This window comes from Eptesicus fuscus, chromosome 7, assembly GCF_027574615.1.
Source record: "Eptesicus fuscus isolate TK198812 chromosome 7, DD_ASM_mEF_20220401, whole genome shotgun sequence".
NCBI lineage: Eukaryota > Metazoa > Chordata > Mammalia > Chiroptera > Vespertilionidae > Eptesicus > Eptesicus fuscus.
Genome location: NC_072479.1, coordinates 36,085,325 through 36,157,413, shown reverse-complemented (window position 1 = coordinate 36,157,413; position 72,089 = coordinate 36,085,325). Strand labels below are relative to the sequence as shown.

Genomic DNA, 72,089 nt, shown 5'->3' with positions numbered 1-72,089 from the left:
TAGTACATACCATCAGTCATTTTAAAATCACATGTCAATGCTTTTTTTAATAAGTATTTTTGCATAATTCCTTTTCCTCTTTAAACTTATATTTGAATTCTGCTCCCCCATTAGACTTAAATCCTGATGTTTTATACAGATATCTTAGTTATATAATTATACTAGAGGCCCGGTGCATGAAATTAGTACACGGGGGTGTGTGTCCCTCAGCCCAGCCTGCAACCTCTCCAATCTGAGACCCCTTGAGGGATGTCCAACTGCCCGTTTAGGCCCGATCCTACTGGATCGTTCCACCTACTGGGATCGGGCCTAAACGGGCAGTCAGACATCCCTCTCACAATCCAGGACTGCTGGCTCCCAACCACTCGTCTGCCTGGCTGCCTGATTGCCCCTAACTGCTTCTGCCTGCCAGCCTGATCACCCTCTAACCACTCCCCTGCCAGCCTGATTGATACCTAACTGCTCCCCTGCCAGCCCTATTGCCCCTAACTTCCCTCCCCTGCCAGCCTGGTCACCCCTAACTGCCCTCCCCTGCAGGCCTGGGTACCCCCCCAACTGCCCTTCCCTGCAGGCCCAGTCGCCCTCAACTTCCCTCCTCTGCAGGCCTGGTCCCTCCCAACTGCCCCCCGCCCCCTTGCTGGCCATCTTGTGGCAGCCATCTTGTGTCCACATGGGGGCAGCCATCTTTGACCACATGGGGGCAGCCATCTTGTGTGTTGGAGTGACAGTCAACTTGCATATTACTCTTTTATTAGATAGGATAATGTTATACATATAATGCTAACATATTACATTTTATGTGTATATATTTCTCTGTAACAAAAATAAATATATAAATTAGGATTTAAATTACAATTTTTTTCTGTGATTATAAGGCTGCATTTATCTATACTTTTAAAGTAGATAATTGATTAAAAAAACTCAAATATTGCCTGGCCAGTGTGGTTCAGTGGTTGAGCATTGACTCATGTCATCACCAGTTCAATTCCTGGTCATGACACATGTCCAGGTTTGGGGCTCAAGGCAGCCGTTTGATGTTTCTCTCTCATCCAAATTTCTATTTCTCTCCCTCTCTCTAAAAATCAATGAAAAACATTTGAAAAGACACAGATATTTATCAATAATCCTTAAACATTAGAAAGTAGAGCTTTATTTGAAAATCTATCCCCTAGAGCTTTTAAAAATATTAGTTCACTTACCAATGAGGAATATTTATTATTGCTAGAATGAGAGAAGAGTACACATTGATACTATCTATATCATTTTTTCTAGTTGCAAGCCTCAAGAAACTTCACTCACAGAAATAAGTAATGAGATTGGAAGAAAAAGTTTATTTACTTATTATTTATTAATATATTTTTATTGATTTTAGAGAGAGGGAGGGGGAGGGATAGAGAGAAACATTGATGAGAGAGAAACATCGATTGGCTGCCTCCTACTGGGGATCGAGTCCACAACCCAGGCATGTGCCCTGACCGGGAACTGAACTGTGACCTCCTGGTTCATGGGCCAATGCTCAACCACTGAGCAACACTGGCTGGGCTGGAAGAAATTTTATAGGCAACATAACTCAATTCTTTGAATTGTTTCTGAGTTACTTGCCAAATATGACCTAGTGCTCTTTTAATACACTAGTATATGTATTGAGAGCAAAAGAATTGGAAGCTACCTAACCTGCAAAAAAATCTGGTACCCAGTCATGAGAATCATTTATTTTCTCAGCACAGATACCAATGTTTAGAACTTTCCCTGTGATGGACATCCCATAGATTTCCATAACCCAAACAAAGTGCCTGCGCAGCCTTCAATTGTGTAGGAGGTGAGCTCTTCTTTTTCACTGGTTGAAAGAACTTTAAAAAGAGGGACATGGGAGCAAAGTACTATAACAGCATAGCACAACGTGACAGGTATACATTAGCTGGCCAGAGATCACCAAGGCTGTCAAGTTTCTCCGGTTTAGTAATTACTACGATGACCAGCTTTAGAAATGAATACAAATGGAATCTGAAGATACAAGGAAAGGATTCCCTCCAACTTATTTTAGTATCTACCTGTCCCTTGAGAACTCTTTTTACACCTCAGGTTGAAATCACTTGTTTACCCCCAGAGCCAGTCTATGATGAAGCTTTTCATAGGTTTGATGCCAATTTGGGTTGTGACAGTGCTGGTTAAGGGGGCATAGTTAAGTTTTCAACCTGTTGAATTTACTGAGTTGAAATAGCTTCCTTATTTTGCTATAATGTCTTCTGCATTAAGAAAAAATGGCGCTAGGAGATGTTCATAGCGACTTTGAAGACCCATGCTGTGTTGGCGCCCCATTTGTCATGCTTTTTAAATGGTGTCAGTTAGGATAACCTGCATTAGGCTGAGGTAGTCAACAACCCTGATCTCAGTGATTTGAGAATAAGTTTTATTTCCACTCATGCCACATGTTCATTACGTCTCTGCTCCTCGCTTAACTCAGTGCCGGGGCAGCCCCTCTCTGGGACATCTGGTTTCTTGGCAGAGGACAAAGCAGACACAGAAAACTATGAGCAGTCTCTTAAAGCTTCTACTCCAAAGCAACGTGCATCACTTCCGTACATCTCGTTGGGAAAAGTGAGCACATGACCTCTGCTGAGTTCCTCCCAGGTGAGGATGCACGCACTCCCTCCAGGAAGAGGCAGCAGGGAGTCTGACCAGTACTGCAGCTTCCCACACCGTGACAACCCCATGTCTAGGAACCACTGGTTTATCGTGAACAGAGGATAATCATTTTCTAAAGTTATTATATAAAAATATTTCTTTTAATTTTAAAATGAAAAAAGTTTTCCAACATAGAGAATAGTACAGAGACAGACAACAAAGACACGAGCACTTATATCCTAGAATTAGCAACTGCTAATTTAACATCTGCCATACTGACTTCAGATCCTTTTGTTAAAAAAGAAATAAAACACTGTAGATGCAATTGAAACACCCTCACCAATCCCATCCCATCCTCTTTTTAAACCCCTACTATTCTAGAAGTAACCCTGTTCTGATGCTAGTGTGTATTCTTTGTGTCATTCTTTTATGTATTTACTAGAGGCTTGGTGCACAAAATTCATGCACGGGGGGGGGGGATCCCCTCAGCCCAGCCTGCACCCTCTCCAATCTGGGACCCCTCGGGTGATGTCCGGCTGCTGGTTTAAGCCCAACCCTTTCACAATCCGGGACCACTGGCTTCTAACTGCTCACCTGCCTGCCTGCCTGATCACCCCTAACTGCCCCCCCTGCTGGCCTGGTCACCCCCAACTGTCCCCCCTACTGGCCTGGTCACCCCACACAGCCTGCTGTTTGGTCATTTGGTCACCCCTAACTGCTCCCCTTGCTGGACTGGTCGCACCATGCAGCCTACTGCTCAGTTGTTTGGTTGCCCCTCACTAACCCCCCCCTGCCGGCCTGGTCATCCCACGCAGCCTGCTGCTCAGTCATTTGGTCGTCCCTCACTAAGCCCCCCTGCCAGCCTGGTTGCCCCACGCAGCCTGTTTGGTCGTCCGTTCGGTTGTTTCGGTTGTGATGGTCACTTAGGTTTTTATATATATATATATATAGATTTCAAAAGTGCTTTAAAATCTACATAATGTAAAATGTATAACTTTTGACAACTTAATTCAGCTTTATACATTTTAGACATCCCCCGAGATGATGCATATATATGTGGTATGAATAGATCACAATTTATCCATGTTGTGCTTCTGGCTTGTTTATAGCTTTTGTTATTACAAAAATGGAACAGTAAACACTTTTATATGTTTGTCTGTGTTTAAGACAGAGTTTCTCTAAGATTTATGCCCTCAGAATGATGGAACTTTACCAGGTGGCCGTGCAGGGTTGACAGCTACTTGCTTTTGTACATCAAATTGAAGCTTTACAAGTGGTGGCTCCAAAGTGGTGGACTTACCGGGAAATGGGGCTGTGGCCCAGTCCTGTTACTGACCAGAGGTGGTGGGTCTTTTACCTGTTGGGTAAAGAGAAGCTAAATACTGAGGCAGGAGGGTTTTTGTCAAGCAAAGGTATTCATGAGGCAGCCCGATGAGGAGATGAGGAGAAAGCCCAAATTTGTCTCCCGGAATAAAGATTTGAAGCAAATTTTTAAAATAGGAATAAGGAGGACTATGCATATTCAGGAATTCTAGTTCAGGGAGATATTCTGATTGGATAGTCTTGGAACTATGCCGTCTAAGGTGAGGAATGTGAAAGAGGCTGAGGGGGGAACACAGTGATTTCAATGTGGCAGAGTTTGATGGGTCAGTCCTACATATGTCCATGTCTGGTCTCGGCACCGGATCTTCCTTGCTGGTGGGCCTCTCGCTTTTCAAAGGGCATTGAATGGCTACAGTGGCACCTCTGTTACTTGAGTTCTGTGAATCATATTCTGATGTGCTCTGGAGGGCAGCTTAGGGTCATTTGGCTGCTAACTGCACCTGCTCAAGCTTCTGGGACAGGTTCTGGCTTCGTCTGGTGGGCTCTGGAGCACTGTGAGGTGACCTGGTTTGTTTATCTGCCAAAAAACAAACAAACAAACGAGAGAGAGAGAGAGAGACACAGAGAGAGAGAGAGAGAGAGAGAAGAAAAACCACATAAACGCTTAGGGTTTGGTGTCAGTGTGAGGGCCTGCCTTGGTCTTACCTGAAACCATCTTGGCAGAGAGAGTGAGAGACAGCCTCGCAAGACTTTCCTGGGCCCCTGCATTGAGTGCAAAACATTGGCAAGGTCACCATCCTAGAAAACTAGCATTTCTGGGCTGTGTGGGGTGTGGTGAATGGGGCCTGAGAACCCACAGACTCAGAGGCTCCTTGAGGTTGGGTGAGGAAGGCCCAGCAGGGGATGCCCGGGAGTGGACAAGGTGTCCATGGAACTCACAGTGGTTGTCAAAGGGATAACAGGGACCAAAGAGCAGAAGGCAAAGTGTCCATCTCAGCTGATGTCCATTTGACCAGGTAAGGCCTGAGGACCAGCTAGTCCTTGCCCTGATGCCATGATGGCAGGGAGAGGTGTGGCTGTAGTGGAGCTGCTGTTGCTAGCTGGCGTCTGTTTCCTGCTTTTCCCAGCCTGACAGAACCACATGGTGTTCAGGTGCCCACCCCTCCCTTACACATCCCGTGGGTGTCAGTTCCAGGATCATCTACATCAGCGGGCGCCGACCTTACAGACCTCACGGACCACCAGTGGTCCACGGACCACCGGTTGGCGAGCTGGTCTACATGGAATCAAGGTCATCCTATGTCCCTTGCTAGTAGTTGGTCCAGAAATGGACATGTGACACAATTTGGGCCAATAAGAACAGAGGAAAGATTTTCTGGGGAACTCTGAGAAGGTCCTTTCTTCTCTGAAAGAACATTCAAAGCGTTCTTTTCTCTCTTCCATTGATCTTGGCTTGTGTGGAGCTGTAATTGCTGCAACCTGTGGATAAAACTGGTCTATGAAGTAAGGCAGAACAAAAAGGTCGGAGTGAAAATGAACTGGAGTCGTTGTCTTATCTCTGTGCTTCAAGTGACATTAGCCAACAAGGCCTCTTCTTGTTTAAGTTTGCTTGAATTATGTTTTTAAATGCTTGCTGCTAAAAGTGCTGCACCTAGAGAATGGCAGGAAAGGTATGTGGGGAGAAGCGAGCTTAGTTGACTGATTTTATTCTGAATGGACTGAAATTAATTTCTGTCATAAGATAGAACAGAGGCTTAAAACTGGAATTAATTTCAATCACAGAACATATATAAGCAGTCCTTATTTTGCACGGTTCTGATAAGCATGCATGTCAGTTACCATGGCTCAGTTAAATAACACCAGTCCCCAAGTAATATGGTTCAAATTTCAGTTACTATGATATGATATATTAATTGTAAGTAATTGCATAAATGTGGAAACTTTGCTGCTTCAGTCCACAAATCCCTACATCAAAAACGGGTGCCAAACATGACCAATGGCCAATCACGTCACTCCTCTCAAATCTTGTTGGTTGTGCACAGTCTTTTCGTGCAGACAGCTAAGCATGGAGTGATGGTGCCTCTGTGCTTCCCAATGATAAGCACAAGACGCATTAATAAGGTGAACACTGTATTTTCCATCCATGGTTGGGAATCCGCATGTGCAAAGGGCTAACGTAAGTTAGATTTAAGTCGTCTTTGGATTTTCCACTGCAGGGTGGTCGGCACCCCTAAACCCAGCATTCGAGAGTGAACTGTCCTTGAAAGACAGAATTGGCCAACAAAGAGAGAGTGAAGCAAAGAAACAAAAAGTGATCATACTGCGTAGACAAAAGTGTGGTGATTGTGGGCATGGGGGAGCGATGGAGGTGGAAAAGGGCATAGAGGGGATAAGTGGTGATGGGAAAAAATAAAATAAAATTAAAATTAAAAGATTTACTGATCCCACTGGAGGTGAACAGTACTTGAACATAAGTGGGGTTAGGAAGAAATCGTTGGTTGTGGGGGTGTTGAGACTGCCACCATTTGAGAGACTCTAGACATGCAGTTAGAGAAACTAAATGAAGGTGAATTTATCAACTTAAGTGAGGAAAGCGATTGGGATGGAAAGGATGGCAATGCCCCAGAGAAAGTGATGCCTCCAAAAACTTTACACCAAACGAACTCTTGGAGATACTTCATAGAATTAAAAGCATATAATTTGAAGCTGTCCCAAACTTAGTAAAGAGTATAACAATTCATACGTAACATGGAAAAGATGATCAGTACTTATCTAATTAATACAGTGAAAAGATGAGTACTGTTTAAACCAGTGATGGGCAACCTTTTGAGCTTGGTGTGTCAAACTTTGCCAAAAAACTGAGCATAACTTGGGTAGTGTGTCACTTTGAGGAAAAAAACATTATTTCGCGATATTTATAGTTTAAATAACATAAATGTGTAATTGTTATATATAATTGTATTTAATAAGCCAAAAACTAAATATTTAACTTACCTGCTTAGTGACTTCTTTGTTCATCCATCAGTCGGTTTCTTTTGTTGGTCTTGATATTATTTAGCTTGTGTGGGGTGCCGTGAACTAAGATAAGTGAGGGGGAGGGGGAATTCTTTAACTAACCTGCCTATTAGTGACTTTTTTGTTGCTGAATTTCATTGGCTAAATCTTCAATTGAAGGTTGGTATTTTGTACACTTCAGGCCCAAGCAAGTGCTACTAACTTCATCTGTCAATCTGTTTCTTTTGTTGGTTTTGATATTATTTAACGCTGAGAATAAGGCCTCACAAAAGTATGTAGAGGGAAAAATTGTGAGTAAAGCCATTGCTATATTTTTCAGGGTGCTAAAAGTGTCTAGTAGTTGGTTCCAGTCACTCCAAATTTCCTGTTCGTAGTGGCACTCCTCTTGATTCTCCGAGCGGCACCTTTCCAGATTCTCAAGCTTTGACCTCAAGTCGAAAAACACCTGAGCCCAGATACTGTCTCGAAATTCTGCAAGTTGCATCTCCAAATCATCAATTTGCATCCATTGGAAACCATTTAATTCCAAACTACTGTAGACTACTATATCAGGATACTTAATTATTTTCATGGTCTGTTCAAGACTTCTAAATTGACTAAATCTATCACTAAACTGGTCAAGTAACGAGTCTAAAACATGCTGGTACTTCATATGCAAGAGTTCCATTTCATGTTGTACAGCTGCACTGGCCTTCTCAAAATACTTTGTTACTCAAGGAAAATACTTATAAGTTTTAGTTTCTACATCTCGCTTGAAAATTTTTACTTTCAAAAGCTTTTATGTATCCAAACATAACATCAATACTTTTGCCAAAACCTTGTAACTTTAAGTTCAGTTCATTAATATGAACAGAGAGATATGTAAAAAACATTAGGGTGATGACCCACTTATCATCATTAGGCTGAGGAAAGTTTCTCAGATCCTTATCATCAAGAAATACCTTAATTTCTTCAAAGCACTCCACAAAGCGCTCAAGAACTTTGCCTCGGCTCAGCTTAGTGACTTCTTTGTTCATCCGTCATCATCTTACATTATTGTACATCAGCAGTCCACTGTAGGTGGAATCAACCTCCAGTAAAAGTGCTGAAAATTCTCGCTTGTGAAGGGGTCGAGCAGCTATTAAATTAACTATTTTTGTAACAACTGACATTAAGTCGTTTAAGTCGGTGAATCCTGCCTTGGCACATAAAGCCTCCTGATGGATAATACAATGAAAAGGCACAATCGGATGTCCAATAGCTTCTGTAAACAATTTGACAAATCCGACTTTTTTCCCCCACCATATTTGGTGCCCCATCTGTCATCACTGACACAACTTTAGAGATATCAATGCTTAGGTCACAAAATGTTTGTATAACAACCTTACATATTTCGCTTCCTGATTTACTTGTTGACACTGATACTAACTTTATCAACTCTTCTCTCATTGTGAGACCATCAGAATATCAACCAATAATGGCCAACTGATCATGTGATGTGACATCAGTAGTTTCATCAAGAGAGATCGAAAAATATTTACACTTCCTTATGTCTCTCTTTAATTGATGTTGTACGTTTGTGTTCAGTCTCATTATTCGGTCTTTTATGATATTTCTACTGAGTGGTAACTCAGATATTCTCTTAATAATTGCATCTTTATTCTGCATATCGTGAAATAGAACTGGTGCACATCTTAGGAGAGTTTCTTTAATAAATTCTCCCTCACGGAGCACTTTTCCATGCTGAGCTATAGAGTGAGCAATGCTCAAACTTGCAGATGTTAAATTTGTAGAGCCTTTCATAAATTTAAGGATAGAATTAGATTGGCTCTTATAGAGGTTTAGCTGCCTGGAAATGTATTCCTTCCTTTCATCCTCACTTTTTTTCCAAGAGCTGGGATTGATTAGTTTCAAAATGTCTATTTATATTCCACGTTCTGCTTACTATCGTTTCAGTACATAGAACGCAAAATGATCTGCCATTTTTTTTCTATAAAGCCATACATCTCGGTCCATGTCTCTTGAAAGGGTTGGCCACTGCTACTACCACTTCCTTTACTTAACCTTTAGTTTTTTATTTTTTGGGTTCTCCATCAGGGGGGCAGTGACAGAAGATAGAATTATAGATAGCTTGTTAGGCCTGCAGGCAATTAGGGGTTAACTAGCCTAACTAACCACAAAATGGTGCATATAACTGTCTTTTAGGAAAGGGCAGGGTTAATAAGCAGAAATAGGGATTAATAAGGATGCACAACAGTAATAGTGGTGAAATGGAGTCTGCACTATGGAGCAAGATGGTGTTCCTTATGTGAATTAAAATGGCTGCCACTATTTCTAATGGCGGGAAACGGCACCCATAGCACGCCACAAACCCTCACCTCTCCCAGCCTCCCCCTCACTTATCTCAGTAATGATGGATTAGAAATCCATGACACCCCAGAACAGTAGATAATGGTTGCTGTGGTTAACTGTTATTTGGTTACTGGTAATGGCAGGGCCCCCAGAGATGCGTCCCCCGCTGCGTTCGGCTGCTCCCTGCTCTGCCGGCAGAAGTGAGGGCAAAGATCCCGGCCTAACCAGAGGTCCCAGAACTAGACGCTCTGTGCCGGACTTCTGTTGTTTTGGCCTACAGACCTCCGGCACAGAGTGTCTAATAGGGGAGGATGAAACATTTGCGACTAGAGTCTTTAACTGCAAGACTCTAGTCGCAAATGTTTCATCCTCCGAAGCAGCAAATGTTTCATCCTCGGCATGTGGCTGCTGAGGCGGCCGCATGTCATTAGAAATGGCTACGCGTGTCAGTGCTGACACGCATGTCATAGGTTCGCCATCAGTGGTTTAAACTATTATTGATAAGTTTTTAAAAAAGAAATCAAGCACCTTAATTCTCAATGTTTCTGATGTTTTAAATTACATACGAAATAAATAGTAAGCGTTTTTAATGTTTTGACACAAAATTTTAAAGATCAGAGAACAGTTGCAATTATGCATCCATGCCTTTGTACCAGCCATTCCCTCTGATGATCTTATATGTATCTTCCCAAACCCATTCAAATGTTGAGATTATTTTGCAGTTTCAGCTGGCTGTGCAAAGAGCGGACTGCCTGTGTATTCAAGTCACACCTTTTTGCACACCTGTTTGTGGTCTTAAAATTAGTACATCCTAAAAATTGGGTAGGTTTGCATGGACGACTCCTTCAACATTTTGTTAAAAGATTTTTGCCTTAGCTTGATAAGTGGCATGACTTAGGGACAAGTGTGCATGACTGGGATATTGGGAGAATTGTGTTCTGGTCTCAGTTTTCTGGTTAACCTTTTGCACTCGGATGTCGAGTGTGACTCGACACGGTTAGCATTAGAATAAAGGAATCGAGAAAAAAGCAAGCGAGTGCAAAGGGTTAAGGTTCTGTTGGGAACCACATTTCTATAATTCTCTACCATTATTAATTTTTTAAATATATTTTTACTATTTCAGAGTGGGAGAGGGAGAGAGAGATAGAAAATCAATGGTGAGAGAGAATCATTTATAGGCTGCCTCCTGCATGCCCACAGTGGGGATCAAGCCCACAACCTTGCTGGGGCTGGAAATGTAGACAGGCACGTGAGGAAGGACAAGTGCTCAGTGGAGAGACAGGACTGTGCCCTCCTCTTCTGTACGTGGGCCCCAGTGCAGTTTTCAATACTCCTCCCACATATGAATTGAGACGGTCTTTGTGGCTTGAAATGACTATAGAACCTCTATTACTCATAGTAATCAGATAAGTCATAGCACCTAACCTAATATTCATTCCAGGGTAAGTGGGTTACCCCCACTGACTTAAAGAAGCTTAAAGAGATGCCGGGAGACAGATCAGAGCTGCTTTCAGGATTTCTCCATGAGCCTCAATGCACGGTTCACACTGTTAAAGTAGACCAAGATGGGGTACATATGATATTGGCAAATGCCTGCAATACGGCAAGATGCTGCTATAATGGAACATGCCACTACATATGTGCCCGTGAAACTCTAAGCCTGGTGCTGTGTAGAACAAATTGACTGTGGTTTATTTTATACTAGAGGCCCGGTGCACGAAATTCGTGCATGGAGGGAGTGTCCCTCAGCCCAGCCTGCACCCTCTCCAATCTGGGACTCCTAGGCCACTAAGATCGGGCCTAAACGGGCAGTCGGACATCCCTCTCACAATCCAGGACTTCTTGCTCCCAACTGTTCGCCTGCCTGCCTTCTGATTGCCCCTAACCGCTTCTGCCTGCCAGCCTGATCACCCCCTAACCACTCCCCTGCCAGCCTGATTGCCCCCAACTTCCCTCCTTTGCCGGCCTGGTCATGCCTAACTGCCCTCCTCTGCAGGCTTGATTGTCCCCAACTGCCCTCCCATGCAGGATTGGGCCCTCCCAACTGCCCTCCCCTGCTAGTCTGATCACCCACAACTGCCCTCCCTTGTAGGCCTGGTCCCTCCCAACTGCCCTCCCCTGCTGGCCATCTTGTGGTGGCTATCTTGTGTCCACATGGGGGCAGCCATCTTGTGTGTTGGAGTGATGGTCAATCTGCATATTACTCTCTTATTAGATAGGATAGAGGCCTGGTGCATGGGTGGGGGCCAGCTGGTTTGCCCTGAAGGGTATCCCGGATCAGGGTGGGGGTTCCCTTGGGGCATGGGGTGGCCTGGGCAGGGGCCTGTGGTGGTTTGCAGGCGGGCCACGCCCCCCCACGACCCAAGCTGAGGCCCTGGTATCTGGGATTTATTTATTTTCTACAATTAAAACTTTATAGCCTGGAGCAGAGCCAAGCCTTCTGCTCGCTCTGTGGCGGCAGCCATTTCTGTTGGAATTTATTTATCTTCTAAAATTGAAACTTTGTAGCCTTAAGCGGAGGCCTGGGCCGGCCAGGGTATGTGGAAAGCTTGGCTTTCTCCATCGTTGGGGAAACCCAAGCCTCCCTCCTGCTCTCTCTGTGGCTGCAGCCATCTTGGTGGGGTTAATTTGCATACTCACTCCTGATTGGCTGGTGGGCATGGCTTGTGGGTGTAGCAGAGTGATGGTTAATTTGCATATTACTCTTTTATTATATAGGATGTCTTGTGAGACTAGGGACAGGGGCAATTAATGACATGTTAGAAGAGGTCACAGTACAACAAGGGAGGCACAAGCTGACTCAGGCAAAGGGGCAAGCCCTGTTATGGGGTCCTGTAGTCCCGCTGTCCACCACTTTGGGGGCTTCTACTGGGTACCATGCACTGGGCTGGATATTGCAATTCTAGAGCTGTTGTTTTCCCTAGCACTTCACAATCCAGAAGGGGAGACTAACAGCAATGTAATATAATTGACTCTGGAGGTATGACTTAGTGTAAATCCTATTAAGCCTGCTTGGAGGATCATTTAAAAGTGAGGGTTAACAGCCCTAACCAGTGTGGCTCAGTTGGCTGGGCATTGTCCTGTGCACCAAGAGGTCAGAGGCTCCATGCCCAGTCAGGGCACATGCCCGGGTTGCAGGGGCTTCATCCCATTGGGGGTGTGCAGAGGCAGTGGATTGATGTCTCTCCCTCATCAAAGTTTCTCTTTCTCTCTTTCGAAAACCAATAAAAACATGTATTTTTTTAAAAAGTGAGGGTCACCTGGCCAGCATGGCTCAGTGGTTGAGCACTGACCTATGAATGGAGAGGTCACAGGTTCGATTCTTGGTCAGGGCACATGCCCGGGTTGCAGGCTCAATCCCTAGTATTGGGCGAGCAGGAGGCAGCCGATCAATGATTCTCTCTCATCATTGATGTTTCTACCTCTCTCCCTCTCCCTTCCTCTCTGAAATCACTAAAAATATATTAAAAAATAATAAAATAAAAAGTGAGGGTTAACAGTGGAATTTGGCTTTAAACTAAAGGTGCGCATTTGCTAGACTGAGAAACATTTAGCCTTTGGTCTGCATTCACCTATGATTCTTAATATTGCATAAGCATGAGTATCATCTGGAAGCTCCAAACCTCCAGAGATTCTAACTCAGATAGCATTCTGAAGCTTAGTAGCACCAGCCCTCACCCTCCCAAGCTCCCAGGTAATCCTGATGCAGTAGGTTTTGGCATCTCGGAACCACCAGAAGGTCTCAGCAAAAGCATCTGACTTGGATTTCTGAGGGCCTGTTGGCTATCCTGCACCTCGTCATGGTTTTCCTGAAGACGGCACTCAAAAAGTCCACCAACAAACGTAACTAACATCTCTTCCATTTTATTGCTATTTTATGAAGCCTAATATTTTTCTAAAAAAGAAAATCAGTTTACATGTAGTAAGTTACAAGTAAACAGCTATAGATAACATAGCCATTAGAAAAAAAAAAGAACTAAATATGAAAACAAAAGCAGTAAGCAGCAATGAAATTAACACCTACATAAAACTAGCAGTGCAATAAGATAAGCAGAAAGCAGCTTTACACGGAAGGAAAAAATGATTTAAATACAGAAATAGCACCTTACACAAAGGAATTGAGACATGTAAACTTGGTAGGCAGATTCAAGTATAAAAGTTATACCTCCAACTCTTGTACCAGAATGAAAGGGTTTCACAAACCCTGGACAGTGTAGGGCACACACCCTCCTCAGTGCCAACTCAGAGCTGCATTTCCTTAGTAGGATCACCAATGATTGTTTTTTTTTTTCTTTTACTAAATCATACAACGACAGACTCAAGATTGCCACTGCCGCGTCACGGCCCCAGACACCCAAGCCCAGCGCAGCAGCTTCACGGAGTTGGTGGCTCTGTAAGAAACAGATGCATCATCCGGACAGAAACCACCACGCATTGTTTTCACATGTCACACCGCCACATGATGACGTGGGTGAATACAAAAGGCACCTGTTCTTAGTGTTCCATCGCTAAGTATGGCCACAGAATCGTGATATTCCCCTTTATAGGGTTACTTCCTAACACCCCTCAAGAACTGTGAATTCTCCGAGGTTTATGTGGTTATATCATGAACAGAATTTTTTATAAAAAAGAGAGTAAAGTTAAAGTGAGGAACTTCTAAGGACAGAGGAGATAATCAGCCTGTGTTTTAAGTGCAGACCTCTCAAGTGAAAATATTTGGGGCCAGTCCCCAGCAGGGCGGCTCTGACCTGCATCCCCCCGTGCAGGTGTATATACTGGAGTCCTGAAAAGGGCCCGTTTTTATTTGTTCCGATAGGGAACTCATCATATCCGTTCAAGGTAATCGTTACCATGCAATGGTGGATGACTGAACATTTTTATCTGTTGAACTCCAGAGAAGGTTGTAAAAAAGGGGAAAAATAACATCTTGTAAACTTTAGAAGTTTAGTGTTAGTAAAATTTTATATGGTAGCAAATTTACTTATTCTAACTACCTACTTTTAGCTTTAAAAAAATCTTATGGGGGTAGTAAGGCTAATAATATCCGGTAGTTAATATAAAGCTACTTTATAATATAAAGCTACTTTACACAGACTCCCAGAGTCTCTTAAATTAATATTTTTATTCTTTCACATAACATTTTATTGGGTCCAAAAATAAAAATAAAACCCTAAACCAAGATTCCAAATCTAAGCTAGAAATTAAAAAGAAGAGAAAGGAATAAAGAAAGAAAGAGGAAGGGAAGGGACTCATTTATTCTGAAGAAACAGGAGCGAGGTTAAGATCAATAAATTTAGCATACAAAGATCTCGTCTGGCTGTGTACTGAAACCCTGAAGTAATCCGGTGTGACAAAGGGATACTACAGAACAGCTTCCCGAATCGTAGTCAAGCTGAACTATAAGCCCTGCATTTTCTGTCCTCTGAAAATAACTCTGGTTTGAATGTCCTTGGGTACTAAACAACCTGTGTCCACTTTCCTCTTACCCTTCCAAACTGAAGACAAAAAAGTAAAAGAAAAAACTATCACCTATTGTCCTGTTATCAATTTCTACATTAATTCTTCAGAATTCTACCAAAAGGTCCTATTCAGATTCCAATTTCCCATACAATTACGTTCCACCCTCCTGATTTATTCAATGAACAGTAATTGCTAGAAGGCATCCATACCTGACATTTAATATTTAAATAATAAAAAAAAAGCACCCCACAGGGGCATGTAGTGAAGGACAGTGAATACGGTAGGGTTTTTTTGTCCACAGTTACAGAGAAGCAGCGGTTCGGCCGCTGCAGCTCATCTAAGTTCTTGTGCCCAGACAGGGTTAGCACATCCATTGTAGCAAGGTGTGCCACTCACAGTTATTTTGGTCTTGACATTCTGTCAAGTGTACCAACATTATCCACATTATCTCTAAGTTGTAAAGTAAGTGCAGGGCAAATCATAGGGGAAAAGGACAAACATTCAAGTCGTCATACCCTGAAAAGCATGTTTCGCTGTCCTTGTAAACTTTCTGCACGACGTCCCATTCCGGGAACACAATAAATAACACGGGAGGATTCACAGCGGAGGCTGCCTTCCTGACGAAGCCCAGGAAGCCGTAGCTTCTCAAACTGCAGGAAGGAAGGCTCTCTCACCACAGGTCTACTCAGGGCGAGTGGAAATACACGCCAGGGACACTCACCCTGGTTAAGTGCTAGACGGGTCCCACCTCTAGGGAAACCACAGGCTCCAGTAGCCCGTTCAGATCTATTTCGAGCAAACAGAGAATTCTTGGAGCAAAACCACAAGTCCGCGGGCGCTTTCCCTGTGACTCCAGGCACAGAGTCTGGGCGCGAACTGGTACTAAACGTGCCATTAGTAACAATGACTTTCAGGAGAATAGACGGTGATGGCAAGTTAACGTGAGGCGCGATGGCGTGCATCCTGCTTCCGCTCCAGCGCCAGGACATGGCCTGTGACACAGACAGGGAAGCTCAGGCCGTCTGAGGCACGCCATCGGGCAGGGCACCAGGTCAGTGGGCGCCGCCGCTGGGTATTTCAAGTCTCCGCTGCGCCGAGCTGGCGGTTTGCGACTGCTTGCTCTCTCTTCTCCTAGGGACACGGTCTCCAAGGCTGCCGGGCGTCTTGAAGAATGTCTCACAATGTGTATGTCGGGTGCTCTTGGGGGTCCCTGGAGTTGGGGACTACAAAAGAAAAGAAGAGTAAATAAAAGCAGAAGGGAAGTCAAACTGTTCTGTCTCTGAACTGGAAGCCCAGTCCTGTGTCATCATGATCCCTGGGCAGGCGTTCCCTCCTCTTTGCTTTTCTATCACATTCATGCGATTTATCTCCTCAACCCTTACCACAACTGGAAATTAACTTATCTTGTGTGCAAGAAAGGCAGCCTAACAAAGAATTTATAAGCCTGGCACCTGGAGCCAGGGTCTGGGCTCGGCCATAATGAGCTATGAGACCTTGGGCAAATGATTTAACCAGTATGTCCCTCAGTTTCTTCATCCATACAAGGGGGACGATAAAAGTACCGACTTTAGAGGGTTGTAAACACTGAACAAGATAATACTGATAAGGTACTTTAGAGCATGCTAGGCAAATAGTAAGTGTATGTTTCTTGGCTCTTTCTGTTTACTGGCATTTATCCTCTCCTGTTAAATGTTAAACATTTACCCCCTTAACAAGCTCTAAGAGGGCAGGACTATTATCCTGTTTACCATTACACCTCACTGCCAGGTCAGTGCCTGGCACATAACTGGTGATCAGAAAGTATATGTTATGCTGTAATAGCCTTGTTTAAAAACCAACATGTTTATTTCAATGTCTGCTAAACTTCTGAGCCTCTGAATAACATGTTTAAAATATTTTTTTGCCTCAACATAACTTTCTTTCGGAGAGAAAGCAATCACTCTGAACAACGCTTAATGCATGGTAGGAATTCAACAAATACTTATTGACTGAAGTATCAATGGAGTTTGGGGGAGAAATATTAATCATATACACTTATCTATGTACATTTGCATATATTCTGAGTGTGTAGGCATATAGATGCCTCCTAAACATTGCATTTTAAGAAATGACAGATGCTAAAAATCTTGTGTCAGTATCAACACTTCCCAAGTTTCTCTTGTTTCTGTACAATTAAAATTCAGGGTGGTCTCCTTTATGGACCTAACGAAATGAAAACTTGGATAATCTGAACATTCATCATTCATCAAAAATTTACCTGAACTAAGCCTAAAATAATTTCCTCAGATTTAAAAAAAATAAGAAACATTTCTGTCTTTAAAGCACGAATCTCCTGCCTTAGGCCTTTGTTCTTTATAAGCAGGTAACCGGGTCTGTAAGGGGAGCTGGGAGAACCTCACGGGGAGCCTCCACTCTGCAGTCAGGTGACTAAAACCAAAGCTGATGAGATGCAGGCACACCCGTCCCAGAGCGATGAGCCTTCTTGTGCAAACGGAAACGAAACTTCAGGACTCACCTGCTGTAATTTCACCACGGAGCCTGGATGGCCTTCGTACACCGGGGATGTGGGCTGGATGGCGTTGTGGGGTCTGGACATCACTGGACTCTGGTTAAGTGAGTGAGGGCCCTGAAGCTGAGGGTCTGCCGAAGGGAGTGTCGAGGAGTTTGGGTTAACCAGGGCTGCAGGGCCGATGAGAAGATGAGGCGTTGATCTAAGGCCGGGCAAGCGGAAATTCCCAGGTCCCGTGTTTGGGACAGTGCCAGGGGCAGGGGAAACTGGCCCGGCCATTGTGGGAGAGTAGAGAACAGGAAATGGGCCCAGTGTCGAAGATGGTAAGACCATGCAGGGCACACCGAGGGATGGCAGCTGACCCGAAGGGGGTCCCATAGCATGAGGGGTCTGACTGCCAGGTAAGAGCACGTTGAGACCATTTAATCCTGAAATAAGCAGAACAAGGCAAAAGTCAGCATGAAGGTCCCATTCAAGCTCAAATTCCTCAAGGCGCTTGCAAATGGGAGCCCCCAGTAAATCAACCCCACCTGAGCGGCCAGCCTCTCCCCTGTGCCCTCCCAGCCCCTCCCCTGTGCTCTCCCAGCCTCTCCTCTGTGCCCTCCCAGCCCCTCCCCTGTGCCCTCCCAGCCTCTCCTCTGTGCCCTCCCAGCCCCTCCCCTGTGCTCTCCCAGCTTGAACTGCCTCTTTGCAGCAGTGGCTCTGGCTGAAACCCCACATATTTCTGTTTGAGAACTGGGTGGATCGTCTCCTGAGGGGGATTTCAATGTGAGTACCACTGCATCGAAATGGAGGAGGAATGTGAACTTGGATGGGAAAAACTGTATCTTTACTTGTACGACCTTCTAGCTGAAATTTAAGTTAAGATCACGGGCAACACATCACAACAGTGTTATTAGTACCTTGACTTTGTCACTAGAACGAAGCACAGATATATTCATAGAACATTACAGCTATGGAAGATTTCTGAATAGACTGTTATGCTCATCACAACTTTGAAATTATGGGAGTATTGGATTTTCTGTCACATCTTTTTATTACTATAATTAAAAAAAAACATTTTTCTAACTGTATCTATAATAATAAAAGTGTAATATGCTAATTAGACCAGACAGCCGAACGACCTTTCGGACATCCTTCTGGACGACCTTCCAGATGAAGCCGGGGCTGTGAGGACCGAGCCCCTTGCACGAATTTCGTGCATTGGGCCTCCAGTTTCTATATAATTGGCTTCCTTTGTAATCCCTGTGTTCTGTGCACTTGTCAGTGTGCTGAGGAGGAATCCCTGGGCTGCACCACGGAGGCAAAGGGCCCATGGCCCCGTCTGGGTTTTGTTCAATGCATCTGTAACACTGAGAGTCATGTTTAAACTATCACAAAACACTTGCTAAGAGAATAAAGCATGTCTTCTAGAGGAGTGAATAATAACCAGTTCCTACCTACCTGTGAAGTGAACAAGGACTTGAGGAAAATCAATTTAAGTCTCTCCGCCCAGAGCAGCTTCATGTACCCTGTGCATATCTAAATTAGGTATCTATTATATTTCAGCTTTACTTCAAAATGGTAACAGCATTTATTGAGTCTTACTAAGTGTCAGGCACTACCATTCTAAATGCTTCAGATATAGTCTCATTGAACTGAATTTTCACAGCACCCCTCCCCGCATGAAGCAGGTGCTGTTATGACTGCCGTTTTACCAATGAGGGTGGCTGCAGACGCGTCTTACGCTCCCACAGACAACGGGTGGCGTTCACACCCAGCCCTCTGCTGCAGCCCTGCCACCGGACCAGTCACAGGCCCATCCCTCTGGACAGTCAAGAGATCAGCACACGAGGGGCACCCAGTGGCCTCATACTGTCACACTGCACCAATGCCAGACTCAGCCGAATTATAAAAAAGAATCATTTTTTGAATTGGTTGTGCCTTTTTAAATTTTAAACCCTCACCCAAGGATATGCTTTCTTATTGATTTTAGAGAGAAGAGAGAGAGAGAGAGAGAGAGAGAGAAACATCGATGTGAAAGAGAAACATTGATCAGTTGCCTCCTGTAGGTGCCCCAACCGGGGATCGAACCCACAACCTAAGTATGTGCCCTGACCAGAAATCGAGCCCACAACCTTTTGGTATATGGGATGAGGCTCAACTGAGCCACCTGGTCAGGGCAAATAAAGTTTAATACATTTTTAAAAAAAATCACCTGCATAATTATTTTCCCATTAACCTTGAGGTTGGTGAAAGTCTAAGCAGCCTCTCCCTTCGTTTCATCAATGGAGGACACAAGAGGGCTAAGAGTCAAATGACTCGGAGGCTCATCAATGAACTGCTTTAGTCAGGTGACACGGAACAAGATTTAAAAATCCAACTGATTGCTGATTACCCCAAGGCCTCTGGGACATGACGACATCCCTTACCAGCTGGTGGCTGCACGTAAAGACACTGCAGCAAAGAGGGCTCCGTGGTGCCTTCGTTTTCTTGCAAAGGCTTTTCAATCTCTGTGTTTCTTGGAAGACTTCCCCACTCAGAAGAAACGGAGCCATGTGCTGGAGCCTTTCCCCAAACTCCCCTTGCAGCAGGGAGTTGGCTATCCAAGTGCGTGTCTTCCAGGGACACAGACGCCCTGTTACCCAGCATCCTGGGAGGGGCAACGTCTGAGGAATCTGAGGATTTCTAAGCACAACCAAACCAGGAACCAGAAAAGCAAGTCACAATCCCAGCAGCAAATCTTAGTAACAGCTTTATCAAAACAACTAACATAGAAGCAGGAAGGTCAAACACAGCCGTGCACGACAGTGATTTGTGTATGTCTGTTGGCTCAGTCACGTTTCAGGAATGGTCTGAAGATCAACGTCACGTCTCAAGCATAGAAATGGCGGAGGTTTTCATAATGGAACACTGGCCATGATGTTCAGACTGTGAAATAAGTTTCTCAGCTGCCAGCACTGAAAGGGTGAGGATACCAGTCTTTGAGGGGCCTGATAAGAATTGCAGTGAGGCCCAAAGCTGTCTTGGTTATCCAAGGCACATACCAGTCAGTCTTTCATTTCTGTTCTGCAACCCATGCTACATACACACTTAGGAAAACTCGCCCGGGCAGGAGAAAGGGCCTTAGTTAATGAACTGATTCCCATGAAGGGTGCCCAGCGGTCCCACTACAACCGGCTGCGATGCCAGTGCTCCGAGTCTCACTGGTCACGTCTCATTAACCTCTGAATGGCCACTCAGCGGGAGACGTGGACAGCTCCCGCTTTTGCTCTTTTCACTTCGTGGGGAGGGAGACGGGGTCTCTGAGCAGAGATGAAAACTGACCAAGCACAGACTCTGAAAGTGAAGCAGTGCCCACGTGCCTGACTCTGGAACTGAGTGGAGTCCTGGATTAAGACGGTTTCGGTGATCTCCATGCATTTAAAACAAAAGGACGGAAAAAGACCGGGAGGAAACATACAGGCCTGTGAACAGTGGTGGCCTGTGTGGTGGCATTATGGGTAGAATTTTTTCTTTAAATGTTTTGTCATTTTATACAAAGTGTGACTTTTATAAAAATCACTTTTCTTACAGTACTACTTTATGGCAAGGTTTTGGGGAAAGCTAGTTCAGGGCTGAAATATACAAGTGGCCCATGAAATACGCCCTATTCCAGACTCAGTGGCTTATTAACCTCAGTGTGGCCTTATTAGGAAGGAGCTCCGGTAACGGGATTTCCCTAAACACACCCACCGGGACGCCCTTACCTTGGGCATGACCAGGGACAGCGGGCCGTCTTCGTAGCCCCGGCCTTGTCTTTTGGCGGCCGGCTCCTCCTCTGGAGGCCGCCTCTCCTCACCCAGGCGCTTCTGGGCTGCGGGCGTGGACCACAGCGCTGCGGCCGCCGGGGCCTCGGAGCCTCTGCTGTCCCTCTCGGACCCGGACTCCGGGGGCGGTCCCTCCCGCAGGCTCCCGCACAGCATGAACAGAGAGGTGGAGGGCACGTACAGCAGGGGCTGGCCGGCCAGCAGGGCTGGCTTCAGGCTCTCCATGTCTGAGGCCGCGGAAGCGAGGGAGACGCCTCCTTGTCCATTCAGACCATTCTGTGTGGGGAAGGCCTGGGAGTCCGTTTGGGGCGCGGAGAACACCTGGTGGGCTGAGGGACGGACACAGTATTCCGAGTCCACAGGGGGCACAGAGAAAGGAGCGGCGGGGTCCAGGCTGCTTGATGGAAGCGTCACCCCCGCACCGTCCAAGGCTTCCCCCCTGTAATAAAAGGAAACGTAACAGGAACCACTGAGTTACCGCATTCTGCCAACTCCTGACTCTACTTTTCTGAAGAGACGCACCAAAGCAAGAGCGGGGGAAAACTGCTCGGTTGTTAAAGTGGATTCCCTGAACACATGTGAGCTAAGTTAACCGCAGAGGCGATGACCAGGCATAACCAGGATGGATGGTTGGCGGGGGTGGGTGGGTGGAGGGGGCAGCTGATGGCTAATGGGGGAGTCGCTCTGGGAGGATCTCAGTTTAGAGCTAATACTGGCCCCTCAACTGCCTCTTCCGTATCTAATAGTTATCAGTTACCCAGCAGGTACCCCTTACCAGGCACATGGGTACTACAATAATTAGCATAACATTATAATACTTTGCATCATTATTATAATACTAGAGGCCCGATGCATGAAAATTCATGCACTGGAGTGTGGGGGGGTCCCTCAGCCCAGCTTGCCCCTCTCACAGTCTGGGAGCCTTCAGGGGCGGGAGGCGACCCGGCAATCAGGGGAAAGTGACGCCCCCATCACACCTCTGCTGCTGCCACTGCCGGCAGCACAAGCCTCGGCCGACCCTGGTTACCTGCACCTTGGGCGGCCCTGGGCGACTGCGGGGCTGAGGGGACTGGGGGACTCCGGAGGCAGGTGCGCAGAGTGGCTGGACCCGCCTGGGGGCGGGCCTGGCTGTGCCGTGTGCCTGCTCCCCAGTGGGGCTGAGGGACTGGGCACTGCCATCTTTGAGGGCATGACAGGCAATTAGCATATTCCCTCCTTACTGGCTGTGGGCACTGCCATCTTTGAGGGCGTGACAGTCAATTAGCATATTCCCCCTTTATTAGATAGGATTAGTCACCACTCTCATTCCCCCCATTTACTAGGGAACAAAACTGAGCTTCAGAGGGTAAACCATCTGCCGAAAGTCACCCGAGGGGCCTCTTGCTCAGTCACTGTGAGAGATCCGGGCTGCTTAAGAGACTGGACCAACTTTGATATCAAGGATATATCCATTCGTCTCAAATCCTCTGTGAGACAAATGAAGTAGGCAGTGAGTGAGGAAATACACTTGTCTACAAAATTATTCTTTTCTGTCATTCTTGTCCCATTCTGCTCAGTATTACTATAGACTTTATAGGCAACACATTCAAAATCAAGGTCCGTCAATATGTGAGATTATAAACATCTGGCCTTTTATACAGAAAAATTTCCAAACACTAAAAAACAAAAAGTTTATATGTTCAGCATATTTTTGGCAATAGATGAGGAAACTCCTTTAGAAACTGGTCAACAGAGAAGAGGGATTTCTGACTACCTTTCTGATGGAATCACGGAGACCTGGATTGCCCACCATCTCACTGTCCACTGTGCTGCTGGGAACGAAATGGAGCGCTCCAGGCTGCAGCGCTGGGTGACTGAACCACAGCCCGCTCTGAGGAAGCGATCGCTATTACTCAGCTCTGTGAAACTCGGTGTGTCCACACTGAGCACATTACCCACCTTCCTACCCCCAGCCGCCCACCGTCAATCTCTCCATCTCCACCACTGTCACCATCACCGGGACCCAGGTGTTTCTGCAGTGCCTCCTCCTGCTCGGGTAGGTCCTGCTGACTCACCGTTTACACTGCTTTCCACCTCTGGCTGCGCCAGCTCAGGCCTGCGCCACAGACAGAATTGCTGCAAATGCTCTGCTCTGTGATCTGCTCACCTAGAGGACATTCTCTACTTCCAACCCCACCTGCTTCAAGCAGCCAGCATGGTCTTCCCTGGTGAACTGCAATAGTCTGCACCATCTGTCTCCTACATCCAAACCCTTCTACCTGCTTTCAAAGCTTCTTGCAAACTTGGCCTACTTACCTTCAACACCCTGAGCTCTTCTGAATGGTGTTTCCTTTCACTATTCTATTTGGATAAATCACTGTCGTTAATCAGCTTGCTGTCCCTCCACGCCCTGACCCTGCCTCAGAATCTGTTTGTTTTTTTAAAATATATTTTATTGATTTTTTACAGAGAGGAAGAGAGAGGGATAGAGAGTTAGAAACATCGATGAGAGAGAAACATCGATCAGCTGCCTCTTGCACAACCGCTACTGGGGACGTGCCTGCAACCAAGGTACATGCCCTTGACCGGAATCGAACCTGGGACCCTTTAGTCCGCAGGCCGACGCTCTATCCACTGAGCCAAACTGGTTTCGGCAGAATCTGTTTCTTCCCACATCAGCCATTAAAAACATCTCTTGTTCCTTCTTTAGCATTTCCTCTGATATTATATGTGACTGCTGTAAAAAAATAACAGTACCAACCTCAAAAGATTGTTATGATTAGCACTGGCCAGTGGTTAGAGTGTCAGCCCATGCACCAAAGGGTCATAGGTTCAATTACTGGTCAAGGGCACATACCTGGGTTGCAGGTTCAGTCCCCAGCCCTGGTGGGGGCATGTACAGGAGGCAACCAATTGATGTGTCTCTCTCACATCAATGTTTCTCTCTCTCTCCCCCCCTCACTTCCTTCTATTCTCTCCCTAAAAATCAATGGAAAAAATATCCTCAGGTGAGGATTAAAAAAGATTGTTATGATTAGATGAGTTAATATACATAACTTCTGGATTAGCACCTGGCAGTCACATGTTACAATGATGACAAAGTGATTCATAGACTATGATGCATCATTTTTCGGTGTCACACTAGTAGTGATTTATCTTTTTTGGAAGGCATTTGTTTTTTTTGTTTTTTTTCCCTATGAGCTTTCATAGCTCAGGGGATAATTTTTTGTATTTTTGTGCCCCGGATGCTATATCATGCACATTGTTTTGCATAAAGGGAAAACTTACAAACTTTTTAATAAACAAATGGCTGACTTAGGAGCAAGATTGCTAAGAGTTACCTTTGGGTGGGTGGCATTTCAGTTTAGTCAAAGTTAACATTAGGAAACAGAGAAGAATACACCTGGAATTTTTAAGAGACTTACTGTGAATTGTCTTCTATTTGCTGTTGGTAAATAGCTGCCAGACTTCCAATTTCTAGGAAGCCACCTGGTCCTATAAAGGAAAAGGAAGGTCTAAGAAATACAGCAAGAGACGTATACATACCAGTTTTTTATAGCAGGACGCATTTTCACAGCTCAGGGACTTTAAGACTATCTCAAGTCTATTCTGGTTTTGATTCAAAGAGAGAAATTTTGAGAAGCTAGCTGTTACTGGTAAATTGAGGTCTCATTGAGAATTGGTAAGAAAAACAAAACAAGTGTTGCTTGTATAGTAAGTCGGATGCATTTTTGAGGTGCATCAAACAGGTCATCTGTGGCAAGCTAATTGATCTGCCAGGCTGACTAGTATCAATATCAAGGAAGGGGCCCATGGTCACACCCTGTGAAGTCACCAACTTTCCACCCCAATAGTTGTCCCACTTCAGGTAAGTGAAAAAACAGGCAGGGCCTAGAGAGGTGACTGGATTTAAAGTGCCAGTGCGTGGGTAAGGCTACGACGACATGGGCTGACGAAGTCCAGGGTTCAGTAAAGGCAGGTAGATACCTTGTTCTTCCCTGGAAGGGCTGCTGGGTTCCGAGTTCACTTTCCTGTGAATCCTCTCAGAAGCTGGAACTTGGTTGAAGGAGCCACATCGAGCCAGTTTCTGTGTAGCACAGGCTTGAACTTTGCTGTATGTTTCTCTTTTCAGTTCTGGTAAGACAGATGCAGAGACATCCACTAGTTCTTCGTCTACATAAACGAAAGATTTGGCAGTGTTGTTACACAGCTGTAATTCCGGACAACTTTACCTTTTAAAGATATGGCTTGGAAAGCCTATCATTGTAAGGGAGCTACCCTATAAATGAGAAACTAAGACACTCCAAGGAATTATATGAGCCTGTCTCAAACCCCAATTTCTTGCGATGTACAATTTTTTTAAGTTAGTGGAGGACTATAAAGTGAGACTAAAACCATATATATTCTAAAATTACCTAACCTGCAATAAAAGTAGAGCAAGATGTTTTTCACCCCAAAATAGAAGGGACCTGACATTTTAGATACTTTCTTTGGGCAGAGTATCAAAGGGAAACCCAGCTATGCTCGGCCCAACGTGCATATTTTGAGACTTTTAACGTTAATTGAAATCTGTCTCTTATGCCATAGCTCTAAGGCAATGAATATAAAAATTTCTATATTCTATTGCTTTATTATTTCTTATGCAGTAGGAGCCCCGTTACCCAGTGACCAAAGGAATAAGGTCAACAGAAACCTCATAGTTGAAATGCTGCAGAATAGCAAGGATAATAAAAGGCTGGGCCCGAGGGGCCCGTTTTATGCTTCAAGGAGCCGATATGAAGTCAGGACAGAATTTCTACATAGAACCAGGCCTGTATTTCTAGGTAGAAATAGTCCCCATTGCTGTTGCTCAGACAGTTATTCCTACCCTGTTCTTCTGTGCTGTTTATGTAGCTCAAAGCATGCCCATTTTAATAAGACTGATTGAATAGACTGAAAGGTCCAGCCACACGTATATTCTCTAAAACACACAAACATTGAAAAAGAAAATCACCTTTATGGGTTTCTATTTCTTATAACAAAAACACAGTAAATGTTCTTTTTAGAAATTCAGAAATTACAGAATCAAAAAGAAAAGAAATGGATCAAGACAGTAACAGGGATCAGAGTTCCCCTCCTTCCTCAAACAGAACATTGGACAATATAGATAAATCAATCAGCGGCTCTCAAGACACTGAACATCAGGACATGAAAGACAATGATCCTTTAGAGCCAGGAATCAAGTGAGGTGAGCTCCATGACCGCCCCAGTTCACTGCCTGGAGAAGGTTTCCAGGTTGGGGTGCAGAGAGGGGGACCTAGAGAGAGCCGGAAGTCTCCCCAGGCTGAGGATGGAGCTGGAGGCCAGGAAAGCCAAGGCAACTGGAGTTTGTATGGCGGAATATTAGAGTGGAGAGCCATACAGAAAGAGAAGGCTGGGGATGGGCGGAAGGAGCCCCTAGAGTATGCAGTGGAGTACTCGCACAGGTGAGAAAAATACCCAGGGCCAGTGGGGAAAGAACCACTCAAAAGGAGCAGAAGGAATAGTTGTTTCAATAGTGGGGACAATGTACATGCACATACACTGAGTGGCCAGATTATTATGATCTCTGAATGCATAATAATCTGGCCACTCAGTGTATGTATGTATATATATAAATATATTAGAGGCCTGGTGCATGAATTCATGCATGGGTGGGGTCTGGCCAGCCTGGCCAGGGGGAGGGGACATGGGCGGTTGGCGGCCTGCCTGCTGGTCGAACTCCTGGTCGAGGGGACAATTTGCATATTAGCCTTTTATTATATAAGATATACACTGAGTGGCCAGATTATTATGCGTTCAGAGGTCATAATAATCTGGCCACTCAGTGTATATGCATATGTATATATGTATATATACATATATGCATGTATACATGTGTATGTGTGTGTGTGTGTGTGTGTGTGTGTGTGTATATATATATACACACACACATATTTTAATCCTCACCTGAGGATATTTTGTCATTGCTTTTTAGAGAGAGTGGAAGAGAGAGGGAAAGACAGAGAAATATCGATGTGAGAGAAACACATCAATTGGTTGCCTCCTGCACAATCCCCCAACTAGGGCCTCAGCTGGGGAGGAGCCTACAATCGAGGTACGTGCCCTTGACTGGAATAGAACCCGGGACCCTTTGGTCTGCAGGCCGATGCTCTATCTACTGAGCCAAACTGGCTAGGGCTACATGCATATTCATTGTAGCTTTATTTGTAATAGCCAAAACATGGAAATAATCTAAATGTCCATCAACATGTAAATGACTGAAGAAGGATATATCCATACAATGGAATACTTCTTAGCAATAAAAAGAAAAAACTAGTGATAAATGCTAATACATGATTAATCTATATAATAAAAGCCTAAGTGACTGAAACGACCAGAATGACTGGTCACTATGATGTGCACTGACCATCAGGGGGCAGACGCTTAATGCAGGAGCTGCCCCCTGGTGGTCAGTGCACTTACACAGGGGGAGCATTGTTCAACCAGATGCCAGGCTCATAGCTGGCAAGCGCAGCGGCAGTGGTGGAAGCCTCTCCCGCCGCCGCAGCAGCAGCACTAAGGAGCAGTGAGCAGGCAGGCGGTAAGGAGCGAGGGGTCCCAGACTGCAAGAGGACACAGGCCGGGCTGAGGGACCCCCCTCCCCCAGTGCACGAATTTTGTGCACCGGGCCTCTAGTCTCAAAATAATTATGCCGAGTGAAAGAAGCCTGATAAAGAGTATAGGGAGTACAGCCTATTCTTGTTGTTTGTGGTTCTCATGTTCTGTAAAGTGAGCATGAACAATTAATTAGCAAACACTGAAGCACTGCTCCTAGAGGAAATACAGCATTAGGTTCCTGCATGCCTCTGGTCACAACATTTTTGTCAACTGATCAACACATAACCCTGTTTTATGTGTTTCTGTTTAAAGACACCTTATTTAATATATATTGTTGACCCATCAGTTCTGAATTCATAGCAAATAGCACTAGAACTCATATCTCAATGAAGCTCCCTAACATGTATTTTCTCTGTAAGGTGCATCACTTAGAAACACTAGACAACACCTCAGTACTAGACAACACTTGGGCACCATTTCAAACAGTGAAATCACCAACTCCAAGCACACAAAGGTGAAATATGGCATTAAAAGGACCACAAAAAGGACACTCGTTTATAGGATGAGAGCTGAAACAAGGCAGAGCACTGCCCAGCTCAACCTCAGTTGGCACCTCAAACTTTCTGCCACTCTCTGCATATCTGTGAGCAACTTAGAAAGTGCTGCATTAATTTTGGAGTGACAAATTTTAGTAGGTAAATTTGCAAATATGGAATCTGTGAATAATGACTGTATGTGACTCACTGATAAAATTTTTATAAAATACAAACAAATCTAGAGTGAAAGAAAGCAGATCAGTGGCTTCCCCTGGGGAGAGAGCTGGGGAGGAAGGAAGGACATTTGAAGGGACAGAAGAGACTCTGGAGGGTGATGGGCTCACTATCTTGACGGCGGTGATTATTTCACAGACACATAGGATGCAAAAGCTTATCAAACTGTAACTTTAACCACATTCCACTTATAATGTGCCATGATACCTCAATAAAGCTGTTAAAGGGAAGGAAAGGCCATGATGGTGGGAAGGGAGATGAGGAAAGAGGCATCTATGAAGTTTAATTGTGAGGAATTGCTAATCAAGGAGTGAATTAAGGGAATCAAAGGTAACTCGATGTTCCAAATTTGACAGCAGGACTGATGATGAGGATATCAGTAGAAACTAGGGAAGCAGAACGAGGATCACATTTCTGAGGGTAGGTAAGCTACTTTTGAGGTTCCTGACCTGGTTCCAAGCCCTTTCCCTCCTCAGATCAGAGCTCCCCCAGTTGCTGTCCCACTGGTTATGCAAATACATGAACTCATTTTCTCAACTCTGGCTCATTTTCCCAACTACCTCATTTTCTGCAATGATACCACCACCCTCGAACCCCTCCTCTCTTTCAACCTATCTAAAGACCAAAGACCCCTTGTCACGTCAGTCTTTGTATCTAGTACAAATGTCTTGGCTTGAGCTTTGAAGCCCACCAAAAATTCTGTTCCAGCAGGATCACACTCCATGCCTCATCACTCTCTGCCCTGTGCCCTCCACTCAGATCAGGAGGGCTGATCTCTCCCACCCGCACCAGACTTGTGCTTAGGTATCAGATCCTCCAACTAAAAAGCTCTCCACCCCTCCAAAACCTAAAAGTCCATCAGAACTTAACCTACATCCTTTGATTTCCTACAGCACCACTACCACCGTGTACAGTGCTGGATTGTTTTCTAAGTTTCAAATGAGTGCTAATTATACAACTCCAGTAGAGGCTCATTAACCAACGGAAGTGAGCAAGGCACGGATCTGGGTACTCAGGTAATCAAAGAGGAACAAAAGACCTCTTCTGCCCTCACACCCACAGAGCAGGGACCACAGCATCACACCAGCATCACCAAGTACAACAGCATAATACTAAAGTGCAGTAGGTCAGATGAGAGACTCTCTGCTCTGGGTGAGGAGGGAAGCTTTATGGAGGGGCTGACGTTTGTGACAGATCTGGAAAGGGGAACAGAATATTTTCATGTCAAAGAGGAGAGGGCCTCACAGGTGAAAGGATGAAGAGAAGCCAAAGGCAGAGCAACAGAAAACGGCAAAGTTGTCTATTCCATGTAGGCACGGATGGCGTGCTATATACAGCTTTAAGTCTCTCATGGCACGTGCACAGTCCACACTCAGTAAGTACTTGCTAGGTGGAATTACTTATATTAGATTTCAAGTGGTTTTATCTAGATCCTAAGTGAATAATGTGCTATAATGAGGTAGAGAGCTGTATCTTCTATAGGCCTGGGTTAAGTGGCAGGAATTTATACCACTAACACCAAAATTGCAAGGGTAATTTAAAAATGTTAATGGCTTTCACTCAGGCAGCCTAGTTATATGTAAAGTAGCAGGATCCAGTCCCCAATTGCTCAGCTATTACCTGTGAAATAGGTAGAAGATAATACCCTCTTCTGCTCTAGTTTTAGTAAAATTGATATTTGTAACCTTTGAAATAAATGATAAAAAAAGGTGTTGCATCCATACTTATATTTAGGAGCCATTTTTACCATATGTTAGTTTCATGATAGCAATAGTATAATTTTTGCATCATGTGGAATTTCAAAAACACACAATATTTTAGGTATTCCACTAACGTAGACATCACTCCAGTTTATAAATGTCATTTAAATCCCCTGTCCCAAATTTCCAGGAAAAAAAAAAAATTTCTAAATAAAACAGAACATGCTAAAGGGCTATAATTTACCAGTTACAGAAACGCCCACATCCTACGCTCTCAGTATGTCCCCTCCAACGGTGTGAGCCGACCAGCACGTACCATTTGTAGACTAATACTCCCTGTTCCGAGAGTGACATCACAGTCTAATTTGAATGTGACTTGGGTAACGGAAAATGGGAGAGAAAATCGACCTCACTCTGAGGTAGATGTAGGATTTAGAAATGTAGGATTTTAAATAAAACAGGCCCCTAACAAAACCATGCCTCACCACTGGAAGGGAAGTCCACAGGCCCGATCCACTTGAAGGCTGGCTTACGGCCTCGCTCTTCCGTTACGTGCACTTTCTTGATCAGAGCCAGGCTGGTCAGGACATTGGCGATGTCATAGAGACGTCGTACCTTTGCTGGGAGACATAAAACACCATTACATGGTAGTTTACGTGACAGGTCCCTTCTCTTGGCCATCACATAAACCTCAGGGGAGAGCAGTGGGTGGGATGAAATGACCCATGGCTCTGTCATGAAATCACCCAGGATTTATGTATCTGCAGCCACAGACCAAGGTCGGGGTGTCCTTCTGTTTCCACAGCTTCACACCTTTACAAGACAAGCAGGGAGTGCCATGACTGCAAAAACACCCGAGGGAGGGAAGCGGGCTGTAATTAGAGGCTCAGTGAGTGTGATCCTGATGTGTGGCATGTCGGAAGCCTGCCTGAGTTTCTCCCAGCAGGAGGCTGTGGCACCAGCTCCACCAGGCAGCTGGGCTGTGAACGTGACAGGGAATCCCCAGAGCTTCCTGCAGAGCTGCACCCCCGGGCGCAGGTGTTCCGGGCTCAGGATTTGGAGGTACCGCGGCGCCGAAGACAGGCCAGTTCCTCACCTGAAGTCCCGGCCTCTGGCCACCCAGAGGGGAGGGGGTGGGATGCACAATCCTTTAGTCTTAAGAGGTTTGGGGAGACATTTGAAAATGCATGAACTGGAAGAGAAATTCGGAAGGGGGGTAATACAGTGAATAGGCAGGTGATGCCCAGAAAGTAATTTCTATTTAAGAAATCAATTTACAGGTAGGAAACCCACTTGACTTCAGGGCTAAGATCAAGCAAAGGAGTGTTGATTATTGTCTAGAAATAGCAAGCATTCATCCCAGATGCAATTTTCTTTCCAATCGTGGGAGAGCTAGATTTTATTTAGTAATTTCTCCCACAGGGTGGCTCTAATTCCAGCTGGAAACAAACAAACAAACAAACAAAAAGCTAGGTAATGTTGAGCTCACGGCTTCCCAAGGCTTGAATGGACTACCAGCAGCCAAGGGCCTCTGGCTTGGGACTCACGCTCGACAGAAAGTACGAAACTCGGAAACGCTCTCCTTGTCCGCAGCCATGCCCCACCACCCTTTCCCTACTCTGGTCATTCCGCTGGTTCTTACCTGTACACACCTTTCATCTCCACCCATCAGAAGAGTAAGCGGAGGGGGGCAAGGGGGAGACAAAACTCAGACAGTCTGTCTGGGATGCTGCGATACTAAAGAGAAATGCGAAGTATCTTACACCCACCCTGACCTGCATTTGCGGATGGCATTCTGCCTCCACCGTCCACTCTAGCTGCCACGGGGACTTCAATGGGAATCCAGCATGTGACTAACTTACCTCTCACAGCACCAAGGATTTGGGGATGCAGAAAGGACTGCACTTCTCCAAAAAACCATTATTCTTTTACTTTCAGAGGCAGAAAACATCACCGTATGAATCCCACCCTCCTGTGCTAGCGAGGTGGATTTAGGTGAGGATGCTTACTTTTAAATTTACTATGGTCCAGCGCATTCTGGCTTCCTTCTATCAGTATTTTGGCAGCCACATCGAGAGTAACAATCTTGGTTTTAGAGACGAGGAACAGCATGACAAACTTCTGGCTCATGATTCTCAGAGACTTGTCTTTTCTGTTTGCAGATGCTACAAAGGGAATGAAACAAAGGCATCAAAAAAGATAATTTACCACAAGAAAGACTGTATTTACAGTTTGCCAGAACGATCTAAGTCTGCTAGTGCATGGAAAGATCACTTTTGTTACAGAGAGAAGCCTTCTGGACTGTCACAGACGATGGCTTATAAAGACAAGGAATAGACTCTGAAAGGCGAATGTTAATCCACTTAATGCTTTATCCTCACACTGTGTGGAACAGAAAGCAGGAGGTGGTTTTCCTAAAGCATCTCTCCGCCAGGATTGATGTGGGAGGAGAAAAGGATAGGGTAGAGCCCTACCCGGTTTGGCTCAGTGGATAGAGCGTCAGCCTGTGGACCAAAGGGTCCCCGGTTTGATTCTGGTCAAGGGCACGTACCTCGGTTGGGGCCCGTGCAGGAGGCAACCAATTGATGTGTTTCTCTCACGTCGATATTTCTCACTGTCTTTCCCTCTCTCTTCCATACTCTCTCTAAAAATCAATGGAAACATATCCCTGTGTGAGGATTTAAAAAAAAAAAAAAATGGGGGTAGGGTAGGGATGAGGAACTGTTTTCAAACATCCACTCTGCCCTTAAAGGCAAGGATTCCACTTTAATTTCTCTGTGCCCACAATACAGGCAAACCTCGTTTAGTGCACTTCACAGATATTGTAATTTTTACAGATTGAAGGCAAGAACCCTCCACCAGCAAAACGATTACAACGTGCTTTATTGTGGTGGTCTGGAACCAAACCCACGCTGGCTCTGAGGTATGTCTGTTTCCAGAATGTGCTGTAATCACAGCAGGAGCCCACCTCTTCCATTTCTTTTCAGAAATAAACTGTAACTAAACAGGAGACCTGATGAGATGTGTGTTGCTGAGGATGGCAGGCAAACCATCCCGACAGATGGCTGTCTCCCCTGGTTATTAAGATACAACTGGCTCATGGGCTGGAACTAAAAGGCATGAGGCAGTAAACGGAATGAAAACCAGGCCCACCTTTCCATTCCTATTTCTTAAATTTGCAAGTGAAACGTGAGTGATACTTGCACTTTATCATCTTAGCGAGAGGGAGTAGGGAGAGAAGGATGAGGATCAGTGGTTAAGACAGGAAGAGGATAAATGAGCCGGGAGGGGAAGACCAATGTCGATGTAAGTGAAAAAAATCCTGCATCCAATGTCTATCTTTCCAATCAACATTTGCTGCTAACGGGGTTCTTCTCTATAGAATCTACTCCAATATGCAACTTGAAAAATTAATACCATTGTAATGATCACTTCTTTCAAAGCAACTTTTCCTTAAAGGCTCACAAATAGAAACCAGCATGGGGCTGTCAATCTGGAATGGGAGCTCTGTTAGCAATCTGCGGTCCAAACACCCAACACCAAGCGACCTGCCAGTAGCCAGGTTTTCAGTGAGGGTGAGTGGGCAGCCCCGTGGGGGAGCCATCTGTCTGCCTTTCCTCAGTGGAGAGAGTAAGAGGACACCTCCCGCCAGGGTTGCCAATCTGGCACTTCCCATCTCAGCAGTGAGTCTCTTCAGAAGAGACCATCACTGTCTCTCTGCTATTCCTCATGTGGTTACAATGAACTCACAGGAGGGACAGTCGGGCTCAGAGAAATCCAGCAACTGTTGATCGTGGGGATCTGCACAGCCATCTTTTTTACGTTCTCCAAATTTATAATCCATCAGGTCCAGCTCCCTCTGTTGGAGGTATGCCATCTGCTCCTCATACTTCTGCTCCTCCCCTAGTCTCTGGAGGTTCCTCAGGGTTCTCGGCAGGCTGTGCCGTCCGTGCCAGCCATACTGATTCTTGGCCACCCGGCTGACCAGGTGCAGTGACTCCAGCACATTCACAATGTCATAGATGCGTCTCCTTTCAACGCCTGTTTGGAAGACAGAAGCCAACCATCACCATGCAGACATTTTTGAGGATAAATTCCTTGAGAGCCTGGCCCATGTCTGTGAACTACTTTGCGTGATGCCCAGTGGAATGTCCATCAAGCGTGGCTGTGCCACAAATTCATCCCAAAAGGGTGCAAGTAACAGACATTGTTTTCTTTCCTTTTCTTGTGATCTAACCCCCAGTAGGATAAAACATCCACCCAGAGATGTCCGACCTGGATTGCATGCAGCGGATGTCTTTTCTTTAGCCCTGTTGGCACGCTACAATGGGTGGGACTGAGCAACACAGGTAGGTGCTAGCACGCCTGATGGACACTTGGTGAATGCTGGCTGGCTGGCTTTGACTTATAGCCCTAATTATGCAGACTGTAAGATAAATTGTGTCCAAGAACAGATACCTTGTTTGGACAATACTTTCCTTTCCTGGAGTTTGAATGATGTAAAATAATTATCTTGCTAACCCTCTTAATGGTCCAATAAAGGGAAACAGATGGTAAGTACTCTGTGTCCTATTTCACACGAGAAACTGAGGAGTCAAGAGTTTGGGCCCCTTCTCAAGATGATGGATGAAGCCACAGTTAGGGCTGGAACATCATCTGAGTACCCTCTGGTTCACCATGGTTACAGACAACTCTTCCCGTGCTCTCATTCACCGTATCCCGCCAAGCAGCCCAGTGAAGCAGGCTTCGTGTACAGTACAGACGGACCATCAAGTTCATCAGTTCCCTACCCCTTGCCCAATACTCTGCCCAAATAGCTAGGATTATGAGCCGTCTACTGAATTTACCAAAAATATTTATGGTGGTTAGTGTGGGGACTTTGGGGTTAGACGGCCTAGATTGAATGCCTCTGTTGTCTGTCCCAATCGGGTGGCCCTGAGAAGTGACCTAACCTGTCTGTGACTTAGTATTTATCTCATAAGATGAGGAGGGTTCAATGCGACCACAAACATGAAGAGTCTCCAACACGTGTTCACTGTTTGGCGCTTCCTGCGTGGCATTGGGGCTACCTCAGGTCGCCGCTGGCGTAAGAGGATTAGTGGAAACAGATTTCAAAACCTCCCGTGCAACAGGCCCTCGGGCTTCTGGAACCACCTCCCGCTCTGCTCTCATACAAGTAAGTATCCATGACAGAGGCCTCCAGGCACCTTGGAGAAAACCAGCGCAGCTGCAACCAGGCCCTCTCTCTGCGCGCTTGCCAGGAGCTGTTATATAATCCGGGCAGGCGCAGCGAATGCAGCATGTGGCCCTTCAAAAACTGAACGGGAGAGACAGACTGGATTACAACGAGAAGCCCGGAGCTGAGAGGAAGTTCATCACATGCATGAGGAGGCATTTCACAGCCCATCAGAGCATTTCAGCTCCTGACCCCGAAAGGCTCCTCACCCCGCGTCGGTGCCAGATGTCTGCTGCAAGGTGGTGGCAGGGCAGTCAGCAGCCCCCTGTCCAGACCCCCGGGTTCCTTGCTCCAGTCTGTTTTCCGATATTAACACATCGTGTTTAGAGTGTAACATTCTATAAACCTTCCCATTAGAAATGTCATGTGAATGCAACTGAAACACCCCAGGGCCAGCCATATGCCCGGCTGTTTTGTTGTTTCGTATTAGATACAATCTGTTGGGTCTCCATCGAGTGGCTAGACATCCCAAGAAGGGAAAAGTAAGGGAGATTCTGACCACCCGGAGAGTAAGACATTTAATGTGCACAACAGGCGTTTGGTGATGCACTGGCACCATCACCCACCTGCTGCCGGCACCATCACCCACCTTTTCTATCAGGACTGAGCGTGCCTATCCTCCGGCTGGTGCACTGAAAAGTCCCATTTCACCGGACACAAGACGTGCCAGTAGCTCTGGGCCCTGTCCTGCCAGGAAGGTTTTCCCTGGCACCAGCCTTCCTTTCCTTTTGTATCCAGGCAATCCTATTCATCCTATTCACGGCACTAGTTATGCCATCAAGGGTTTACCAATTCTTACCAGGCTTCCCTTAGTCCCCAGGGGAGCTTACCAAGAACATCTCAGCCCCATAAACAATTTTCCTAGGCCGTGCTATTTTCCACTTACTAAAATCCTCCTAGTCCTTCAACTTCTTACCTGTAACATCCATGTCCAATCTACATGGGACCAGAATCTGGGACCCTGTGCAATTTGACTGCTCTGCACATCCTTGGTTAAAATATGGTCTTACAGCTTGTGACCCGGGAGGTAGCAAGGAGTTTAGACTCAACCCGAAGAGTCGGTCGGTCACCCCTGAAATAATTTCCGGGAGGGACCTCATTTTTGACCTCACATGAAGAGAGATGGTCAGGTCATCTGGCAGGTCTGGGTGATGTGAGGCACTAGCCAGCTGTTGCAAAAATCCCTGGTTCTGCCCCAGGCAGTCACAGCTCGGGGGCCTGCGGAATGACCTGCAGCCCCCGAGTAGGAGTCTGTCCTGTAGCACAGCCTTCCTACCGCCAACCGTTCGTCTTCGGCACAGACATCAGTGCAAGGTCCTGACTTCCTGAATCCCAGTGAGAAGGACAGATTTGCTGCTTTACCCTCGTCCTCTGTAAGACTCGCTTCCAGGACGCTGTGCCTCCAGTGGGTCAAGCCTCTCCCCAGCTGGGTCCCTTTGCCCTTCTTGTCTCATGGCCACCAGAGCCCAATACTGTGTTCCCATTTCTGGGTTTCAAAACGGCTCCCCGAAGCAAAGCACTCTACACCCCCTTCCTAATTGCAGAGGTTGAACGGACAGCTTAGGGCAGAGGGGATACATCTAGTAAGAGCCGAGGGAAAACTTCCATGTAACAGTAAGAGCCACTCATGCCAGGGCCCGAGTTAGGCCCGTTACTGACATCATCCCAACCTGGCTAAGTTCCTGCCCGGGAGGTGCTATGGTCCCAATGGGAAAAGGTTGATTAACTTCCTAAAGCTCTCATGGCCTGTAAATGGGAGAGCTGGGCTTCAAACCCAGCCTTCCCTGACCCAAAGCCTAGCCCGTCCATGGTCTTCCCATCACAACCCATTGCATCCTCATTATTTCAGTTTCCAGCAAGCACAATCTCTATAGCCATCAGTTTGAATAATTCAGACTGACAGTCATCGGCTGGTGCATATTTCTCCGGGCTATGGGAAGAACTAGAACTAGTAAACAAATTAAAAATATAATCTATCAAAAGTATGTGTGTAAAACCTCCTAAGGAGACACCCTCCACCTTCAAATCTTTGTGATTCCTGCTTATTTAATGACTGTCAACAATATGCGCATCCTAAACCAACTGCCATCCATGTCCACTAGGGGTCTCTATTCGGAAGCGGCTGGACTTATTTATAGAACATACAGCTTTGCACATTGTACACACCCTCCCATGTGAACACATGCATTCCTCTTTGTTATACGGGTTAGCTGTTTGAGTTATGACCAGATGTGTTTTTCCTAGTTTGGCAGGCTTGGTGTGAATAGCACAGAACAGGGCTTCAAACATCATGCTCTTGCTCTCCAGTCTTGCTCTGTAATAGAACTAACACCAATTCTGAACCCTTAGAAGCATTATTGTAAAAATGAACAGCAGGATATTTCAAGACATTTTTTAGTCTGTCTGAAATAAGATGAAATTAAAATAGGAGATAGGGCTCTGTAACGTGAGTCTCGTCAAAGTGTTTTCAAGCTTAAGAAAACCAAATTCTTGTTGACCCTCAGGCCCAGAAGGCCCCTGCAAGCCTACGCTGGATGGTCATGGCAGAAGGAAGCTCCCCCTGCCCTTGTCCTCACTCTTTTGCGGGGGCCTGCCCCAGGAAACCAGTGTCCCACTATTACTGGGTAACGGGACGATACATACCAAGACTGACAGCCACTTCATCTAGGGAGATGGTGGTTTTCTCAGCTGACAAGGGATAACTTGGATAGCGAGCTAGAAACTTCTGGCACAGGAGTCCTAAACTTTTCTGTTTTCTGCTCGGCCTGCGCTTCTCAAATTTCTCCACAGCAATGTCCCCAACAACACGAAGCTACAGAGGACAGACAGAAAGGAGGGGAGGACACATCATGGTTAACATCCTAATAGAGAAATTGCAATGGGCAGTACTGGCAAGTTGCAGGGACATCCCATTCCATACCATCCTAGAGTCTAGTTAAAATTCATTTCCTAAACAAATTTTCTTGGCATTCTGCCTATTACCTTCTCTAGACTGAATTTCTTGTCCTTTGCAATTTGAGGCCGAGCCTACTGGTTAAAAGCATGAACAACGAATAGTGTGGTCATTTATAGGTTGCTAGAGTCCTGCTGACAGGGTGTTTGTTGGACTGTAGACAAGCATCACTAAGAGCTTGTTAGAGATGCAGAGTCTCAGGCCTCATCCCAGAACTGGTCCATCAGAATCTGTCTTTCATAAGATCATGAGTGATTTCTATTGACCTGAAATTGAAGATGCATTGGTCTCCACTGTGTCACTAAACTGTTTTGTAAGTTTACAAATGTCCAAGGGTTGATGGAAATGAACAAGAGCAGCTAAATCTTATTCTTTCTTATTGCAAGTACACAAAACCAGTGTCCTTGTCTCTTCAACCCACATTTCAAAAGGGCTGAATTCAACCTAAGAAAATAAAAGGTTTTTCAGTGAACATATTCAATAGGATGATCTCAACAGCTTCAGAAAAAAAACATTAAATACATTTAACAACCATTCATGATTTTCAGAAATGCCCTTAGACAACTGGGAATGGAGAACTTGAATAAAGTGTATCTATAAAAACCCAACTGAAAACAAGTCTTAAAGATAAAACCTTGGAATTACCCCCTTAAAAATTGGGGACATGATAAGGATGCTCCTCTTCTGTACCATACTGGAGATAGCCAGTGAATGAGGACAAGAAAAAGAAACTGAGGCACAGGAATTGGGAAGGAATAAATAAGCAAAACTTTCATTCTGCAGTAATTGTTTACATGAAAAATATAAGCCTGACAAACTATTAACAATAATAAGAGAATTTAGAAAGCTGGTGAAAAGACAAAACTCTTTTAGGAAAAAAATCTAGCAAATATCTATTTGTATAAAATATTAAATTTGCATCTTTAAAGAAACAGACTTAAAACTTAGAGAAACACATATACTCATGGGTAGGAGGACTCAATACCATAAACAGGTTCATTCTCAAATTAATCTACATGCAATGCAATTACAATTAAAATCCAATCTAAAGTACTTATGGAAGAAAAAAGGGCAAAGCATAGTCCACATATTCTGAATGAAAAATTGAGGTTCCTGTTTGGCCTGATATGAAGGCTTATTACAATACTAGAGGCCCGGTGCATACAATTCATGCACTCGGGGGAGGGGCCCCTCAGCCCGGCCTCCACTCTCTTGTAATCTGGGAGCCCTCAGGGGATGTCTGACTGATGGCTTAGGCCCACTGCCCATGGGGAGCGGGCCTAAGCCAGCAGTCGGACATCAGCGTTGCCGTGGAGGCGGGAGAGGCTCCCACCACCGCGGCCGCGCTTGCCAGCTGTAAGCCTGGCTTCTGACTGAGCGGCGCTCCCCTGTGGGAGCGCACTGACCACCAGGGGGCAGCTCCTGCGTTGAGTGTCTGCCTCCTGGTGGTCAGTGCATATCATAGCAACCAGTCATTCCGCCATCAGGTTGAAACCGGCTCTCCAACATCCCCCGAGGGGTCTCAGATTGTGAGAGGGCGCAGGCCAGGCTGAGGGACCCCACCGGTGCATGATGGTGGCCGGGGAGGGACACAGGAGGGCTCCAGGGTGTGTCCGGCCCGTCTCGCTCAGTCCCAATCGGCTGGACCCCAGCAGCAAGCTAACCTACTGGTTGGAGCATCTGCCACCTGGTGGTCAGTGCACATCATAGTGAGCGGTTGAGCATCCTTAGCATCTCATTAGCATACTATACTTTGATTGGTTGGACAGCCGACCGGATGACCAGACACTTAGCATATTAGGCTTTTATTATATAGGATGGTATTGTTGGAGGGACGAACAAATTGGCCAATGGAACAGAAAAGAGCCCAGAAACAGATACACACACAAGTGAAACTATGATATGTGACAGGCATAGCACTGCCAACTCCAGGGAAGAGGAAGGACTGAATACATGATACAAGGACAAGTGATTATAAGAAGCAACATAAAGGGAAAAAAGACAGGCACCAAATTGAAATGTAACATGAATAACTGGTATAGGTTTAGTTTCAAGCATATATAATAAACCCTACAAATCAATAAAAATGAGCAAAGAACACAAACAGGTATTTCACAGAAGAGGAGAAAACATGGTAGCCAGTAAAGATATGGAGAGAAGCTTAACCTCATTGGTAACCAAGGAAAAAGCAAATGGATACCACAATAATATACAATTGTACACCCACTAGATTGGCAGAAATTAATAAATTTGAGAATTTCAAGTGTCAGAGAGGATATGGGTCAATATATGTTTATACATTACTGGTGGAAACAAATGGCTCTTGGTAAAACCATCTGGCACTATCTTGTGAGTATTTGAACATCCAATAACCTCGTAATTGCACTGTTAGGTATATACCCTAGAATAGTTCTCAAACTTTGTGGTCACAGGATCCCTTTATATTCTTAAGAAATACTGAGAAATATCTCTAAAAAAATTGTTTTTTCTTTTTTTACTTTTTGGTAGAATAGTTGGTCATATAAAATACACTTATCATGTATATAATGTCTTTAATACCCATGACTCTACCGCCCAACCAATCCCCAAACCAGAACAATATTATTAATTTACATATTTATAGATTTAAAAAATCCACCAAAATGACTGGAAGAGAAATAACATTCCAATCTGTGAGCAACTTTTCTTAGCAAGTCTGGGAAAAAGTTTGATGGGAGAGTGAAAATTACTGACAACTGATTTTTTTTTTTTAAAGTATAGATATGCAGCTTATTTAATAGCTCTGGTTAGACATGTAATTTAAAGATAACTTTAAAGCCCAAACCAACAAACTGAACATACATGAGAATAATAAAATTTTCCAAGTCAAAGACATTTAGATTAAAATTATCCTTGCCTGGCCTGATTGGCTCAGTGGTTGAGCGTCAACTATGAACCATGAGGTCACGTTTTGATTCTTGTCAGATCTCTCTCTCTCTCTCTCTCTCTCCCCACCTTCTCTCTCCCTCCCTCTCTGAAATCAATAAAAATGTATTAAAATAAAAAAATCCTTAAAATTGGAGCAAAATTAAATCCACAGCAGCATTTTTAATAAAAACACACAAATTCCCCCATTAAATTAAAGTTATTAAATGTCATTGCTTAAAAATGTATTTTTAAATGTATTGGTTAAGGGAGTATTATAAAAAGAAAGTGTTCCCTATTAACTGTGTCCAAACAGTAGGGTGCTGAAGGCCTGGGGCGGGGGTGGACTAGAGGGAGTCAATGGGGGAAAAAGGGGACATATGTAATACTTTTTTTTTTTAATTTCTTTATTGATTACTGTGTTACATATATGTCCTTATTCCCCCATTACCCCCCTAACTCCCCCCTCATGCCCTCATCCCCCTGTTGTCCGTGTCCATTGGTTAGGCTTATATGCATGCATACAACATATGTAATACTTTTAACAATAAAGAATTGTTAAAAAAAGGAAAAAGAAAACGTTCATTGTGAAAAATGAGATACAGAATGAGAATTCCCTTTCAGCTATATAAAGAAAAGATATTAAGCTTAATACTGCCTTTGGCTCAATAGTAGCTGAAAAATTGAGAATTCTATGATTTTTAAAAAAAATAATCAAGTAAAAAATTTTAATTTATCATAGCTGCTAGGAGCACAGCCTGTTTACCTGCAGAGAGTCTGTAAACACTTCATCCTTGTTCTCAATGGGTCTGAACAGTCCCTTCTTCTTCTCCCAATCTCTTATGTCAGGGCTGGCAGCACTAATGAGCATCTTCAGGTTGGCTGTGGGCGTCCATGGTTCTGTCTGCTGTCTGTCCACAAGCTTAACGGGAGTAATGGGATTTCTTTCTGGAGTGAAGATTTTTTGCTTCGATAAATCAATTGGTTCATTTTTTATTGGAGTTTTCGGGGTCATCCTTGATCGATCAACAAATATATTTTCCTATTTTGAAAAAGAGACCTTTTAGCAAGAATGAGACAGGTCAGCTATCAGCTAAGAGAACTGTTTCGTTCCCACCATGAAAATACAACCAGACCATATGTTCAGGGCTGAGAAATAGGAGGACAGGACTAATGAAAACACACAGGATACAGGGGACGCACGGAGAAGCTCCAGCGGGAAACTGATTATAATCTGCTACTCCTTTTATGCATGTTTTTCCTGGCATCGCTGTGAAAGAAGTCATGAGTGTATCTATCACTGGTGGATGCTTGTAATAGTTGGGGATGAAAAGGGCAAATGTGAATTGAGTCCATATACTCCTAAGTGCCATATTTCTTAAACACTGTTGTTTGCACTAACCAGTGAAGAAAACAAATGCTTTGCAGTTCAGTGTTCAACAGTGCTAATATAACAATTCACAGGACCAATGGATGTAAGTGCATCCAACAAAATGCCACATGTAAAACGAACCTAGAGAGCAGTCTTACTTCAAAGGACTCGTATGCAACCCCGAGCCTATATGACTCCCCACGTGAGATTACCAATCAAACTGACCTACAGCCTGTTCAGTAAGAAGAGACCACTGATCACAGGCTTAGGTGTCATGGGGGCGATATTAAATTGCTATAGAGTCTTCTAAGTGCTTATCTCTCAAGTTCTGTTCTTACTTTTTTCCAGCTTGGTAACAGTTTGTGGAGTAGAACCCATCCTCAGATCACACTTTGAGATTAATGATGGGTCCATTATGTCCCTTGTAAAACAGGACCGAGTATAGAGAACCCACATTTGGAACTACTGAGTGATGAAAACAAATTTCTTTCCCCTAAAACCAGTTTTTGGCATTCAAAAACAGAAAGACCCGGCTCTTCTTATAGCAGAATTCACCTCCAGGCAGTAGCGTCTTATACAATTATGAAGGTGGGTGGTTAAATATTTGTCCCTCCCTTTCCTGTACACGTAACACTCTATAGCTACTGCATGCTTGGATTTTGGCTGAACAGTGGTTTACAAAAAGTGCTTTCTGATAAACGAGCAACATGTGCAGAGGGAGAAGATTGGGAGAAACTGGAATCTGTGTTAGCACGCCAACTCCTGCTCTTGAATTGGCAGAAGCTGCCCACTGGCCATGGTGGAACTGTCCTCCTGGAACAGGAAGGAAGCGGGTGGGGATGGGAGCCTAGCTTTCTTCCGCCACAGCAGCCGTAAGCATGCAGCCTGGGGTGCTGTATCTACTGACTTACCTCTCTCTCTCTCTGTTTATTATTGTTTAACTCTTTTTCTTTTTTAAAAATTTTTATTGTTGACTCTATTACAGATGTCTCCCATTCCCCCCCTCTGCCTCTCTCCACCCCACCTCTGCCCCTCCCAGGCCTTCCCCACATTACTGTCTATGTCCACGGGCTATGCATATATATTCTTTGGTTGATCTCTTCCTCCCCTCTCTACCGATATCTCATAACAAGTTCCTACAAGTGTGCAATTCTGATGAAGTCTTCTACAAGGGGACCCTCCAGGGAAAGTATTGAGGGTTTACGAGGTGCCACACCGTGTTTCATGTACTTTATGGATATTAACCTCTTCTAATCCTGTGACCTGGGTGCTGTTATTTTTCCAGTCTACAGCTGAAGAAACGGAGGCACAGAGAGGTTAAATAACTTGCTTGAGGTTACATACAACCTCATTCCGTAGAAAAGTAACTGGTATGCAAGACATACTGAAAGCAGGAGTTTCTGAAATTCTGCATCTAGAAATAAGCTTGTCCTGGGTGCCTGTTGGAGGAAGCTGTCTTTTTCACAGCTCCCACACCCAGTGCCCAGCAGGCCCCACAGTATCGATGGAGAGGGGGGATGGGGAAGCAGTTCTGCATGCGGGTTCTGGTGCCAGCTACTCCCTGGTGCCAGGGAGGGCACGTTCCTTCTCCTCACGAGGCTTTCAGTCTCGCAACTGAAAATGAAGTTCGTAAAAAATACCAACCTCAGGGTTATGAGAATAGTTCCTGGCATATAGTGAGCATGCAATAAAACTTAGCTATTGTCTTTATTGTCTTTCCTAGTCTTTATTACCATTCATTCTGACACTCAGAGCTAATATATTTAACTTCCGGGGTGAATGTCTTGTCTCATTCACGAGACTGTGCACTTCTGGAGGTCAGGGAGTAAGTACATGTCTCATGCCTCACAATTGTTGGCACAATGCCTTGCCCCGTACAAGTGCGCAGAGAACAGGGCGCCTTGATTATCTGGTTATTCCAAAAGGTGTCCCCTACAGTAGAGGGTGTGGCCCAGGCTTACTGAGCCAGACAGAGATTCACCCGCCTTCTCTACCTTCCATGGCACCTGTAGACACAGAAACCATGTGTTCCTCCTCCTTTCTTACCAAGGAGCAATTCCGATAGATCATTTCCTCCAAAACTTTGATATATTTTTCACTACAGTTTAAGTATTACAGATGCACCTCGACTTATGAAGTTATGTCCTGATAAATCAATCGTAAGTTGAAAATATCATAAGCTGAAAACGCATTTACTCTACCTAACCTACGGACAATCATAGCTTAGCCTACCCTACCTTAAATGTGGTCTGAACACCTACATTATAGGGATGTGACCCCATTCTAAGTCGAGGAGCACCTGCAATTGCCTTCCTCTTCTTCTCACCAGAAGCAGGAGACCCAGGTGGGTGTTTTGTAGACGTGATGGGATGCGAAAACACAAAGCACAATATCAAAAAACACTGGCCGCGCAGTACACTGTAGCGTATGGGTTGTTTACCCGGTGATCGTGTGGCTGACTGGGAGCTGCTGCTCGACACCTCTGCCCAGCGTCATGAGTAATTACCCTACTGCATATCGCTATTTTGGGAAAGAGCAAAATTCGAAATTCAAAGTATGATTTCTACCAAATGCGTATCACTTTCACACCACCATGAAGTTGAATAATTGTAAGTTTAACCATCTTAAGACAGGACCATCTGTATTTAAAGTAGGAGGAGAGTCAGGTTACCTGATATGTTGTGATTGGATCACACCTCTATATCAAAAGAAAAAAAAAAAGTCTAGCAAATTGTTTTTCAAGGTCTCAGCAGGTGGGCAGAAAGTCGACTGCTATCTAGTCGACCCTGCTCCATCCGCCTGTTTATCCTGCAATCCTGACACTGTATAAGGCAGTGGAAAGGGGATTGAAACAAGAATTTGGAAACCTGGTTTTTGTCTCAGCTCCGTATCTTTTTGATACTGAACAAATTGTTCCTTCTGTCTGGGACCCAGTTTCCTGGTCCATCAAACAAGGAGTTCAGACTAAAGTCTCTATCTCCAAGGCCTTCCAGCAAGGCTGCCCAGCGGTGTGGTAGATGCTTGGATGCAACCAGACCTCTTCAGGAATGAATCATTCCCCCAGCTGCTGGAAGTGATGCCAACAGGAAGCCCTTAACTGGAATGCCTTGGTCAGCCAAAGAGGGCTGACTCATCTGGGATCGCCCCCTCCCAGGGAGGCCTGATATGTAAAAGTCTGGCCCCCTTGCTGACTCAGGACTACTTCGAGGGGTCATTCCAACCTCCCCTAGGGTAAACTCAGACTTCCCCTGAAACTGTGTTGCAGATCTGCCTCTTCCTCTGTCCATTTCTGCTGCCTCCCCTTCCCTTCCCTTCCCTTCCCTTCCCTTCCCTTCCCTTCCCTTCCCTTCCCTTCCCTTCCCTTCCCAGGCAACTCATCCTAGAACTCTCCTTAGAAACCTTCTGCACACTAAGCTCCCTGTCACACCTGCTTGTCAGGAAATCTAAGCTGCAACACCCTAGAAATCACTTCCTCCCTCAGACAGAGCCTGGAGAAAGTAATCCAGGACACAGGTTTTCTTGTTTTCATATGTAAATGGAAGTAACACACACTGGAGAGCCTGCCGCAGAGTTACTGTGAGGATCAGATCGGATAATGAAGGTAAAAGCAGTCTGTAATGGTGAAGGGCTATACAAATGTTCATTATTGATTATAGCAGCGTCAAGACTATGCTGGACGCTGCCACAGAGAGGGGTTTGTAGTCAAAAGATCTCGGGTTCAGTCTTGCTTTTGTTTCAGATACAACTTTGATCATGTGACCTCAAATAATATACAGGCTTTTGGCATTATGCCAACTCTTTTCCAGTTCCATCTTATGCAAATCCCACATTTTGCCCCAACAGTCCACTTGCTTTTCTTAAACCTGCCCTGCACTTCATCACGTCTGAGCTGCTGTTCACACCATCACTTGGTCTTTAATGCCACAGGCTAAGCCTTGCCTGTTGTTTAAGGCTCATGGCAAAGACTACCCCTTAGAAAGTTCCCCTAGCTACTGGCTAACAGCTCTCTTTCCCTTCAGAGCACTTCTAGAATGAGTAATCCACACTGAGGACTTGCCCCTGATCATACCCCAGGGGTTCCTCGAATTATCAGTGTGTTCTGATCCACGGCTTCTGACTGAGGCCACCTTCCAGGAGCCAGATCAATGGCAGAATACCTCACTTGACCTCACTGTAATAGTTAAGACTGTTGACTGTTCTTTGCTCTATAAAAACTGTTGGTCCTGAGATAACAGTCTTTCTCTGTTGGTTCTCTTCCTATTTCGGCTTCCTCTCAGTCTCCTTCATTGGTTCCTCTTTTTCCACTCTTACAAACCTCAGCCTGATGCTTGTCTCTGCTTGCTCTCTCTTGCATAGTTCATAACTCTCATGTACATGATTTTAAAACCAACTTGTGTCAACATTAATTCTCAAGTGTGTGTTTGGCTAGCACCTTCAACGAATTCCAAAGTTGGGCAACCAGCTGCCTTCTGCACATATTTATTCACCTGTAATCATACAGATACAGATATATATATATCTACTAGAGGCCCGGTGCACGAAATTCGTGCACTGGGGGGGTGAGGGGGTGTGCCCCTCAGCCCAATCTGCACCCTCTTCAATCTGGGACCCCTCAGGGGATGTCCAACTTCCAGCAGTTGGACATCCCTCTCACAATCCGGAACCACTGGCTCCTAACCACTCACCTGCCTGCCTGCCTGATTGTCCCTACCCCACTGCCTGCCTGCCTGCTCACCCCTACCTTGATCTCCTGCCAGCCTGATTGCCCCTACCTTGCACTCCCCTATCAGCCTGATCACCCCAAACTGCCTGTGCCTTGGCCCCCCGTCTGGCCTCCCTCTGGAGGCACCACCCCCATAACCCCAATGCTGCTGCCACTGCAGCTGGTTATGGCTGCCTGAGCCTTGGCCTTCGTAGCCACTGCGGCTTTGTCTGGAAAGATGTCCGGAAGACAACCACTCTAATTAGCATATTACCCTTTTATTAGTATAGATTTGGGGACCATTACAACCACGCAGAACTTGAAGAAAACACATGGCCCTGGTCAGTTTGGCTTAATGGAGAGAGCATCGGCCTGTGGACTGAAGAGTCCAGGTTTGATTCTGATCAGGGGCACACATGCCTGGGTTTCAGGCTCAATCCCCAGTAGGGGGCCTGGGGCGGCAGCTGATCAGTGATTCTTTTTTTTAAAAAAATATATTTTATTGATTTTTCACGGAGAGGAAGGGAGAGGGATAGAGAGCTAGAAACATCGATGAGAGAGAAACATCGACCAGCTGCTTCCTGCACACCCCCCACCGGGATATGTGCCAGCAACCAATGTACATGCCCTTAACCGGAATCGAACCTGGGACCTTCCAGTCCGCAGACCGACGCTCTATCCACTGAGCCAAACCGGTTTCGGCTGATCAGTGATTCTTATCATTGATGTTTCTATCTCTCTCTCCCTCTCCCTTTCTGAAATTTTAAAAATATATATATTTTTAAAGAAAACACATCATCTTCACTTTGGGCTTTGTCATCTTACAATATTCTTTGTGCAGTGTTTTAACTTCCCTCAACTTTCCTTTACCCACCTTTAAAGTGCAATCTATTTTGGGGAAGATGATCAGGAAAGTGATTCCAATGGGTAGAAGTTTTTTTTGGAGGGGATGGGTCATGAAGATATTTAAAAATTGAGCATGGTGATGGTTGTACCACTCTGAATTTACTTTAAAAAACCAGTTCATTGTACACTTTAGGTGACATGTACAGTATATGGGTTATATCTCAACAAAGCTGTTCTTTTATTTCTTTTTAAATAAAGACCAGTCTTATAATCAGTTGCAGATGTTTTCAGAGGCCCCTCAAGATTTGCTCACCATGTCCCAAATCACGGCTGTGATTCCCAGTTGCCTCCAGTCCTGGTGGATCTGGATGGTGTGGTTTGCAAAGGAGAAGGTGGCAAGAGGCTTATGGAATTTCGGCAACCCCATTCCCCCGGTCTCCTCATAGGGCACCAGGGCCATTCCCACTGGGCCAGCTCTGCTCCCTTTAACCTGTTGGGCAAAAGAATCCTGCGTGCTCTGGCCAGAAAGTGCATTCTTTCTTAGGTGGCCCGGATGCTTTTTTTAAGGTCATTTTATGGATTCAAAAGAATAAACAGAGATGTGGAAAGCTTTTGTCAAAATCCTTTCACATGGTTCTTCCAGTCTCATGGGAAATGAGATGTGGCTCTGAATTCATCCCAAAGTGTGTCTTTGGGCAAAAGCACTCAGAACGGTACAACTCCTGCAGAATGCCCCACACACTTTGCTGTCAGGACTCAGGGGGGCTTGAGGGTGAGCGAGGCGGCAGTGCCAGCACAGGACCTGGGAGAAGGTAGCGCTTTCTACACTGCCCAGGCCACGTGGACTACAGCAGTACCTGCCCAGGTGGGCAGGGTGTTTCTGCTGTTTTGTTTTGGTCTGGCCTTCACCCCGTCAGCCACGGACCTGTGCCTGCACTGAGACTGAATGCTTTGATGGCCCTACTTTTTGGTGGACAGTGGATGCACTCCCAGAGACTGGCAGTTAGACTCTGGTGGCTTCTGAGTCCCTTGCGGGGAGAGCCCGGCCCTAGGTCAAGAACAGACTCAGGCGTCCTCGGCCAGGAGGCCTCCTTGGGCTAGGGGCCGCCACAGTTTGAAGGCTGGCCATGACCCCAATCCTGGCAGGGGTCTCCTCTGGGGTGCTGGCAGGCCTGGTCTAGGGCTGCGGGCGGTTTAGAGGCTGGTCACGACCCCGATCCTGGTGGGGATCTCCTCTGGGGCGCTGGCAGGCCTGGGTTAGGGTCACTGGCGGTTTGGAGGCCGGTCACGCCCCCAATCCTGTTGGGGGTCTCCTCTGGGGTGCTGGCAGGCCTGGGCTAATGGCCACCCTGGTTTAGAGACTGGTCAAGCCCCCGATCCTGGTGGGGGTCTCCTCTGGGGCGCTGGCAGGCCTGGGCTCTGGCGCCGCAAAGGGAGAGGTTCCTGAACCTGCTTCCCACACACCTAGGCTAGGATCCATCTTGTAGGAGGCGGCTTCAATGCCCGGGGTCGGTGACCAGGTCCTCCTGAGCCTCGCTTTCTGGGCTGCAGTCCCACGTCTCCCAGTGCCCCAGCCTCGGATGCGCCCATGCAGTTGCCCCCACCACCAGCCACCTCAGCGCAGGCCACAGCAGCTGAAGCCAGCCTCTTGGAAGCCAGGCCACCACACCCACCACCCCTAGTAGCTCTCTGCTGCTTGCTCTGTGCCCTGTCCACTGGGGTCGGGGAGTGCTCCCAGCCCAGAGGCCCTCCCTCCCTCCGCAGCCTGGCTTGGGAAGCTGGCCTCATGCTGGGGCTACTATGCCAGCATGCCCACTCGGCTACAATGGGTGTGACACGGGCCCCATGGAGGCCAGCCTGGAGAACGTGGACCCCAACTCTGCATCCGGCTGCTGCAGATGGCCTCTGTGGTCAACTACCACCTGCTCCTTCCATTGGACCCATTGATCCCTCTCAGCACCAGCCATTTAGGCGAGGGTGGCGATCGCCGGGGACCCCGCCCCGGGAGGCTGCTGGCCGTGCCCGGCCACGCCCCCCCAGGTCGCGATGGGTCCCGGGACCCCAGGGAGGCTGCTGGCAGTGCCCGGCCACGCCCCCCGGGTCGCGATGCAGCCCTGGACCCCGGGGAGGCGCTGGCCGTGCCCGGCCACGCCCCCCGGGTCGCGATGGGTCCCGGGACCCCCGGAGGCTGCTGGCCGTGCCGGGCCACGCCCCCCGGGTCGCGATGCAGCCCTGGACCCCCGGGAGGCTGCTGGCCGTTCCCGGCCACGCCCCCCCGGGTCGCGATGGGTCCCGGGACCCGCGGGAGGCTGCTGGCCGTGCCCCACCTCGCCCCCCATCTCGATCCAGCCGGGGAGCCCGGGAGGCTTCTGGCTTTTCCCGACCACGCCCCTCTAGGGTTGCCATCGCTCCCCAGGACCCAGGGAACTAAGAGGATTTGGCGGCCGCCATCTTGGTTTTCTCAACGGCCAGATAGGCACCCGGAGTCCCGCCCCCTGCCTCTCGCAGGCCCAATCATGGGCATAGCGGAGGTGCGGTCAATTTGCATATATATATATATATTTCAAACTGAATTCACCTTCTTTCTGAGCCACTCCCAAAAGAGATGACCTTCCAAAAAAAACCTGTGCTCACTAAATCTAGGCATTGTCTCCAAATATACCACTCACTTCTATTTTTTTAAATTGATTTGAGAGAGAGAGACATTGATTTGTTATTCCACTTACTTATGCATTCATTGATTGCTTGTATGGGCCCTAACCGGAGATCCAACTCACAATTTGGCATACTGGGATGACACTCTAACCCACTGAGCTAACCAGCCAGGATCTCATTTCTACTTCTTTACTAGTTCTTCTCTACTTGCCCAAGTCTTAACCTTCATTCCTTCAAGCCCTAGCTCAAGTGTTACTTCTTGTACAAAGCAGCTCAATCCTCACTGCTCATCTCTTTGGCCCAGATCATCCATTTTCTATTTCTGTCATGCTTAAATGCACTGTAAACAAATTAGGAAGAGTTGTTTATAATCCCACAACTAGGCCCAGTAAATTTGGGTAATCAAGTTGAAAACTCCTTTATGTTTTAAGTTTCTCCATGAGAATAAGAAGATGCATGTATGACAGTACTTTAAGAATTCTTGACCAGTCAAGAAAGATAAATGCTCTATATCAGCAGTCGCCAGCCTTTCAGACCTCACGGACCAGTGGTCTGCGGACCACAGGTTGGCAACCGCTGCTCTCTACTCCAAATGATGCACAGGACACTATAGAAAGCATCCCTCAGAGGGTTTTAAGAAGGAACAACTCAGCACTGAGAGTTTGTGGCCTTGCTAAATCTCTTGAACATTTCTTAAACACCCGCACCTCACGTTGTTTCTCCTGCCTAAAATGCCCCTCTCACTCACTCTTATTTTCTTGTGGGTTGAACATCTTCAACCTTAATGTTAGCTCCTCAGAAGCCTTCCAACTCTCTAGACTCCCCATGAATTCATTTCTTCCTCCTCTGTTCCCTGGGGACCACTTTGCTCTCACTAATTACAGCACTTATCAAATCATAGTACAGTTGGTTAGTTTTACATCTGAGTTCCTGAAAGTCTCTCAAATGAATGAGGGCAGGGTCTGCATCATATTCATCTTTGCGCCGTTAGTTTGAGTACAGTGCGAACAGTATGTGTTGCTGAGTGCTCAACAAAAACCCAAAGAGGGAGGTGCTATTTATTAGTTGCAATTTATGGAAGAAAGAAACAGACTTAATGAGGTTAGAAGACGTATTAACTCCTAATAAACAACTGTCCCCTTAGCACCTTTGACATAAATATTTGTTTAAAGATTGAGTAAATATATCTGTTTGAGGTGACATAGTGAATGAATAGCAGAGCAGAGACTCAAACCCAGATCTGACGCCAAATCCCATGTTCTCACTATCCCTAGAAATCCTTCACAGCAACAGGAAGAGACAAAGCCCCTCCAAGCAACTAGCAGAAGCACTCTGTTCTTATCCCTTGCTTTCTCTTTAAGAGGCGAAATAATTCCTGCTCAGACATTCCATTTCAAACATTGTAACCACTTTTCCAATCACTCTTGAGTCACTTGAGTTTTTCCTCCATATCTATTAGAATGTGAAAGCTCAACTGGATATAGCACTTACTGATGCTAACTAACTAGAGCAGAAGTTGAAGGCACTTGATAAGAAGTCATTGACCCAGCCTTAGCCCAGTGGTCAGCAAACTCATTAGTCAGGAGAGCCAAATATCAACAGTACGATTGAAATTTCTTTTGAGAGCCAAATTTTTTAAACTTAAACTTCTTCTAACGCCACTTCTTCAAAATAGACTAGCTCAGGCCATGGTATTTTGTGGAAGAGCCACACTCAAGGGGCCAAAGAGCCGCATGTGGCTCGGGAGCCGCAGTTTGCCGACCACGGCCCTAGCCGGTTTTGCTCAGTAGTAAGAGCCGTCGGACCAAAGGGTCTTGGGTTCAATTCGAATCCAAGGACACTGTATCTGGGTTGCAGGCTCCATCCCTGGCCCAGTCGGGTACATGCGAGAGGCAACCTATCAGTGTTTCTCTCTCTCTCTCTCCCCACCTCCACTGTCTCTTAAAAAAAAAAAAATTCAATGGGAAAAAATATCCTTGGGTGAAGATAAAAAAAAAAAAAAAGAAGAAGAAGAAGAAAAAAAAGTGGCCACCGACTTAGGCTTTATATACTATATGTATACATATTTTTTCAAGGCTGTCCCATCCAAATTATAAAAGATAACAGCATTTTGCTCTGAAACTCCCAAAGCCAAAATTCTGAAAATATAAAGTCTGGACATTTTCACCCTCATATAACTTGGATAATTTTTTTTAAAGTTCTCTTTAAAACAATAAGGTGTACTTCTTTTCCTAACCAAAAAAAGAAAGAAAAAAAAAAAAAAAGAAAGAAAACAAAAAGTGAATGCTAGGAGGGAAAAACGCTACATGGGAAAAGCATAAAAGCATACAATTTCACACCTATCTAAAATTAATGGTTGTCAAATATTCTTCAAAGGGCCATACAGGTTCTTTGCAGCCAGGCAGTGTCATTGTTGACACTAAATCTAAAATTTAGACCAGGACCCTAGAAAAGTTCAATATCCAAGGAAGTTGCTATGCTCAGATTTATATTCAAAGTTTGTACATTCAGGTTTATTATATGTATTTGCCTTTGCCTAAACACACTTGGATGTTTGCTACTAACAAGGTCTTAGCTTTTTGGTAGGGCACTGTTTGGTGGCCAGTTTACTTGGTAATGTTTCTTAAAGACACCACCGTGGTCTTACAAATTGCAGGGCAGCAAAAAAGGGGGAGTGACTCAGTGCAAAACCAGACCGGCGGTAGCACGACAGAATCCTCAGCCTGTGTTGGTGGGCTCAGTCACTTATCTCCCAATATGGGTGAATGAACTGCCTCTAGAGCTGATTAACGAATGGGTATGAAGAACATTTCACAGTTCTTTAATAATCCAGCATTTATAGCAGAGAGTCTTTCTTCCCGGGTACTCAGGTTTAACATTCCTGCACAGCATTAGCTAATTACAATGTTGACAACTACAAGTATCACAAACTTTTGATGGAGGGGTTCAGCATATCTTTGATTAATATAGACTGGTTCCAACTCTACATCTAACCTAGCCTCTTTCCGCTGCACAATGACTGAGAAACTCAATTATTCATGGTTTGGGTGTCTACATTTAAAAAAAAGTATATTTCTACAATGTTCATCATATTCATTAGGTTTATAAGACAAATACAAGTGGCATATTGAAACACTTAGTTGAATTAGACATCACTATCCTAAATATGTTAGACCTTAGTCCACTTACCTTTTGTGCATTTTCCCCATCTCCAATGGCAAAATCTAGTCTGGGCTGCCTGGGGTTGATCAGGTCCTTTAGTGTCAAACAATTTACTTCCATCTGCAATGCACAATTACATTAGAAACGATTTTACAATGAGATGCTTTCTCCTCCAACAAAAAATATCTATCTGTTATTTGCTCGACGCGGACATGAACTTCCCCTTCCTAAACACATCCTGGGAATTTCCAGGAGCGTAGCCACCCCCAACTCTCTAAAACGCACAGGAACGAATACAAACACGCATTAATTCCTGAAAACTTGGGAAGAAAAAGTCGACAAAAGTAGTAATTTTTTTTTATGAAAAGCAACAGAACAAAGTAAAGTTACAAGTCAGGAAGGTGTAGGGCAAATCTGTCAGAAAGTACAGGGTCTCCTAAGGTCAGTTAATTTTGGCGCAAAGAACTGGGAGGAATTCGGCTTTAAAGAGGTTTGAACGGGGGATGGGGGGAGAGGAAACCTGATCGCTAGACCAAATCCATTCTGCGCTTGGCGCAGCCCCTTCCCAGGCTCCCAAACAGACCCCAAGGATAAACTCTTCCAACGTAGCCCCCCAAAAAGTGAGGAAAGGCAAGTGCCCAGTCCTGCCCGGCTGGCGGAGGAGCTAGACAGGACACCCCACGCGGGCCTGGTCCCGCGGCATACATTCCTCTATTCCCCGCCAGCCGAGGAGGGGAGGGGTGGCAGGCTGGCAGCCGAGGCGGGAGGGGTCCCTCTCCCCCCAATTCCCGCCAGCCCTACTTACTACTCCCGCTTTGCGAAGGAGGTTTCCAGCCTCTCCCGGGACCTCTACGGCCTCACACCCGCGTGGGATCGGCGGGGCGCTGCGATCAGCAGCCGGGTGGCAACATCGGGCGGGGAAAGCGACACGCGCAGACCCCCGCTCCGAATGCCCTTCGCTGGCGGGGACTCCGCGGCGTCCGGACAGCGCCAGCGTCCCGACTGGCGGACCGCGACTGCAGCCCGGGGCCCGGGGCCCCGCTAAAACACCTCCTCTGGCGCCTTGAGACCGAATTTGAGAATCCGCCAATCAGCGGCGGCCGGCGGAGCGGCCCCGGCCAATCGCGCCGCCGCACGGCCGGGCTCGCCGCCCCTCGGAGCCTTGGCGCTCCGGGCCGCGCGCTTCGCCCGCACCCGCCCAATGGTTGCGGCCCCGGCCCCCTCCCCCTTCCGGGTACCTGGAAACCTGGCTTTCGGGAGCCGATTCCTGCTGCGGACGCGGGCCCGGCGGCCGCGGGAAGCCCAGGTGGGGGCGGGCGGGGCGGCGGGAGGCGGGGCTCTTTTGTTGGGTTCGCGAGACCCGCTCGAGTCCTCCGGGCCGGCGGCGCGGGGAGAGCGCGGGCACCGCCAGCGGCGGGGGCAGCAGATGGAGGTGGGAGAAACGATACACGCGCCCCGGATGCTGCGGCCGCCACCCCCGCCCCCAGCAACCTGCGCCGGAGCCACGCTGCCCAGGCGTGTTGGGGCAAACTTGCTAACCCCGAAAGCTGGTGCGACCTGTGAGCCATGGTTACGGCGCCCCTGCGAGCAGATGGCACGCCGGTTAGCCTTGGAAACCAGACTGCAAGCCCAGCCAGCTGTTTTCCCTGGTTTTTCTTTCTTTTTTTTTTCTTTTTTCTTTTCTTGCAAGTCCCGAAAAGTTCCTTGGTGGTGTTCCCATTTCAGAACGTCACCAATAATTAGTGGGAAAAAAGGCTTTGTTAAATAATTCCTTGCACTAAGGACCAGCGTTCTGGGAAACAGTCGAGCCAACGTCCTCAACGTTGTATTAAATATCTCACTTCCTTCAACTTTAGTTCCTTATTTAAAATATGAGTATCGATACAGACAGTCTTGTGTGTGTGTGCACATGGGCATCTTAATAGACGTTACTGTTTAAACTTACAGAAAAGTTGAGAAGATAGGATAGCGTTTCACCAATTGAATGACATTTCATATTTGTGTAGTACTTTAGTTAAAAACAACCAACCAAAATGGATATGTTATTCTTGACTAAAGTCATTACCTTATTAAGATTTAATTGTTACCTAACGTCCTCCCCCGCTTCCCCTCCCCGCCAGATACACCGCATTGCATTTAGCCTTCACGGCGCAGGCTCCTCGTGGCTGTGACAATTGGTCACACGGTACTTTCCTCATTTCTGATGACCTTGAGGATCTTGAAGAGTGCCGGTAAGTCCTTCGGTAGGGTATCCTGCCACTGGAATTGGAGACAGCCTTCAGTAAAGCATGTCTGCAGACATTTCCTTACAAACCATATACGTTATAGCAGGGGCCTCTTTCTCCTTTTTACCTTTTCTGTACCAAGTGCCCCAGTTTCCATCCTTCACCTCCCTAATGTATATGTTTCTAAATGAACTGTCTGTAGAATTCAGAACGCTCAGCCTGGTTCACTTTGTACTCTGTTTAGATTGCTAAAAATCACAGCTGAGTTGTGTGTTAAAAAGACAAATAAGTATGGAAACCTTAGACATAAAGAAAACATTGGTACCAAAAATTTGACATTTTTATATTAGAGGTGATATTTTGAACTGAAATCTGTCTTGTAGGTAGAAGCATAAGGAGAGAAGTGTAAAGAATAAAAATGCAATTTATTAAATTTTGCACTTATCCTATCTAATAATAGAGTAACATGTAAATTACCATCACTCCGCTACGCCCAAGATTGGGCAGCGGGAGGCTGGGGGGCGGGACTCGGTGTGGCCTATCTGGCCATTGAGAGGCACAGATCCACTGCCACTGAGGGGGGCTACCCTGCTGTTGAGAGGCGCAGGGGGCGGAACTCTGCCTCTCAACGGCCAGATCCGGGGCCGCTGAGGGGGCCTGCCATGGACACCCAGCTGCGCCTCTCAACCGCAGGGTAGCCAGGTGTCCGCGGCAGCCCCCCTCAGCGGCCGTTGAGAGGCCTCTCAACAGCAGGGTAGCCCCCCTCAGTGGCCGCGGACCATCAAAAGTGGGGGAGCTAGGTGCCTGTCTGCTCCGGCACCGGGCCTTTCAGAAGCCTCCGCCAAGCCGGAGGCTTCTGAAAGGCCTGGTGCACCAGCGGACAGGCACCCAGCTCCCCCACGAAAAGCGAAAGCGTGTAGGGGACCCTACACATGCATGATTCAATCATGCACTGGGCCTCGAGTATGGAAATAAAATTTAGACGAGGAAATGTGTTGTTGTTTTCCAAACTGTATTAATTTACTGTGGCTGCTATAACAAATCACCAAAAACTGGTTGGTTTAGATTCAGAACAACAGAGATTTATTCTCTCACAGTTCCTGGAGTCCAGAAGTCCAAAATCAAGCCCCACACTTCTGGGGTGTTAGAGGAAAATCTGTTCTTTACCTCTTTCAGCTTCTGGTACCTGTAAACAATTCTTTATTTTTTTATTTTTATTTTTAATTTTATTGGTTGACTTGAAAGAGAGAGAGGGAAACATCAATTTTGTTGTTCTACTTATTGATGTATTCATTGGTTGATTCTTGTATGTGCCCTGACCAGGGACCAAACCCTCAACCTTGGTGTATGGGGACAAGGATTCTCTAACCAACTGAGCTACCTGGCCAAGATCTGTAAGTAAGCAATTCTTTCTTTCTTTCCTTCTTTCTTTCTTTCTTTCTTTCTTTCTTTCTTTCTTTCTTTCTTTCTTTCTTTCTTTCTTTCTTTCTTTCTTTCTTTCTTCCTTCTTCCTTTCCCTTTCCCTTTCCCTTTCCCTTTCCCTTTCCCTTTCCCTTTCCCTTTCCCTTTCCCTTTCCTTTCCTTTCTTTTTTGTAATCCTCACCCAAGGATATTTTTCCCATTGATTTTCAGAGAGAGTGAAAAGGAGGAGGGGAGGGAGTGAGAGAGAGGGAAACATTGGAGTGAGAGATACACGCGTCACATTGATTGATTGCCTCCTGCATGTGCCCCGACTAGGCTAGGGAATGGAACCTGCAACCCAGGTATGTGCATGAATCAAACTCATTGAACCAGGAACCCTTTGCTCCACAGCTGATGCTCTAACCACTGAGCACACCAGCCAGGGCTGTAAGGAATTCTTGACTTATGGCTGCCTCACTCAGATACCTGAGCTTTCTACAGCAGTCGTCACATTGCCTCATCTCCTTCTGTCTGTTAAATCTCTCCTGTGTCTTTTATACAGACACTTATTACTGAATTTAGGTTCTACCTATATAATCCAGCATAATTTTATCTCATATTCCTTAATTACATTTGCAAAGATATGCAAATAAGGTGACATTCACAGGTTCCAGGGATTAGGATGGGGATATACCTTTTTTTGGATCACCATGTAGCCTTCTAGACACATATTAAAATTATTAAAAATGTATTCATTTTTCTGATATTTCAAAATAATAGTGGTTGTTTCTTTGAGGTCAGTTTTTTTTTTTTAAGTGTTTATTTTATTTATTTATTTATTTTTTTCATTAGTTCTGAAGAACTCCTGCCATTTGATAAGGCCATCCTTTTTTTTTTTTTTTTTTTTTTTTTTAAATTTCTTTATTGATTAAGGTGTCACATATTTGTCCTCATCCCCCCATTCCCATCCCACCCCTCTCCCCACGCATGCCCCAATCCCCTGTTGAACTTAACCGTTGGATAGGCTTATATGCATGCATACAGGTCCTTTGGTTGAACTCTCCCCCTCCCCCCACCCTCTCCCTCCCCTCCCCTATCCTCCCTCTGAGGCCCGATAGTCCGATCGATGCCTCCTTGATTCTGGTTCTGTTCTTGTTCCTCAGTCTATGTTGTTCATCATTTCCTCTAGATGAATGAGATCAAATGTCACTAGATATATACTAATAAGAACTGAATGTGAGACGAGCAATAATATTTATGCTGACAGGCAAATGAATCAATCTGTAGCGAGCTTCCCCCTGGACCAACAGTTCTTTTGAGACCCAATTTCGATGTCCAGTAGTTCCTTATGTGTACATGTCAGCACTGACCCCTCAGCTCTGGATGGTGGACAAATGGTGGTAATGGAGGTCCGACTCCCTCTGGTTTGGTCTCGGCCGAACCCAGGGGCACGGCGTCACCTGGACTAAGGGGCACGTGGCCTCACCCATACCCAAGAGGCGCGTGGTCTCACCCGGGCCTGGGACCCAGCCTCACCCGGATGGATCCAGGGGCGCACGGCCTCACCCGGACCCAGGATCTGGCTTCACCCGTACCCAGGGACGCTTGGCCTCTCCCAGACCCAGGGGCACGTGGCCTCACCCGGGCTTAGTTGCACAAGGCCTCACCTGGATCCAGGGACACATGGTCTCACCCAGACCCAGGAACGTTTGGCCACTCCCAGACCCAGGGCCACTTGGGCTCACCCGGGCCTAGGTGCACGAGGCCTCATCCGGATCCAGGGACGCATGGTCTCACCCGGACCCAGGGACGCTTGGCCTCTCCCAGACTCAGGGCCACTTGGGCTCACCCGGGCCTAGGTGCACGAGGCCTCACCCGGATCCTGGGACACATGGTCTCACCCGGACCCAGGGATGCTTGGCCTCCCCCAGACCCAGGGCCACTTGGGCTCACCCGGGCCTAGGTGCACGAGGCCTCACCCGGATCCAGGGACATATGGTCTCACCCGGAACCAGGGACGCTTGGCCTCTCCCAGACCCAGGGCCACTTGGGCTCACCCGGGCCTAGGTGCACGAGGCCTCACCCGGATCCAGGGACACATGGTCTCACCCGGACCCAGGGACGCTTGGCCTCTCCCCGACCCAGGGCCACTTGGGCTCACCCGGGCCTAGGTGCACGAGGCCTCACCCGGATCCAGGGACACATGGTCTCACCCGGACCCAGGGACGCTTGGCCTCTCCCCGACCCAGGGCCACTTGGGCTCACCCGGGCCTGGTGCATGAGGCCTCACCCGGATCCAGGGACACATGGTCTCACCCGGACCCAGGGATGCTTGGCCTCTCCCAGACCCAGGGCCACTTGGGCTCACCCGGGCCTAGGTGCACGAGGCCTCACCCGGATCCTGGGACACATGGTCTCACCCGGACCCAGGGATGCTTGGCCTCTCCCAGACCCAGGGCCACTTGGGCTCACCCGGGCCTAGGTGCACGAGGCCTCACCCGGATCCAGGGACACATGGTCTCACCCGGACCCAGGGACGCTTGGCCTCTCCCAGACCCAGGGCCACTTGGGCTCACCCGGGCCTATGTGCACGAGGCCTCACCCGGATCCAGGGACACATGGTCTCACCCGGACCCAGGGACGCTTGGCCTCTCCCAGACCCAGGGCCACTTGGGCTCACCCGGGCCTAGGTGCACGAGGCCTCACCCGGATCCAGGGACACATGGTCTCACCCGGACCCAGGGACGCTTGGCCTCTCCCCGACCCAGGGCCACTTGGGCTCACCCGGGCCTAGGTGCACGAGGCCTCACCCGGATCCAGGGACACATGGTCTCACCCGGACCCAGGGACGCTTGGCCTCTCCCAGACCCAGGGCCACTTGGGCTCACCCGGGCCTAGGTGCACGAGGCCTCACCCGGATCCAGGGACACATGGTCTCACTCGAACCCAGGGACGCTTGGCCTCTCCCCGACCCAGGGCCACTTGGGCTCACCCGGGCCTAGGTGCACGAGGCCTCACCCGGATCCAGGGACACATGGTCTCACCCGGACCCAGGGACGCTTGGCCTCTCCCAGACCCAGGGCCACTTGGGCTCACCCGGGCCTAGGTGCACGAGGCCTCACCCGGATCCTGGGACACATGGTCTCACCCGGACCCAGGGACGCTTGGCCTCTCCCAGACCCAGGGCCACTTGGGCTCACCCGGGCCTAGGTGCACGAGGCCTCACCCGGATCCTGGGACACATGGTCTCACCCGGACCCAGGGACGCTTGGCCTCTCCCCGACCCAGGGCCACTTGGGCTCACCCGGGCCTAGGTGCACGAGGCCTCACCCGGATCCAGGGACACATAGTCTCACCCGGACCCAGGGACGCTTGGCCTCTCCCAGACCCAGGGCCACTTGGGCTCACCCGGGCCTAGGTGCACGAGGCCTCACCCGGATCCAGGGACACATGGTCTCACCCGGACCCAGGGACGCTTGGCCTCTCCCAGACCCAGGGCCACTTGGGCTCACCCGGGTCTAGGTGCACGAGGCCTCACCCGGATCCAGGGACACATGGTCTCACCCGGACCCAGGGACGCTTGGCCTCTCCCCGACCCAGGGCCACTTGGGCTCACCCGGGCCTAGGTGCACGAGGCCTCACCCGGATCCAGGGACACATGGTCTCACCCGGACCCAGGGACGCGTGGCCTCTCCCCGACCCAGGGCCACTTGGGCTCACCCGGGCCTAGGTGCACGAGGCCTCACCCGGATCCAGGGACACATGGTCTCACCCGGACCCAGGGACGCTTGGCCTCTCCCCGACCCAGGGCCACTTGGGCTCACCCGGGCCTAGGTGCACGAGGCCTCACCCGGATCCAGGGACACATGGTCTCACCCGGACCCAGGGACGCTTGGCCTCTCCCCGACCCAGGGCCACTTGGGCTCACCCGGGCCTAGGTGCACGAGGCCTCACCCGGATCCAGGGACACATGGTCTCACCCGGACCCAGGGACGCTTGGCCTCTCCCAGACCCAGGGCCACTTGGGCTCACCCGGGCCTAGGTGCACGAGGCCTCACCCGGATCCAGGGACACATGGTCTCACCCGAACCCAGGGACGCTTGGCCTCTCCCCGACCCAGGGCCACTTGGGCTCACCCGGGCCTAGGTGCACGAGGCCTCACCCGGATCCAGGGACACATGGTCTCACCCGGACCCAGGGACGCTTGGCCTCTCCCAGACCCAGGGCCACTTGGGCTCACCCGGGCCTAGGTGCACGAGGCCTCACCCGGATCCTGGGACACATGGTCTCACCCGGACCCAGGGACGCTTGGCCTCTCCCAGACCCAGGGCCACTTGGGCTCACCCGGGCCTAGGTGCACGAGGCCTCACCCGGATCCAGGGACACATGGTCTCACCCGGACCCAGGGACGCTTGGCCTCTCCCCGACCCAGGGCCACTTGGGCTCACCCGGGCCTAGGTGCACGAGGCCTCACCCGGATCCAGGGACACATGGTCTCACCCGGACCCAGGGACGCTTGGCCTCTCCCCGACCCAGGGCCACTTGGGCTCACCCGGGCCTAGGTGCACGAGGCCTCACCCGGATCCAGGGACACATGGTCTCACCCGGACCCAGGGACGCTTGGCCTCTCCCAGACCCAGGGCCACTTGGGCTCACCCGGGCCTAGGTGCACGAGGCCTCACCCGGATCCAGGGACACATGGTCTCACCCGGACCCAGGGACGCTTGGCCTCTCCCAGACCCAGGGCCACTTGGGCTCACCCGGGCCTAGGTGCACGAGGCCTCACCCGGATCCAGGGACACATGGTCTCACCCGGACCCAGGGACGCTTGGCCTCTCCCCGACCCAGGGCCACTTGGGCTCACCCGGGCCTAGGTGCACAAGGCCTCATCCGGATCCAGGGTCGCATGGTCTCGCCCGGACCCAGGGACGCTTGGCCTCTCCCAGACCCAGGGGCACGTGGCCTCACCCGGGCCTAGGTGCCCGAGGCCTCACCCGGATCCAGGGACACATGGTCTCACCCGGACCCAGGGACGCTTGGCCTCTCCCAGACCCAGGGCCACTTGGGCTCACCCGGGCCTAGGTGCACGCGGCCTCCCCCGGATCCAGGGACACATGGTCTGCCTGGACCCAGGGGTGTGTGGGCTCTCCCTGACCCAGGGGCGCTTGGCCTCGCCCGGGCACGGGATCCAGCGTCATCCGGGTCCAGGGGCACTTGGCCTCACCCGGACCCGGAGTCCGGCCTCACCTGGACCCAGGGGCATGTGGCCTCACCTAGACCCAGGGACGTGAGGCCTCACTTATACCCAGAGGCGTGTGACCACACCCGAGCCCAGAGGCGCGCAACCCCGCCCGCACCCGGGTCTCAGTGGGGCCCCGTCTTCCCGATCCCAATTCCTGCCGGTCAATCCCCCTCAGCAATTCCCCTGGCCATCCTTCCGGAGCTCCAGTATGGCTGCTGCAGAACTCGTCGGGCGGCGGCTCGGCGAAGCTCCGGTGCACCCGGTGCATGGCGGTGGGCCAGTCTGGCGTCGCTGTGTCGGCCCTTGGGTCTGCATCGGTGGCCGGTCGCCGAGCATGCGCACCTGGCCGCTTCCGGGGCGTTGAGATTCTTGACGGACTCAGAGGTCAGCAAGCGCGGAGTCTCCCACCCCATGTCTCATAGGGGCTCGTCTGTCCGTGCTTGGCTGCCAGTGGAGCCGTCCCCTCAGCCGGAGACCGCCGGGGGAACTGCGCCGAGCACGTTCCAGGCCGCTGTTGTATCGCCTGAGCCATAGTTCTTTTGTGTCGCCTGAGCTGTAGTTCTTAAAGTGTGGTCTTTGGGTCACCGGCATCAGCATCATCCCACATCCCCCTCTTTTATTCTAGTTGTAGAGCATCTACTCAGCCAGCCCTATGGTGGTCTTGGATGGTGTCTGCTCTGCTCTCTTGTCGTAGTCTCAAAGTTGTTGTGGTAGGCAACAATCAGGCTTCCGCCCTATGCCTCCATGTTGGTCCTCCTTTGTATAGTTAAGTCTTGATTGGTGTTGGTGTCACTGGGGGGGCTCTCTTTGTCTATAAAGGAAGAGTTGCTGTGCAGGAGATACGTTTATGGGCCGGGTCTTGGTGCAGCAAAGCTTTGGCGCTCACTGAATATTCCCGTTGAATGTGTCCCTTATGCACGTGGTTGAAATCTGGTGTGGTCAAGCATTTTTCTTAAATAAGAAACTTAGATTTCTAGCTAGGAAACACTGACAATTCATTTCACCACATCTCCAAATGGTTTAAGCTATTAAGCAATACTGTAAAATCTTTGAAAATTCTTCAGCCTCCTTTATATCTAATGACCGTGTTGCAAATTCTAGCAGTTCTTCAGAGTTCTCCAGGGCATTATTACATTGACTAAGCTGACTCTGTAACTCTTGTGATTTACGAGCTTGTTCCTGCTTGATACTATTAATCATACTTTCTTTCACTTCATCCAATATAGAGTATAAACTATCAAATTCTTCATCTAGCTCTGAAAGTATGTTAGAAGAATTTTCCTGAACTCCTTTTAGTGTTTGATTTAGTGTATCAATAAAGTTCTGAATTTCATCATTTTTATTTGCCAGAGTTGATATGATCCTTTGTAAAGCTTCTTTCTGGGAGTCCATGGCCAGAGGCTAAGTCCGCTGGGCCCGAGGCCGCGTCCGAGAGCCGCGCGAGGAGGCGAAGGGAGGTCGGACGCGCCGGACCGCTAGCCGGGGCCGCTGTCCTGGGCCGCGCCACCGCCTCAGCCGAGGTCAGTTTTGTTACAGACCTTTTCCTATCATTTTCAGAGTATTTTTTTTTTTTCTATTTCAATTCAAACGTAGCCACTGTTCAAAACAAGAAAAATTCAATATGTAGCCTCAGGCCCTTGTAATGCCATTGATTGTTTAAAGTAAGATTGATCTTAGATTGGGAGGAAAATTGGAAAATGAATGTTTTATGGGCAAATTCAGAGACATTACTCCAGCACTCTTATTTATATTGATGCTTTCAAGTCCCAGAATTTGTAAATTATCCGTCAATGTCTCAGTTATTCAATTGACACGGGTGGTGGCTGGGAACTCGGGTGGGGCATCAGTTCCTGCATGTGTTTCTCCGTGTGGCCTGATCTTCCTTACAGCATCGTGGCTCAGGGCCCCAAGAGTGCCCAGCCCATGAGGGGAAATTACATTGCCTTTTGCCCTGTGGCCTCAGAACTAAGGCTACAAATCAGTTCTGCTGTATTTTTATGGCTGAAGCAGTCAAAGATCCACCCATATGTAGAAAGAACAAGGAGAGGACATACATCCTACCTCTCAGTGGGAGAAGTGTTGAAGAATTTGGGGCTAATTTTAAAACAGCCATACCAGGTTTCATGCTAATTTAAGTATATTTCAGTTCTACCTCGACAGTCTGCTTGGAAGGTCATTAACTTGGGCACAGTATGGTATTGTCTATATGGCAGCAAGTCCTCATGGCCCTGTATTGTGCTAGCGCCCTGGTTCTGAGTCCTGTCTAGACTTTAGAATCACCTGGGAAGATTTTTTTTTAAATACCAATATCTGCACCCTACATCCATAGATTTTGAGTTTACTTAATCTGGACTTGGATTTGGGTTTGAAGCATTCCTTCAACGCTTAGTGTCTTATTCATTAGCATCATGCTAGTTGTATGCCTATTCATCAATTCCTTTGGATGCTTCTGGCTCAGTGGTTTTAGAATGGGATTCTCAGGTCCCATCAATGGGAACGGGAAGAATTGGGCAGGCGTAGAGGTTTCAGAGGGCTGAGTCTTGCGGACGTGTGGCCAGGTCACTGGTTTTTGGAAGGACGTGAGGTTGTCAATGAGAAATATGAGCGGAGCATGTGATGGAGGTATATCAGAAGAATGAGCAACAAAGGCTGTGCTCAGGAGAGTATGTGTCAATGATGTCTGCATTCCTCTGTGCAAAAGCTTCCTCCACAGCTTCTCAAACTTGCAAATAGCCTTTTACCCTTTCGGGGTTCCAAATCCCAAGATTTATCTCACTTTATAGAAAGAATTACACTGTAGTGAAATATAATTCACGTCAGACAGTCTGAGTTGTCCAGTTAATGGATAAACTTTCCCTGATATTTTCTCCCACTACTGCAATCACAGACATCTTGATGTATCATCTGTTCACAAAAGTGCAACCACAGAAGGGAATTAGAAACTGAGTTTTCACCACGTGGGTGACAGAGGGACTTTGGCTTCACATCCTGGCAATTCTCAAGTCTCCTTGAGTGGATCAGTTTAGCAGTTCTTAACCTGAGGGCTGCCATTTAAAATGGACTTTGTTTTCAGCCAGTCATGAGTCTGGGAATATGACACATTTGCCTCTCTAACTGCTAATAAGTTCAGAGAAGGCAGAAATTAATTTTTTTCTTTTTAAGAACTTTAAAAAAATTTTGCTCCTATATTATTTTTTATATTGAATTTATTGGGGTGACATTGGCTAATAAATTATATAGGTTTCATGTGTACAATTCTATGATATATCATCTGTAAGTTATATTATGTATTCACCATCCAAAGTCTAGTCTCCTTCCATTACCATCTATCCCCCCTTTACCCTCTTCTGCCTGTCCCCACCCTCCATTCCTCTGGTAATCACCATACTGTTGTCTGTGTCTATGAGGGTTTTTTTTTTTTTTGTTGTTGTTGTATTTTTTAGAAAGCAGAAAATTTATTCTTGACTGATACCAAGTAATGTCAGATGGAGCATAAGCCCATGAATATTTCCTGCTCATGGCCTTAGCAACAACAACAACAGATTAATTCCAAAGGGCAGCCATGGCTCCCATTGCAAATCGCATCCAGATGTCCAGCAGTTCAAAGGAGGTGCTTAAGCTGTGATTCCATGTCCCACAGGGAACAGAGGGAATTCATTCTTTATCTTTACAGACACATTTTCATTCTTAGCACTATGGCGCAAGGTCATTTTCCTTAGGGAGCATGCCATTAGCGTGCTCACTAAAAGAAAGCATAGCGCATTTGGTGTGCAGTGTGTTCTTGTGTGTGCATACTGAAGGTAAGAATGCAGAAGGGGATTGTGTTGTAATAAACATTCCAGACCACAACAGATAGGACATAGGACAGATTTTGAGCTGGGTTGGCCATTTCTTGGAACAACAGGATTCATGGGGTACCCCTTTACATGGTGCCATTTTTATGCTGCAGGTTTGGGCCTGGTTTTTTGGAGGGACCACAGTGGATGTGACAATAAAAATGAGGATTGACCACTGTCCTGAAACAGATTCTGGAGAAAATGGGGTCAAGGAATTAATAAGGGAAGGAATTAACTTGAGGAGTAGGGAGACATAGTTCTAGACTAAGCTTGGCTATGAACTTGCTGGAACAAAAGGTTTGGCTCACCTAGCTTCAGCTTTCTTTTACGGCTGGTAGTAAGCTGATTGGAAGACCTCTGAAGAACCTGTCAATTCTGTCATTCTAAATGCTCATTGGATACTGAAGATACCCTCTTAAGACTGTTTGCTTCTGACTCCTAATCACTCAGTGTGGATATGTAAGAATATTGCTGACTTTTTCACTTGAAAATGAAATCACTTTTTAAATTCCATATTTGGTGAAACTAAACACATCTGTATTCATTATATTACATATGTACATGCATGTATGCACACATACATACATAAATAATGAGAATAATTAAAAAATATCAGGCCAAAGACTAACCTCTGTCACGTTCATTTCTCCAAGCTTTCTAAATGCCTAAATGTAACTTTTTATATCTACCTAATAGTATTATTTTAATAGCATTTATTCATGATAAGTAGAGGCCTGGTGCACAAAATTTGCATACTCGGAGGGGGGCGTCCCTCAGCCCGACCTGTGCCCTCTCACAGTCTGGGAGCCCTCAGGGAATATCCGACTGAAGGCTTAGGCCTGCTCCCCATGGGAAGCAGGCCTAAGCCAGCAGTGGGACATCCTTAGTGCTGCCACAGAGGCGGGAGAAGCTCCCGCCACCGTCGCTGCACTCGCCAGCCATGAGCCCAGCTTCTGGCTGAACGGCGCTCCCCCTGTGGGAGCATACTGACAACTAGGGGGCAGCTCCTGTGTTGAGCGTCTGCCACCCTGGTGGTCAGTGTGCGTCATAGCGACCGGTTGTTCCGCCATTCGGTTGATTTGCATATTAGCCTTTTATTACATAGGATACTTTGTATTATCATGAAATGAAAATATTTTCATTGTGCAGTGGGAAGAGGAGTTTGGGGTTAGGGCCTCAGGGACTAACAACTTAAGTTACCTTGCCTGTGCAGAGCCTCCCACCTTGGGAAAGCTGGAGAAATGGATTATTGAGCCCAGACAGAGATATATTAGCCCAGATATTGACTTAAACAATCAGGAAAATGTTCATGTACAAAGATTAAGGTATTGTCTACAAGAAGCCCCTGTTAAAATGTTCCTGGTTCCTGGAAAGAGTAATCATTTAACCAGTATCACCCATGTAATATTAAGACATCTTTCCTTAGACCATACCTGGGGGTGAAAATGGACTTAACTTTTAAGTATAAAGCATTGCTTCTCTGTAATACCTCGTGTAGCATCCTGGACTTTCCAGTCTTGTTCAAAGACATCTCTGCCTCTCCAGTATATTCCAGGCGACCCCAGCCACACAGACTGTCAAGTCCTTCCAATTTTCCCGGACAATCAAGGCCTGCATTGCCATATGCTGGTTTCTTTTTGTTCTTACCAGTGATGCATGACATCAGGTATCTCCATGTAGTATGGCTACGTCCTGTCAACAAAGCTGTTGGCACTCAGAAGGTCAGGGGTGCTCTGAGATGCCACTGTGCCCTCCCTCAAAAGTGCCAGCTACTGCTGCTGCCATCAAGTAAAGCCAGACTGGATCTTGGGTGCCTCTAGGACTGGTGTTTCTGCTGCTAATGGTTCTGCAAGGTGCTGCTGCCACAGAGTATGGGAGATGGCCTGGGCCCCCTCTTGTGCTCCTCCCACTCCCCAACAAAGTCATATCAGGCCAGTGCCTCTCTGTGCTGAAATAGGGAGCCAGAGAACATTCTCATTCTGTTGGTGGTTATTTTTCACTTCATGAAACCCTGGCTCAGAGGTAATATAACGCACATCTCCACTTCCACTGGTGGCAAGTAGTTATGTGGCTATGTCTACACACAAGAAGAGCTGGGAGATGTAGTCCTGGCTCAGAGGTCACTTCTTAGCAACAATTCTGCTCTAAGAAGGGGACCCATGAATGTTTGTGGACAGCTAGCTCTCTGTGACACCAGGTCTTTGCTCAAACATCACCTCCTTGGTGGAGTCTTCCCTGACCACTGCAACCACCCCGCATTCCCTTTCTTCTCTGTTTTGTTTTTCTCCGGAACACTCCGGCCATTTGGTGTTTTATTTATTTGTTCATTTGCTTTCTTTCTCACTGTATGTAAACTCCTTGAAGGACTTTTTTTTCACTGTAGTCCAATATGTATAACCTAACAGTTAATCATTTTAACCATTTTAACATGTACAGTTCATTGGCATTAAGTACACTCACACTTTTGTGCCACCAACACCACCATCCACCTCCTGAACTCTTTCATCTTCCCAAACGGAAAGTCTGTACCCTTAAACAATAGCTCCCCTTTCTTCCCTCCCCGTCTCAGTGCCTGGCAACCACCATTCTGCTTTCTGCCTGTATGATTTTGACTTCACTAATTACCTCATATAAGTGGAATCATATTATCTTGTCTTTTTGTGACTGGCTTATTTTACTTGGCATAAAGTCCTCAAGGTTCATCCATGGTGTACCATGGGTCAGAATTTATTTCCTTTTGAAGGCTGAATAACATTTTGCTTATATGTTCCTCTGTCTATGGACATTTCCATTGCTTCTACAGTTTAGTTATTGTGAACAGTGCTGCTATGAACACAGGTATACAAATCTCTCTTTGAGACCCTGATTTCAATTCTTGTGAGTGTGTACCCAAAAGTGGCATTGCTAGAGCATATGGTGATTATATTTTTAACTTTTTAAGCAATTAGTTCTCCGTAGCAGCTACACCATTTTACATTTCTAGCAACAATGCGCAGGGTTCCAATTTCTCCACATTCTTGCCAACGTTTGTTACCTGTTTTTTTTTGTTTGTTTGTTTGTTTTTTTTTTTGTGTGTGTGTGTGTGTGTGTGTGTGTGTGTTTTAAATAGTAGCCATTCTAGTGAGTGTGAGGTGGTATCTCATTGTGGTTTTGATTTCCATTTCCCTGATGATTAGTGATGTTGAGGAACTTTTCATGTGTTTATTGGCCATCTGTATGTCTTCTTTGGAGAAATGTCTATTCAAGGCTGAAGGCACTCAGTTTTGTCTGTATATTCAGTGTGGTGTCACCAGTGCTTGGAACTGTGCTGCCGTGTTCCCGCACACTCAGGATTGTATGCTGAACAAATCAATGATTGAGTCTTATTGGCCTGATAACCCACAAGTAAAGCATTGAGGAAGGAATTTAGGGTCCTTGAGATGACATGGATCAGAAACTCATTACTATAGTCGAGGTAAATAATTTATCATATTCTATCAGTATGTAGGTATGAGCAAACCAGAGTTAGACATAATAGACTATGTTTTCAGCTTGAGCTGAAATTTGCCACCCTGGTGTTTTGTTTTGTTTTGTTCTGAACAGTATGAAATAATTTTTTGGAGAACTTTCATTTCTCATTTATGTATTTTTATTAGTATCTAACTTTAAAAATTTGCATACTTTTACATTTAAAAAATCAAAATTTTACTTTTTTATTCTCCTGTTTTTTAAGTTATACATTCTTTAGTCTCTTAGTGGTTGTATTTAATTTATACCAGCATCCAGTAATAATAATTATCATAGTGATAATGAATACTTTTGGGGGTTAAAAAGAAGACAGAACCTAATTCTTTTTTGTTGTTGTTAATTCTCAACTGAAGTTATTTTTCCATTGATTTTTCAGAGAGAGTGGAGGGGAGGGAAGGAGAGAGAGACAGAGAGAGAGATTGGTTGCCTCCCAAATGCGCCCCTGCAACCCTTTGATGCACAGGCCGATGCTCTAACCATTAAGTAACACCGGCTGGGCCAGAACTTAATTCTTGACAATAAATGTAGTAGGTGAGCGAGGAGGGAGGATATCAGAGTTAAATTTCTAAGCTTTTTTATTGTCTGGAGCAGTTAAAGTATTAACTGTAGACTTAGTTGTTATGAATGCAAGGTATTATTTAAAAGATAATAAAGAGAAGACATAGAGTTTGTAATCTTCAGTCAGTAGAAGGAAAAAATCAGAGAACAAACCATAATTCTACTCTTAGTTATTCACCCACAATAATTGAAAGCGGGGACTTGGACAGGTATTTGTACACCCTTGTCCACTGCAGCATTATTTAAAATAGCTGGGTAGTGGAAACAACCCTTATATCCATTAACAGATGAATGGATAAACAAAATACGGTGTATATGTACAATGGAATGTTATTCAGCTATAAAAAAAAATGAAGTTCTGATACATGCTACAACACAGGTGAACCTTGAGGATATTATGCTAGGTGAAAAGTCAGACACAAAAGGATTGTCTGATTTCACTTATGTGAAATATCAAGATTAGACAAATTCATACAGACAGATAGTAGACTGAAGTTTTTACCAGGGGCTGGAGGGAGGGAGGACTGAGGGAGTTATTGCTTAATGGTTATAGAGTTTCTGTTTGAGGTGATGAAAAGTTTTGGAAATAGTGGTGATGGTTGCACAATATTGAGCCACTCGTTCATACACTTAAAAATGGTCAAAATGGCAGATAGTATGTTATACATAATTTACCTTAAAAATATAAAAAAGCAAACCGACAATTTGCCTGAAGAAAGAATAAAGAACAACAACAACAAAAAAGGAACAACAAAGAGAAAAAGTACAAGCAAGAAGATAGAAACAAGTCTAGGTAACAATATTTATAAATCAACTGAACTCAACAGCTAAAAGAGATTATTAGATATAAAAATGCAAAATCCACCCTGGCAGGGTGGCTCAGTTGGTTGGAGCGTCCTCCTGTACACCAAAAAGTTGTGGGTTGATTCCCAGTCAGAGCACATTCCTAGGTTGTGGGTTTGATCCTCAGTCGGGCGTGTATGGGAGGCAATACTGGGTCTCTCTCTCTCTCTCTCTCTCTCTCTCTCTCTCTCTCTCTCTCTCTCTCTCCCCCCTCTCAAAAAATTAATAAACATATAAATGTATCCTCGGGTGAGGATTTTAAAAAATGAAAAATTCATTTGCATGTTTATAAGAAAAACATCTGAAACATAAGGACTAAGAAAGCTTAAAAATAAAGGAATGTAAAAAGATATCCCAGGAAAATGCTAGCCAAAAGAAAGTTGAGGTTTCAATATTAATATTAAAGTAGATTTTAAAAGACAAAAATATAATTGAAGATAAAGAGAGATACAATGTACTGATAAAAGGTTTATTTCAGCAGGAAGTTTTAATAATTCAAAAATTTCAGAACTCAATAAAAAAGATAAAA

General features: G+C 46.6%; 1 protein-coding gene across 1 annotated transcript; it reads right to left on the bottom strand.

Moving 5' to 3' along the window:
• Window positions 1–15,806: 15,806 nt before the first annotated feature.
• On the bottom strand, window positions 15,807–54,068 carry E2F7 (E2F transcription factor 7). Its single transcript, XM_008143854.3, has 12 exons — window positions 53,976–54,068; window positions 41,978–42,253; window positions 37,998–38,166; window positions 33,869–34,159; window positions 32,128–32,283; window positions 30,604–30,738; window positions 25,018–25,203; window positions 24,456–24,525; window positions 20,992–21,490; window positions 19,675–19,930; window positions 17,270–17,691; window positions 15,807–15,977 (listed from the first exon to the last, which is right to left on the bottom strand). The coding sequence occupies exons 1-12, from the start codon at window positions 54,066–54,068 to the stop codon at window positions 15,807–15,809; spliced, it is 2,724 nt and encodes a 907-aa protein (XP_008142076.2).
• Between the last annotated feature and the right edge of the window lie 18,021 nt (window positions 54,069–72,089).

Bases quoted from the DNA above. Each gene is read 5' to 3' on its own strand.
- E2F7 (XM_008143854.3), bottom strand. From the start codon at position 54,068: ATGGAAGTAAATTGTTTGACACTAAAGGACCTGATCAACCCCAGGCAG. The intron at 38,167-41,977 runs GTAAACAGGCTG...TGTCCTCTGTAG, and splicing joins TGTTTACAGACTCTCTGCAG to CTTCGTGTTGTTGGGGACAT. The intron at 34,160-37,997 runs GTATGTATCGTC...TCTTCCAAACAG, and splicing joins TGAAGTGGCTGTCAGTCTTG to GCGTTGAAAGGAGACGCATC.